Raw genomic sequence first — 70,773 nt, forward strand, 5'->3', positions numbered from 1 at the left:
GCATCAAACAACTCTGGGAAGGCAAGAAGGTATTTTAAATTTTCATATTATTTTTTCTCAGACATGAAACAATTCATTTCTTTCCTCCTTTTGAAGGTAAACTTGCAAACAAAAGAAACTAATGCCGTTACTTTTGTTGATCTTCCATACAGAATCTGCCCAAATTGAGAATTTTGGATCTGAGCCACTCCAAAAATCTAATAAAGATGCCAAATTTTGCAGAGTTCCCGAATCTTGAGCGGCTAAATCTGAAAGGATGTATTAAACTTGTGCAGTTGGATCCATCTATTGGGCTTCTAATAAAGCTTGTTTCCTTGAATTTAAAAGATTGCCAAAATCTTGTAAGTCTACCAAGCAACATAACTGGTCTCAGCTCTCTTAAAGATTTAAATATGTCTGGATGTTATGGGTGTTTTAAAGAGTTTAACAAAACATGGCATTTGAATATATGTGAAAGTGCATCACATTCCCAATCAATGTCCTCCATCTACAAATGGGCCACAAAGCCTTACCATTCCTTGTTACCAACTCCCATGACAAAAACAGTAATGTTTCCTTCCTTCCTTAGCTTATATTGTTTGCTTGAAGTTGATATTAGCTATTGTGATTTAAGCCAACTCCCTAAGGCTATTGGATGTTTACGCTGGTTAGAAATGTTAAATCTTCGGGGGAACAATTTTGTGACACTGCCTAGCCTTAGAGAGCTTTCCAAACTTGTATGTTTGAACTTGGAATCTTGCAAGCGGTTAGAATCTTTGCCTGAGCTTCCTTTCCCTACTTCTATCAAGCAGGATCTTCGTAAGAGCAAATATCGTGCGAGAACAGGATTGTTCATTTTCAACTGTCCTAAAATAAGTGATAAGGAACGATGCAGTAGACTGACATTTTCATGGATGACACAATTCATTCAAGTGAACAAAGAATACCCTGCCTTCTTCTACATTGGTATTGTCATTCCAGGAAGTAACATACCAAGTTGGGTTAGCAATCAGAGCATTGGTAATTCAATACCTGTATCTCCCGTTATGCAGGACAACTGCAATAATATCGTTGGCATTTTATGCTGTGTAGTATTTTCTTTAGCACCTCATTATCCAACAATGACAAGTAGTTCTCAATGGAGACCTCTTATAGTACTGTGTGCACCACTAAGCCACGATGTATGGCTTCCGGTAATTGTCGATGGAGATCTTATTACTGTCAAATCAAATCACATCTGGCTAGTCTATATACCTAGGGAGTGTTCTTATGATGTTCCATTACTGTATAATCTTTTCCAAGTTCTAACTATTAGCAATGAAGGCGTAGATGTGGAGGTGAAGAAATGCGGGTATCGTTGGGTATATGAACAGGATCTACAAGAGTTCAACTTAACAACGATGCATCCCGGAAATATGTTAGCTCTGAAACGCAAGTTTTTGGCAATTGAAGATGAGGCACAACCACAACTACACTCATTCAGATGATAGAATAAATCCAAGTTTTTTTGAAATTGAAGGTGAGACATTTTACCTAATTATTTTGTTATTTACAAATAAAAAACAATTGTTATTTACGAGAGAGTTTACAACATGATTCGTTATAGAAATATAATTTTAATTCTATATTCGAAGTCCTTCATTTGAAGGATAATTTAATCTTGATAAAAAAACGTAAATATCTACCGTCGACTTTAACATGGTTTAATAACATATCCCAACAACATTTTTGAACATCTTCTAAAAATCAAATATTTTAATGATTGTGAATGAAAAAAATGAGGTGTCATTTTAATATTCCAGTAATGTAAGTCTCCGAAGTTAGGAAAAAAGATTTCTGACAAATCTGAACAAAATTTGAGGACAAGTTATTTTGATGCATGAAGATTCACTAGAAGTGGAGTTTGATTAAGAACAACAAGTATCCCTCCTGCCAAATTTGATTAAGAATTTGATCTAGAAGTGAAACAGTGAAATTGGCAAATTGCAAATGGAATTTCTATTCTAGTCCTTAAGAAATAAAGGATGCGCTAGCTACTGAGATAGGGCAAAGTTATTAACATACTAAGGCTGTTATTCCTTACGTATTTTATTAACTACTGAGATATGAACGGAGACCTGTAATACGGTCAGGTTTTTTAGAGCCACAGTGCTGCTAACAGCAATTCTGTTGTAATTCCAGTAACTCTCTTTAGATATCTTATTACGATCAAATCAAATCACTCGTGGCTAATCTATTTTGATCGGGAATATTTTATCAGTTTTCTGAGCTCTAAAGATAATACACTATGGGAACTTGATCATATCAAAAGAGAAGCTTCCGCTATGAATGGCCAAGGCTTGCTTCTGGAGGTAAAGAATTGTGGTTATCGTTGGGTATTTAAACAGGATCAACATCCATTTGGCTCACATAACAATGACCAGTTGCAGAAAGAGGAATGTCATAAGCTCAGACCTATAACTCTTTCGGTGATTGAAGACGAGGCACAACTATAATGACTTGATTTTGATCTCAGTTATCATCTGCTCAAGGGTTAGCAAGTGGCATTGCTTTTTTTCTTCCAATTTTGAATGTAATGTTTACCAAATGATGGTACAGTTTCTTGTATATTTTGTAAATGATACAATTTAGATGGCCTATGATCATTGTAGTTCCCTATATAAAAAAGTTATATTTATCCATCTCTTCCATTTTTGAACCAAAAACTCTTAGCCAAGCTTACATATTTGAATGTTGGAACAATGCCATGAAAGCTGAATTAGAAGCTCTTCATAACACTAACATCTGACCCATTTAAGATTTACTTCTTGGCCAGAAATTTTTAGGATGTGAATAATGCTTGTTTGCATGGAGAGCCTCAAGATGAGGTCTACATGTTCCTACTCAGTTTGTTTCTCGCCCAGGCAAGTTCACTATCAAGCTACATTTCGCATTCTTCAGTACCTCAAAAATTCTCAAGGTAAATGTTTGTTTTATACTTCCAAGTCTGACATTAAACTTGCTGGTTTTGCAGATTCAAATTGGGCAACTTCCCCTCCACTCGCTGATTAGTCAGATTAGTTTCTGGATTGTTTGATCAAAGAAGCAATCCGTGGTCTCTCGCTCCAGCCCTAAAACTTAATATCACATCTTGGCCAGGTTGACTTGTGACTTCCGATGGCCGCATTTCTTATTTGAAGAACTGCATGTCTATTTCTCTCAATGAGTTGTAGTTTATTATGATAACAAATCAGCTATCCACATGGATCACAATAACCCAAATATTTCATTAAAGGAACGAAAACATCGAGATTGATTGCCATGTCATAGAAGAGAAGATTCAAAATTGCGTCGTTCATATGCTTCTGATTGCTTTTTCAGCTCAAATTACCGGCATTCTCGCACCCCCTCTTCCATTGCTTTTGTTCTCTTTCCTTTTTTCCAAGCCTTTTCTATGTGATCTCCATTGTCCAGCTTGAGGGGAGTATTAGGATTAGAATTGACTTGTTAGTTTGTTTGTTTGTCATCTATTTTCTGTTTTAACTGTTTCAATTTCAGCTGTTTTTCCCTTCACTTCCAATGATATTTAAATCATTGTATCATCCTATGTAGTTTCATTTCATTAATACAATTCAATATGATAGAAACACATAGTTTAATTAGCAGAGTCTGTTTAGGCTAGTCCAACTAGAATTGAAATGCATGAAGGTGATCAAGGTCCTTCGTAGTTTCAGAAATACAATTCAATATGATTGAAAAACATAGTATAATATGCAATTGATTTGGTTGTTTAACTGTGGAGGACAAAATATATCACCATTTGACAACTTCTATGACAATTGTTTAAGTTGTTAACGTACTTCAAATAGGTGGTTACTAACATTCATTAGATGGTCACTGAATATATCGAGTGCCGATACTCATTAACCATCACTTTAACTTTATTAATCATGGATTTAGATGTGATGAACCACGATTTTCAGGAATTGAACACTTGAAAATTATGGTTAGTTAAAGAGTTTGACACTTAATATATATTTACGAATTTGAACTGTGTTAACCACTTGACAAATGATTGCAAAAGTTGTCAAAATTTGGTCGACCAAAAACCATTTTTCGAATCAAAATTAGTGCAACAAAAAAACAATTTGTCAACAAAAAACTCTTGTTGTCTGTCTTACAAGTCTTTTTCTGCTCCTATATCTGATGTGTGCCTGTTATGACTTTTGGTTGGAAAAATATATAGAAAAACAACAACTTGTTTTTTTCTAAAACTTAAATATGAGATGTTGTGAAAAACGATACCAATAACAAAGTATAATAGGGAATTAGGGAACAGAAGAAGAACACAAGAATTGGTTATAACTGCTATTCTTTTACTTTCTCTTCAAACAAGATTACAAGTTTACAAGAATAACAAATAACCTCTCTCACCCTAAATTAGGATTTGCAGCTTAGCAATGATGAGTGACTAGTATGCTATTTATAATAAAACCTAACATACTAACTAATGGGCTTTTTCAGCAAGGCCCATTACACAAGCCAACTTAATAAACAAGCTAACTTAACAAATTAGGGTTTAAACACTAAAACCTAATTTAACATGCTAACAACCCTAGCATCTTCGACATCTGCATGCTAGACCCATCTTCGACTACAACATGCACACTTCGACACCAGCATGTGAACAATCCTTCGACTTCATGCTTAACTCTGTCGAACCAAGAAGCTACCCTTCGACAATACTAGAGTTCGATCCAATATCTCACAAATCTCCACCTTGGACCTAACTCTACAACGTCAAGGAACATACTAGCTTTCTTCATGCAGCTTTATCAACTGCATACAGTGGAAAAACTTGCAACTCGGCAATGTCTTGGTGATCATATCAGCAGCATTGTCTTCAGTCGAAACCTTCAGCACTTGGACTTCCCCACGCTCGATTACTCCTCTGACGAAATGCAGCCTCACATCAATGTGCTTAGTTCGCTCATGATAGGCTGAATTCTTTGACAGGTGTATTGCACTTTGACTATCACATTTAACAGTAATACCTCGACCTTGAAGTTTCAGCTCCTTCGCAAAACCTTCAAGCCACAATGCTTCTTTCACAGCTTCAGTGAGAGCAATATATTCTGCTTCAGTGGTTGATAGGGCAACAACCTTCTGAAGAGTTGCTTTCCAACTAATTGTTGTGCCAAACATAGTGAAAACATATCCAGAAATAGACTTTCTAGAATCCATACAACCTGCATAATCAGAGTCGACATATCCTTCTATTGCTGCTTTACTATCTTCACCCAAGACTCCACCATAAATTAAGACTCTGTTTAGAGATCCATTTATGTACCTTAAAATCCACTTCAATGCTTGCCAGTGAGCCTTTCTAGGATTCGCCATGTACCTGCTTACAAGACTTACTGCGTATGCTATGTCGGGTCTAGTACAGACCATAGCATACATCAAAGAACCAACTATATTAGCATATGGGATGCTATTCATATAGGCTCTTTCGACATCAGTACTGGGACACTGATCAATACTCAGCTTGAATTGAGGGTTTGTTGGAGTCACAACTGGCTTCGAATTCGACATACCAAACTTTTCAAGAATCTTCCGTAGATATGCCTCTTGAGATATGCATAACTTCGACTTCTTTCTATCCCTTCGAATGTCAATTCCAAGAATCCTGGAAGCAGCTCCCAGATCCTTCATATCGAACTCCTTATTGAGTTCAGCCATCACCATCATCACATCTTCGACACTGTTGCTTGCTATGAGAATATCATCCACATAAAGCAACAAAATAACAAATGAATTACCAGGTCGAAATCTGAAGTAAACGCAGTGGTCGAACTGACTTCTAATGAAACTTATGCGTGCCATGAACTTGTCGGATCTCCTATTCCACTGTCGAGGAGATTGTTTCAGCCCATACAAAGATCTCTTTAACTTGCACACATAATCTTCCTTCCCCTTTTCGACATACCCTTCAGGTTGCCTCATCAGGATCGTTTCATCTAAATCACCATACAAGAACGCAGTCTTCACATCCATCTGTTCCAGTTCAAGGTCGAACTGTGCCACCATGGCAAGCAACATTCGAATGGACCTATGCTTCACAACAGGAGAAAACACATCATTGAAGTCGACACCTTCTTTCTGAGTGAAACCCCTTGCAACTAACCTTGCCTTGTATCTTTTCGACGTCACTCTTTCAATTCCTTCCTTAACTTTGAAAATCCATTTACAGCTGACTAACCTTGCCCCAGCAGGTTTCTTGATCAGTTCCCAAGTATGATTATCATGAAGAGATTTCATCTCATCATCCATGGCCTTCAGCCATTCAGTCTTATTTTGACTCCTCATAACTTACTTATAGTCTCTAGGTTCTTCGTCTAGAACCTCACTTGCAGAGATTAAGGCATAAGCTATAAGATCTGCATATCCAAGTCTCTGAGGTGGCTTGATGACTCTTCTCGACCTATCTCTCGATAATAGGTAGTCATCGTCAGTTTCCTCAACTTCAGCATCTTCTGCTTCTTCTTCGATTTCATCTGGGATATGCAATTCAGCATCAACATGCTCCACCTCAACAGGAATCTCTACCTGTTCCAGCTCTTCGTCAGATGTTTCTGTACTTCGACCAACATCATCAGTTTTCTTAAAAGCCATTTCAGCTTCATTGAAAACTACATCTCGACTGGTGATACACCTCCTGTGACCTGGCTCTAGGCACCATAGCCTATAAGCTTTGACTCCTTCAGGGTATCCCATGAACATGCATTTCAGAGCTCTAGGTTCGACCTTGTCTTGCCTAATGTGAGCATAGGCTACGCAGCCAAATACTCTCAGTTTGTCGAGATCTGGTGGATGTCCCGACCAAACTTCTTCAGGTGTCTTCATATCTAACGCTGTCGAAGGACATCTGTTTATCAGATATGTTGTTGTCGAAACAGCCTCAGCCCAGAACACCTTCTTTAACCCCGCACTAGTCAACATGCATCTGACTCTCTCCAAAATAGTTCGATTAAATCTTTCAGCCAAACCATTTTGCTGTGGAGTACCTGCAGTAGTTTTGTGCCTTGCAATACCAAAGGCAGCACAAAAACTGTCGAATGCCTCATTGCAAAATTCAAGGCCATTATCGGTTCTCAACCTCTTGACCTTCCTGCCAGTCTGATTTTCAACCAGAGTCTTCCAACTTTTGAAATTCTCAAAAGTTTCATCCTTAGTCTTCTGGATGAATACCCATAATTTTCTGGAATAATCATCTACTATGGATAGAAAATACCTTGCTCCTGAATGTGATGCACACCTTGCAGGCCCCCAAAGATCAGCATGGATGTAATCAAGGGATCCATGTGTTCTTTGTTTGCCTTTGTTGAACTTCACTCTGCAAGATTTTCCAAGTACACAGGGTTCACAAAACTTCAGCTTTTCGACTTTGTCTCCACCAAGCAGATTTTGTTTCCCTAATTCGACCAGACCCCTTTCACTGACATGGCCCAATCTCATGTGCCAGATTTCTGTCTTCGACAAAGGTTTCGTGGATACAACATTTGTCGCACCACTTACAACTTCAGCCTCAAGGGTATACAAGCCTTGTTTCTTCACGCCTCTCAAGACTTCCTTCGACCCCTTCATGACTCTTAGGATACTTTTCTCTCCTTGGAAAACATATCTTTTCTTGTCGAATTCACCAAGAGAAAGCAGATTTCTCTTCAAATCAGGAACATACCTGACTTCAGTCAACAACCTTATTGACTCATCATGGAGCTTGAATCTCACAGATCCAACACCTGCAATCTTGCAAGCCTTGTGGTTTCCCAGCAATACTGATCCACCATCTTGATCACATAATTCCTCAAACAAGTCTTTGTTTGGAGTCATATGCCAAGTGCAACCTGAATCTATAATCCACTCTCTTCTCGAGTCACTGCTTGAAACCACAAGAACATCAGATGATTCGAAATCATCTTGAACAATGGCTGCATTGCCATTATCCTTACCTCCATGATCTTTCAGGCGTTCAGGGCACACCTTTCTTGTGTGACCCTCCTTCTTACAATGATAGCATCGAATGCCAGATGTTTAGCCATTGTAAGACTTCAACTGGCTTTTGCCCTTCTTGTCGAACTTACCATTCTTTCGCAAGAATTTTCCTTTAACGGCCAAACCTTCACAACAGTCGAAGGTTTATGCTCCTTTCGTTCGTTCAAGTCCTTAGAGTACAAGGCTGATTGAACTTCTTCAAACGTCAGGGACTCCCTTCCATACAAGAGAGTTTCTTTGAAGTGAGCATGTGATCGAGGCAAAGAACACAATAGTAACAGCGCTTGATCTTCATCATCGATCTTCACATCAATATTTTCAAGATCAAGAATCAGCTTGTTGAACATATCCAACTGCTCAGCCAACACTTTGTCTTCAATCATCTTGAATGAATACAAAGCTTGCTTCAGGTAGAGTCGATTTACCAGCGATTTGGTCATATACAAAATTTCAAGTTTCACCCATAACCCTGATGCCGTCGTCTCCTTTGATACCTGCCGGAGAACCTTATCACCAAGGCTCAACAAAATTGCGCTGTGTGGTTTCTCGATCATATTCGTCTTCTCCGCTGCCGTCAATTCTGCATTCATGGCTGCCTCTCCCTTCAACGCTTCCAAACAACCCTGCTGAACCAGTAGGGCTTTCATCTTCAAGCGCCACAGACCGAAATCATTCACTCCGGTGAACTTTTCCATCTCATACTTTGTTGAAGGCATCTTCTCCACGCTCACCGCACCAATTTGTTGTGAAAAACGATACCAATAACAAAGTATAATAGGGAATTAGGGAACAGAAGAAGAACACAAGAATTGGTTATAACTGCTATTCTTTTACTTTCTCTTCAAACAAGATTACAAGTTTACAAGAATAACAAATAACCTCTCTCACCCTAAATTAGGATTTGCAGCTTAGCAATGATGAGAGACTAGTATGCTATTTATAATAAAACCTAACATACTAACTAATGGGCTTTTTCAGCAAGGCCCATTACACAAGCCAACTTAATAAACAAGCTAACTTAACAAATTAGGGTTTAAACACTAAAACCTAATTTAACATGCTAACAACCCTAGCATCTTCGACATCTGCATGCTAGACCCATCTTCGACTACAACATGCACACTTCGACACCAGCATGTGAACAATCCTTCAACTTCATGCTTAACTCTGTCGAACCAAGAAGCTACCCTTCGACAATACTAGAGTTCGATCCAATATCTCACATGAGATGTTTACAGAAAAATGCAAACGAGTTAAATATTTTAATACTTACACAGACTTGGTAAACAGAAAGTTGTCATGCACAGGTGTTTGATGACGCCATAAAGATTAGAACAAGGAATGAAAATCCAACGTGTATGTGTGAGAAGGTGCTGAGAAAATCAACGTTAAAATATATGCTTGTTTTATACAATGATTATGATTACTATATATATTACAATATATCTTCATCTTCTAAAATATAGCTTATTCAAATGGCTAGCAGTAGCAGCAGCGGCTCCTCTTCTTCAGATCTGATGAGATTGCCAGAGAGGAGGAATTATTATGACGTGTTTGTCAGCTTCCGAGGTGAAGATACTCGCTTCAATTTCACTGATCATCTTTTTACTGCCTTGAAGAAAAAATGCATTAGTGCATTTAGGGATGGAAATGATCTTCAAAAAGGTGAACCCATAGGACCCGAACTCCTTCGTGCAATCAAAGACTCTCGGGTTTTCGTTGTGGTATTCTCAAGGAACTATGCTTATTCGACATGGTGCTTACAGGAATTGGAAATGATATGTGAATGCGCTCAAATGTCTAGAAAATGGGTTCTGCCTGTTTTTTATGATGTTGATCCTGCAGACGTGAGACATCAAAGAGGAATTTATGGTAAGGCCTTTGTCAAACATGAACAAAGATTCCAGCAACAATCTGAGAAGGTGCAAAGATGGAGGAAAGTTGTAACTCATCTTGCCAATTGCTCCGGATGGGATCTACGCCATAAGTAAGTAATCGTACCCTTAAGTCTATCTTTTAGATTTAAATATGTTTTTTCGTTCATCTAAATATACTTTTTGTATTTTTATTCCTTCTTGTTTAGTTTTAATTGTTGAAATATTTCGTTAGGTTGGAATTGATCTATATAATATAATATGTCGAACATTTGATTTTAGTTTCCTTATATGATGATTTGGTGTAACTAGTCAACTTCCTTAAATTTTCAGATCACAATCTGCAGGGATCAGAAAGATTGTTCGAAGGATAAAAAATATATTGCATTGCAGATCTTCAAGTGTTTTAACAGATTTAGTTGGGATGGATTCTCGTATTGAAGAGTTATTTCTACTATTGGACTCACTTGATGAAGTCCGTGCTGTAGGAATTTGTGGGATGGGAGGAATAGGGAAGACAACACTTGCTATGGTTTTAATCGAGAGAATCTCTCATCAATTTGGTGCATTTTGTGATATTATTGATGTAAGAAAAATGTATGGATTACATGGCCCACTTGGTGCACAGAAGCAAATTCAAAATCAAATTCTTGGTGATAAACACCATCAAATGTGCAATCTCTATAATGCAACTAAGTCGATGCGAAGTAAGCTATGTCGTAAAAGGTCCCTTTTGATTCTTGATAATGTTGATCATGTAGAACAACTAGAAAAAATAGTTGTGACTCGTGAACTGCTAGGTGAGGGAAGCAGAATCATTGTCATTTCTAGAGATGAGCATATATTGAAACAGTATAGGATGGATGCAGTTTACCAAGTTCCACTTTTGAATTGGAGTAACTCTCTTCAATTATTGCGTCGAAAAGCTTTCAAATTTGATCGTGTTATTATGAGTAATTATGAAGAGTTGGCGCATAGCATACTACATTATTCCAATGGCCTACCACTAGCAATTGCAACATTAGGCTCATTTTTGTATGGTCGAGATATCTCTGAATGGAGAAGTGCATTGGATAGATTGAGAGAAAGTCCGAACAAAGATGTCATGGATGTGCTGCGATTAAGTTTTGATGGGCTAGAGGAAACAGAAAAAGAAATATTTCTTCATATTGCTTGTTTTTTCAACATGCATACGGAGAAGTATGTTACAAATGTTCTAGATTGTTGTGGATTTGATGCTGATAATGGATTAAGCCTTCTCGTTGATAAATCACTTATAAGCATTCAGGATGAAATGATTGTAATGCATAACCTGTTGGAAGAGCTAGGCAGAAAAATTGCTCAAGAAAATTCAATCAAAGAGCCAAGAAAGTGGAGAAGGTTGTGGTTCGACGAACAACTCGACAAGGTTATGATGGACAATATGGTAAAGTAGTTGTTTGGATATAAAAAATCTTGTTTCCATTTTTTAAAAACTAAATGTATTGAAAGGTATTTAAGTTTTTTTTCCTTCATTTTTTGCTATGCTCTAGGAAAAACATGTTGAAGCCATAGTTTTGGATCATGAATATGATGACTATAGTGAAGAGGATGAAGTGGTAGTCGATAACTTTTCAAATATTAGATTGCTCATCATCAAGTATGTGAAATTATCAGGAAGCCTCAATTATCTTTCTAACGAATTGAGATATATAGAGTGGTGCGAATATCCTTTCATGTATTTGCCATCAAGTTTTCAACCTAATCAACTTGTTGAGTTGATATTGGAGTATAGCAGCATCAAACAACTCTGGGAAGGAAATGTGAATAGGAATTAGTTTAAATGTATTTATTTAGTGTAATTACCGATATAGCCCTGTAACCTTTATATATACGAGAAATAATAATGAGAAAAGTATCAAGCCAATTTTCCTGACATGGTATCAGAAGGGTTCGATCAAACCTGTGAATCTTTTTTGGCTGAACAGCGGCACCCCACTGGGTCGCTCTTGTAATCGTGTTCCTAGTTCGCATTTGTCTCGAAATCGTTTCTTTATCAATCGAAATTTTTTGGTTGCCGTCTCGTGATCTCGTCGTTGATGTTGCGGTGTTTATCGCAATTGATTCTTGATTGTTTGCTTGTGGTTGAATTTGTTTCGGTGATCGTTAATTGTTCGGTGCTCACTAGCAGATTGTGACTTACGATTCTGGTTCGGTATTCTCGGCGAATCAGTTTTTCTACCCTAACCGACTCTGTTTTTGGCATCTTCGGCGACTGTTTCTGTGATTGTTGTTCTCAGTGATTGGTCTGTTCTCAATTTCTCGTAGTTTCTGGTTTCACAAGTTGTTCGTGTTACTGTTTGAAGTTGTTTCATTGTTGGTGTTATTTCACTGTTGGTTCATTCACTGTTGTGGTACTTACGTTAATATTTATTTCATTGTTATTGTTAAATAATAATAATAAATAAATATTTGCTGCACCGTGATTTTTTGCTATTCTTTGAAGTAAAAAGAGTTATCCTAACATGGCTATGGAAAATGAAAAAAAAATTTGTGTCCGTTTTACCGGCAAAAATTATTCTGCATGGGAATTTCAGTTCAAGATGTATGTTAAAGGAAAGAGATTATGGAGTCATCTGGATGATGTTTCTAAGGCACCGACGGAGAAAAGTGCATTAGACGCGTGGGAAACTAAAGATGCTCAAATCATTACTTGGATTCTCAACAATATTGATCCTCATATGATCAATAATTTACGCTCTTTTTCAACTGCTCAAGAAATGTGGAATTATTTGAAACGCATTTACAACCAGGATAATTCGGCAAAACGTTTTCAGTTAGAGTTAGAAATAGCCAACTACAAACAAGGTGATTTGTCTATTCAAGAATACTATTCTGGTTTTTTAAATCTGTGGGCAGAACACTCTGCTATTATACATGCTAATGTTCCTAAGACCGCTCTCGCGATTGTTCAAGAGGTTTACAACACAAGTGGGCGAGATCAATTTCTCATGAAACTTCGTCCAGAATTTGAGGTTGTCAGAGGTGCTTTGCTAAATAGGAGTCCCGTTCCTTCTTTGGATACTTGTGTTGGTGAACTTCTTAGGGAAGAACAACGCCTGCTTACTCAAGGAACTATGTCTCATGATGCTGCTCAAAGTAGAGGAAAAGGTCGTGATATGCGACAAGTCCAATGTTTTTCTTGCAAACAATTTGGACATGTTGCTCGCAGCTGCAGTAAGAAGTTTTGCAACTATTGCAAACAACAGGGTCATATCATCTCTGACTGTCCCACACGTCCTCCCCGACCAGCACAACGTCCAGCCCAGGCATTCCATGCCACTACCAACTCTGCCATTAGTCCTCTCAATACTGGTGCCTCTACTGGTGGTGTTCCACAAACTGAAATGATTCAACAAATGGTACTTTCTGCTCTTTCAGCCTTGGGAATTCAGGGTAAGTCTTCTAATGCTTCTCAATCGTGGTTTCTTGATTCTGGTGCATCCAATCACATGACGGGTTCCTCTGAATACTTGCAAAATTTACATTCCTATGATGGTAATCAGCAAATTCAAATTGCTGATGGTAATAAACTCTCTATCACTGATGTTGGTGACATAAACTCTAACTTTCGTGACGTGCTTGTATCACCTGGACTTGCTTCTAACTTATTGTCGGTTGGTCAATTGGTGGATAACAATTGTAATGTTAATTTTTCTCGTGTTGGTTGTCTTGTGCAGGAGCAGGTGTCGGGGAAGGTGATCGCGAAGGGGCCTAAAGTGGGAAGACTGTTTCCACTTCAGTTTATTTCTAGTCATTTATCTCTTGCTTGTAATAATGTTTTGAATTCTTATGAGGATTGGCATAGAAAATTGGGTCATCCTAACTCTGCTGTTTTATCTCATTTATTTAAAAATGGTTTGTTGGAAATAAAAATGTTGTTTCTAATGCCTCTCTTTCATGTTCTGTTTGCAAATTAGCTAAAAGTAAAACACTTCCTTTTTCGTCTGGTGCTTATCGGGCTTCCTCTTGTTTTGAAATGATTCATAGTGATGTATGGGGTATGTCTCCTGTAGTTTCTCATGCTCACTATAAATATTTTGTCACATTTATTGATGATTATAGTCGTTTTACTTGGATATATTTTCTTCGATCTAAATCTGAAGTGTTTTCTATGTTTAAGAAATTTCTGACATATGTTGAAACTCAATTTCATGAAAGTGTTAAAATTTTTCGCTCTGATTCTGGTGGTGAGTACATGTCTCGTGAGTTTCAAGAATTTCTTCAACAAAAAGGCATTTTGTCTCAACGATCTTGTCCCAATACCCCCCAACAAAATGGGATGGCAGAACGCAAGAATCGTCATTTGCTTGATGTGACACGCACTTTACTTCTTCAAGCTTCTGTACCACCCCGATTTTGGGTGGAGGCTCTTTCCACAGCTGTCTTCTTGATCAATCGTCTTCCTTCTACGGTTATTGATCTCGATTCTCCTTTTTTTCGTCTTTTTAAAATTCAGCCTAATTATAATGATTTACATACTTTTGGATGTGTTTGTTTTGTTCACTTACCTCCATTTGAAAGGCATAAGCTTGGAGCGCAGTCTGTTCAATGTGCGTTTATGGGGTATAGTCACTCTCATAAGGGATTTGTGTGTTATGATGTCACTAACCATCGTTTTCGTATTTCTAGGAATGTGACATTTTTTGATAATCAGTTTATGTTTCCATGTGTTTCTCTTGTCATGAATGATATTGTTACTCTTCCTAAGTTTTCTATTATGCCTCAATCTATAGAACGCTATAAACCAGGTCATGTATATGTCAGAAAACACAAGCAACAGGTTCCCACACCCCTTCCCGACGCTGAACCGCCACCTGATCCTGTAACGGTTGAACCACGACGTTCTGGTCGAATATCTCGAGCACCAGATAGATATTCACCAGACAGGTATGATTCCTCACATACTTCTCTGATTGCCACACTCTCTAGCATATCTATTCCTACTTGTTATTCACAGGCTGTTAAAGATGTACGTTGGGTAAAAGAAATGAATGAGGAACTTCAAGCTCTTCAAGAGAATTTCACATGGGATATTGTCTCTTGTCCTCCTGATGTTGAACCCATTGGCTGCAAATGGGTGTATTCTGTGAAATTGAATTCTGATGGGTCCCTCAACCGTTTCAAGGCTCGCTTGGTTCCCTTAGGAAACAAGCAGGAATATGGAATTGATTATGATGAGACATTTGCACCGGTTGCCAAAATGACATCTGTTCGTACGGTACTCTCTATAGCTGCTTCTAACGGGTGGGCTCTTCATCAATTAGATGTGAAAAATGCTTTTCTTCATGGTGACCTGGCGGAAGATATTTATATGACTCCTCCTCAAGGTTTATTTCCGTCATCTAAGGGTGTGTGCAAGCTTAAACGCTCCTTATACGGTTTGAAACAAGCGCCTAGAGCATGGTATGAAAAATTTCGCTCCACTCTACTTGGGTTTTCCTTTACTCAGAGTCAGTACGATTCTTCTCTATTTATTCATAGAACATCTACCGGAATTGTCCTACTTCTTCTGTATGTTGATGATATGATTATTAGTGGTTCTGATCATACTTCCATTCAAAGTCTTAAACAGCAGTTACAAGCAGCGTTTCATATGAAAGATCTTGGTAATTTGCATTATTTTCTTGGTCTTGAGGTTCATTCTACATCCAAGGGCATATTCCTCCATCAACACAAGTATGCCACAGATTTAATTTCTATGGCTGGTCTGCAATCGGCTAATCCAGTAGATACTCCTCTTGAGGTTAATGTTAAATATCATCGTGATGATGGTGATCTGTTGCATGATCCCTTATTGTATCGTCAACTCGTGGGTGGTCTTAATTACTTGACTATTACTCGCCCTGACATATCATTTGCTGTTCAACAAGTAAGTCAATTCATGCACTCTCCTCGCCACCTTCACTTGGCAGCAGTTCGACGTATAATTCGTTACTTGAAGGGAAGCTCTCATCGTGGTTTATTCTTTCCTACTGGAGTTCCTCCTAAATTGAGTGCTTATAGTGATGCCGATTGGGCAGGGTGCTCTGATACTCGACGATCTGTCACTGGTTGGTGCATGTTTCTTGGCTCTTCATTGATCTCATGGAAAAGTAAGAAACAAGCGAGAGTCTCTAAATCTTCTACTAAATCTGAGTATCGTGCCATGTCTGCTGCTTGTTCTGAAATAATTTGGCTTCGTGGTCGTTTGGCTGAACTTGGATTTCCTCAAATAGAGCCAACTTCACTTTATGCTGACAATACAAGTGCCATCCAAATTGTTGCGAATCCTGTTTTTCATGAACGCACCAAACATATTGAAGTTGATTGTCACTCAATCCGTGACGCTTATGATGACAGAATAATATCACTTCCTCATGTCAGTACTCAGTTGCAGATTGCAGATATTCTTACCAAGGCTGTTCCGCGTCCACGTCATCAGTTTCTTGTTAGCAAATTGATGCTCATTGACCAGCAGCATCAATTTGAGGGCGGATGTGAATAGGAATTAGTTTAAATGTATTTATTTAGTGTAATTACCGATATAGCCATGTAACCTTTATATATACGAGAAATAATAATGAGAAAAGTATCAAGCCAATTTTCCTGACAGGAAAGAAGGTATTTTAAATTCTCGTGCAATTATTTTCTTTTCATAAACATTAACAAGTTTAAAACGATTCATTTCTTTCTCCCTTTTGTTGATCTTTCGCACAGAATCTTCCGAAATTGAGAACTTTGGATCTGAGCCACTCCAAAAATCTAATAAAGATGCCAGACTTTGGAGAGATCCCGAATCTTGAGCGGTTAAATCTGGAAAGATGTATACAACTTGTAGAGTTGGATCCATCTATTGGGCTTCTAAGAAAGATTGTTTCCTTGAATTTAAAAGATTGCAAAAATCTAGTAAACATACCCAACAACATATTTGGTCTCAACTCTCTTAAAGATCTAAATATGTCAGGGTGTTCCAAGTTGTTTAACAATCCAAGGAATTTGAGTAAAAGAGAGAGTGCATCACATTTTCGATCAACGTCCTCCAACTTCAAATGGACCATGATGCCTTACCATTCTTGGCTTCCAACTCCCACAACACACATACATTTGTTGCCTTGCTTGCTTAGCTTATCTAGTTTGCGTGAACTTGATATTAGTTTTTGTGGTCTACGCCAAATCCCAGAAGCAATCAGATGTCTACGCGGGATAGAAAGATTAAATATAGGGGGAAACAATTTTGTGAAACTGCCTTGTCTAAGGGAGCTTTCCAAACTTGTATATTTAAATCTGGAGCATTGCAAGCTGTTGGTGTCTTTACCTCTGCTTCCTTTTCTTACTGCTCTCGAGCACAGTCTTTGTGTAAACAAGTACGGGAAGGCAATAGGATTGCTCATTTTCAACTGTCCTAAATTGAGCAAGACAGATCAATGTAGTAGAAAAGCATTTTCATGGATGACACAAATCATTCAAACTAACAAAGAATATCCTGCCTTCTTTGATATCGGTATCGTTACTCCAGGAAGTGAAATACCGAGTTGGTTCAACAACCAGAGTGCCGGTGATTCAATATCGGTATCTCCTTTAAAGCATGAGAATGACAAGAACATAATTGGCTTTGCATGTTGTGCTGTATTTTCTGCCGCACCTCGTTATCCAACAATGTTAAGAAGTTCTACGCATAGTCCCCATGCCGAGATGACATTGCGGTTTGCTAATGTTCATGGCTATCCGCTGATATACCACAATTTCTGTCTTCCAGTAATCCTCGACCGAGATCTTATTACAGTCAAATCAAATCACATATGGCAGATAATAATCCATTTCCCGCAGGACTGGTCTTATGATATTATGAACGACATTATCCTTGTTCAAGTTGTTAGGGATGAATGTTTAGATGTGGAGGTTACGAATTGTGGGTATCGTTGGATATATAAACAGGATATACAAGAGTTTAACCTAACAATGATGCACCCTGGACATTCCTTCACTCGGAAGCGCAAGTTTTCGTCTGCGCTTGTCTCTCATCCATTTTCAAAACTGTCAAAGTAATTTTCAGTCCAGGTTGTTAGTCGGTAATAGGATAAGAACTAAAGCTAATTCAAAAGTACATTGTTAACTTTAAAGTTTTTTTCTTCATGTATTGGTTGTAATATTCACCAAAGAATGATATACAATTTGTGGTTGTTAGATGTAACAGGAACAGAATAGAAGCAAATAGAAGTTCTGGAAATGACTGTTTATTCCTTGTGAAATGCTGTAAAATAAATAGAGAATGAAAAACGAATGTGCTGTAACAAACTACAGCCCACTTCTAGCTAGAAATAAGGAAACAAACTTGACTAAATCAATTAACAAACTATCCTAAAAACTAGGACTCTTATTTGACTAAATACTTAACATTCCCTCCCTTGAACTAGACTGCATTTGCAGCTAGTTAACATGTGGTAGTTCACACACTCCAAGCCTCCTTCTTAGCTCCTGAAATAGCTCTAATTTGAGCGGTTTAGTGAAAATATCGGCTATTTGTGCCTTGTACCACAGAACTGAAGCTGTACAACTCCATCATTCACTAGCTCTCGTAAGAAATGGTAGCGCACATCAATATGCTTGCTCCTGCCGTGCATCACAGGATTCCTCGCCAACTTAATTGTTGAGCTATTGTCACAAAAGATGACAGTACTCTCGCTGCCCATGTAGCCGATCTTTTTTAACACCCTTTGCATCCATATTGCTTGACAACTACTTCCTGCAGCTGCAATGAATTCAGCTTCGGTTGTGCTTAGTGTTACGATCGGTTGTTTTCGAGAAGACCAAGTCACTGCTGCTCCACTAAGCATAAAAACATAGCCCGAGGTGCTTCTTCTATCTTCTACTGACCCGGCATAATCGCTGTCAGTAAAACCAATCAACTCATGACTTCCTTTCCTTCTGTAAAGAATGCCAAACGTTGCTGTACCTTGCAAGTAACGTAGAATTCTCTTGGCTGCCGAATGATGAAGTTCTGTAGGCCTTGACATATACCTGCTTAATAAGCTTACTGCATACATTATATCCGGTCTCGTAGCGGTCAAGTACATCATGCTCCCAATCAGCTGTTTGAAGAACGAACTATCCATCTCAATACCATTTTCATCTTTGGAGATTTTGAATCCTGGAACCATTGGATTTTCAACGGAATTGCTATGCTCCATTCCAAAACGTCTCAACACTTCCATCACGTACTTCGACTGACTGATGAATATACCACCATCAAACTGAACTACCTCAATACCAAGAAAATACTTCATCTTACCCAAGTCCGTCATATCAAATTCCTTCATCATGGACTCTTTGAATTCAATCATCATATTCTCATCATCTCCGGTATAAATTAAATCATCAACATACAAGCTAATGATTAAATGTTTACCTTGTTAGTTGACTTTCGTAAACAAAGTTTGCTCGCTGTCCTCCTTCCCAAAACCTTCCTTCCGAAAATATGATTCAATCCGGCTGAACCATGCTCGTGGTGCCTGCTTGAGTCCGTACAAAGCTTTGTTGAGCTTATACACCTTATGTTCCTCATTCTTTATTTCATAACCTCTTGGCTGCTCCACGTACACGTTCTCCGTTAACTTCCCGTGAAGGAAAGCTGATTTCACGTCCAGCTGAAACACACACCATCTTCTTTGTGCTGCAAGTGCTAAAATCATTCGAACCGTGTCCATGCGAGCTACGGGAGCATATACTTCTTCATAATCAACTCCATATTCCTGAGCATACCCTTTTGCGACCAAGCGAGCCTTGTGTTTATCCACTTCTCCGAGCTCATTCAATTTTGTTTTGTACACCCATTTGACTCCTATTCTTTTAGCTCCTATAGGCAGCTCAATAAGATCCCACGTTCCATTCTTCTCAATTGATCTCATTTCGGCATCCATGGCTGTTCTCCATTTCTCCTCCTTTACTGCTTCGTCAAATGAAATTGGATCAGAATGAATGGCACTAGCAAACAAGGCTAAGTGAGTTTGTACCTCTTCCCCTTCATCTGAAAGACCCTCACCAGAGACAAAATCACTCAAATATGCTGGTGCTCTTCTAACTCGGGGTGTTATCGGAGGAGTCACTTCATTTTCTTCATTGCCATCACTGGATTCGCCCCTCACCGGAGAAGCTATGTTTTCTTCTTCACTACCATCGTCAGAATCCTCCACCTCTTCACCGTCGCCATCTTCCCATTCCAAATCAAACGTGTTATCTTCTTCAGATTTCTTCTCCCAATTCCACTGCCCATCTTCTTCAAAGACGACATCGCGGCTGATAATAATCCTCTTAGAGGTAGGATCATATAGTCGATATGCCTTTGATTCTGCACTTACACCAAAAAAGACACAACAACGACTCTTATCTTCAAGCTTTGTCTGCCGAGCATCCGGTACGTGAGCATATGCTATACAACCAAAGACTCTGAAGTGCGTAACTGAAGGTATCACCCCACACCAAGCTTCCTCTGGCGTCGTTTCCTTCACCGGTGATGTTGGACATCTATTGAGAACATATAGTGCCCAGTTTACCGCCTCTGCCCAGAATTTTCTTGGAACATTTTTCTCAACCAATAAGCTCCTCACCATATTCATCACGGTTCTATTTTTCCGCTCAGCGACTCCATTCTGCTGCGGTGTATATGCAGCAGTTAATTGCCTCTTGATTCCATTCGTTTTACAATATTCCTTGAACTCATATGATGTGAATTCACCTCCACGATCTGTTCTTAAACATTTAATGGACATGCCCGTTTCTTTTTCAACAAGAGCTTTAAACATCTTAAAGGTAGTGAATGCATCTGACTTACAAGCGAGAAAATACACCCACGCCTTCCTACTGTAGTCATCAATGAAGCAAATGAAATACCTTTTGTTTCCCTCTGAAAACGGAGAAATCGGGCCGCAAATATCAGCATGAACCAGCTCCAATTTTTCCGACGCTCTCCATGTACTTCTCCTTGGGATTACGTCTCGATGTTGTTTCCCTTTCAAGCAACTTGTGCACACAATTTCAGCCTCCGTGAAACTTGGCAAGCCTCTCACCATGCTTTTTTATTGCAAAGTCTTCAACCCTTTGTAGCTGAGATGACCAAATCTTCGGTGCCAGAGGTGAGCCACGTCTTCGGTGTCGTCGGTTGTTGCTTGGAAACACTCTTCTTTGCTTTCACTTTTGATTGATTTAGTGCTCGAAAACAACACAAACATTCGATTTGCTGTCATGTTGGTTTGGAATACCAAACCCTTTGTGCGGTGATAAATCTGACACTCATTTGACTGCATTAGTACAGCAAAACCCCTTTCTTGTAGCTGCCCAACACTGAGAAGATTATTCTTCAAACCGGGAACATAATAGACATCCCGTACAAGGTGGTTTACTCCTTTTATTGTCAATCGAACACTTCCTTTTCCGGAAACGTTCATGCTTGCATAATTCCCCAATCTAACCACCTTGTTGAACCCTTCTTCTAACTCACAAAAAAGTGAAGAATCACCACACATGTGATTGCTGCACCCAGAATCAATATACCACATAACATCTCGATCGTCTCCAAGCGTGTCGACATACGCCATTAGCACCATCTCTTCTGATTCCTCCAAACCAGCATAATTTGCTTGGCACTCGTACTGGAAGTGTCCAAGCTTATGACATTTGTAACACTCAATTGTTTCCTTACTCCTCGGTTGGCTGCCCCTGCCTCTGCCTTGTCCCCGACCTCCTCGAAAAGTAGCTCTTCCTCGCCCTCTTCCACCATAGCTTTCTTCATGAGTTACCTTCAAAGCATGTTCCTCTTCTCCACTTACTTTGAATTTTTGCTCATGAACAAGCAGAGAACTTTGCAAGGCATCCACAGATAGTTCATCTATGTCCTTGGCTTCCTCAATGGAACAAACAATATAGTTCCATTTCTCAGTGAGGGTTCTCAAAATCTTCTCAACGATCTTGACATCATCCACATCTTCTCCATAATTCCTCATGTCGTTTGCAACCGTCATTACTCGACCAAAATAATCAGTGATCGATTCACCTTGCTTCATTGCTAAGACCTCAAAGTCCCGCCGTAGACGATTGAGCTGAGCTCTCTTCACTCGAGCATTGCCTCGACACTTCAACTTCATGGAGTCCCAGAGCTTTTTAGATGTCTCCTTCTGCGTGATCGTCTTCAGAATTGACTTGTCAAGCGGCTGAAACAAGTAATTCTTAGCCTTCAAATCCTTCAGCTTCATCTCCTCCAGGTTCTTTATTTGCTCTGCCGTCATTCCATCTCTACTCTTTGGCTCTGTGTAGCCTGATTCAACAGCAACCCAATACTCCTTGGATCGAAGGAGATTCTCCATGACCATGCTCCAATGATCGTAGTCGCCGTCGAACTTCGGAATGGAGGCTGCTGCAAAATTTGCTTCTGAACCCATCTCTTAGGTCACTGCTCTTGATACCAGAATGTTAGATGTAACAGGAACAGAATAGAAGCAAATAGAAGTTCTGAAAATGACTGTTTATTCCTTGTGAAATGCTGTAAAATAAATAGAGAATGAAAAACGAATGTGCTGTAACAAACTACAGCCCACTTCTAGCTAGAAATAAGGAAACAAACTTGACTAAATCAATTAACAAACTATCCTAAAAACTAGGACTCTTATTTGACTAAATACTTAACAGTGGTCTATTTTGGAGAATGATATACAATTTGTGGTCTATTTTGGAGATGCGGGTGAGTTTTGTGACTAATGTGTACTTTTGCTGTATCCGGCTTCATGTCTTGGCATGCAGTAGTATGGTTGTTATTTTTGTTTTTTTTTTTAATCTCTTTTTGATTATTTTTAATTTTTAATAGAATTGATTTTATCATTTAAAAATAGACAGCAACGCAATTTGCTGTCGGTTTACCTTCTATCTCTGTATAAATTTCATTTATTAATGAAAAAAACTACCGACTAATATAATGGAAAAAAATAAAAATAATCAACGTCAAAATATAGATTTTGAACCGGTATACTAAATTAATAATTTGAGTTCGGTTCAATTCTAAATAAGTTGAATGGTTCAATTCGGTTCGAGTAACATTTTGCTATAGTTCAGTTTTCAGATTAAACTGTAAACTGTACCATGAACAATTCTAAACATGGGTAATTACCCATTGGATGGTCATTAGTGCTCCTGAATGTGAAATTGTCTGTCTCATGGAGAATGGAATCCTCGGGCCTTTCATCTTGAGTCTTGTGAGCGGCGCAAAACAATTTAAATGAGGCAATAATATCAACCTGGAACACCTTGCCGTTTTTTAGAGTTGTTTTTTCAAACTATTGTTAACCACAATCAAATTCCACCACATTTTTAGTTTGTATTCAGCTTTTTTTCAATTTAATTTATTGAAATTTAAACAGTGAAATTTTGAGGAAAAAAAACTATAAAATTTGGAATGATTATAGTATTTCTGTTCTATTCAAAATTTAGGGATGTCAGACATATCCCTGGAGAAATCAGGTAGATTCCTAAGCAAGCCACAGCTCGATTTAACTTAACTTATTAGTTGGTCTAGGGTGACCTCAGTGCCAAGGTGTAGAACTAGAAGAACAAATATGCAAGTGTATTGTTTTGCAATCGTGCAATGCCTGAAAATGCGCATAACCCCGATCATCGTAAGAGATTTCAGCATTCAAAATTGCTTTCTTTCCTCTCATTTCATGGTGCTTAAAGGGTGCAAAATTTCTGTTACACAAAAAATGGGGAGCCTTTATTTCTGCCTAACTTATACAACACTCAACATATAGACTATTTTGCTATATACAAAAAGAATTGTAACCTATATAAATGAAAATACTTAATTCTAATTACAAGAGACGAAGGTCTCAAAGTTGATTCCGTAATTGCGTCAAAAAACCTTGCATCAACTCAATTTTTTCACTAAGTTGCTTAACACCGTCAAGGTGCTGAAGGGAGGACTCAGATGTACCAATATCAGTTATCAAAGCATTAATTTTAGCCTGTGAATCAACAACTGCTTCCTCAAGCAAAGTTATTGTTGGTTCCACAGATTTGTGTGGGCTTTCATTTATTCGGTTTGGTAATGGATAAGGTTCTCCGTTGCTAACACTGCCGTCTATGCTGAGTTTTTCAGGCGACAAAACATTGTCAATGCCTTCGCTGAGTTTTTCAGGCAAGAGAACATTGTCAACACCTTCACTACCTGCAAATTATTGATAACAAATGTTAAAAGAATGATGCCAGACGGAATAGATGAATGCATCGTCCAACCAATCTTTGAAGTGGTGCATTAACGATTTCCTATAACTTTTAACTTCAGCAAAACAAAATAATACATTAATGTCCTTCGGGTTACTATTCTTATGTGCTACCTCACTTTAATGATGTGGATACACTTGGATTTTGAACCTAACTCAATCCTACAAAACTAGTTTCTAAGGTGGTGATTGTCCGGGTTTTATAACATTATTTAGGTTATATGTCTAACCGGTGTGGGACTAGCCAATGAAAAGCATTGCATACATTAAAAACATTACACCATACCTAGATTGCCTAGCTGATCCATTACAGACTGGCCAACAGAACCTTCTAGCTTAAGCAATCGCAAAACTCCAGCTGTTATACGGCCCATGGATTCAATTTCGGATTTGCATAAAAAAGTGAGGCTCTGGAACTCATCCTTGGTTACAACAGCCTCGAACTGCAATGTAAAATCTTTATCATACAGAATCATATCCTATAAAAAGAGACAGTGATCACACACTTTAATTAAGAGATTCCCATTACCGGTTGCTTTATAGAGAACCTCAGGTTTTCCACTTCCCAATAAGCCATTTCATCTTTGACATTATCTTCATGTAATATGAAGCCCATTTCAAGGCCGACTCCCCCATCTGCATCAGTCAGTTTTTTAACTTCATTTGCAGTTAACATGGATGACGGAACATCTTTTTGGGTAGTGGGTTTCAAGAACTGCAGCCCTTGAATTCCAACCTACAATACCAGCCAAGGGTTACAAACAGGACTTGTCTTAACAACTGGAGAGAAGCCGACATAATAAGACACATAATACCAATCAACAAGTCTGAGTTTTAGAATATGGCCCTGTTTGGATAAGCAACATAATCTGCAGCTTATAGCATATGTGTTTATCATATAAGCGCTTACGAATAAGCCATTTCTATTACACAAGCTAAAATAAGTCATTGTTTTCGTATAATTTATAAATTGTTTTCATAAACTATCTTGAAGGACTCGTGGAAATAATTCGAAAACAGCTTATTAACATGTCATAAGTCGTTTTCCTAAATTCTCCCAGAAAGTCTCACAAGTGTTTATGCCAGTAGATAACCTCAAGTAAGTCAATCAAAACATACCCTATATTTAATATTCTATACAGTTACATGCCTTATATATATATATATATATATATATATATATATATATATATATATATATATATATATATATATATATATATATATATATATATATATATATATATATATATATATATATATATATATATATATATATATATATATATATTCATAGGAATGATAATGGTACCATGAAGAATATCATTCCTCGGTAAATTCAAAAAATTGTTTTATTAATGCTCAATATTTCACATACTTTTTTCAATTTAAATGGTGCGAGGAAGATGCACAAAGGGAGGTTATGTTCATAATATGACTTCCATTCCCATGCCATGGGTGAGATGATAGACACTCCTTCTTATGGAAATAAAAACTGTAAAACATGGAATGTCATCTCCAGGGAATTAAAAATACTAGAGACAAAACAATCGGAATGCTATATCCCAAGTTAACATCCCCGGGATAACTTGCTATACCTTGAAATAAATACACAGCAAGAATCACTCAGATAACCTATTTATCTCTAGTGGACAGCGTGAATGGAATACATCTTTAAAAATATGTGTTGGTTTTTACAATGAGTTATTTATGTTTCAACATATCAGTTGTTCCGAGTCAATCAAATGAAAATTATGTAGCACATCCAATGATCCATAGTAGACGATCCAATCATTTACTATTCCATTTTGGTTTGATACATTTTCCCAGCATTTGAATGATAAAGGTCATAGGTTGGAGTTCGAAAATTAGATTGCCAGGTCTCCCGACATGCAATAGACCACCCATACCATGAATGACGGAATGCAAATTTCACTGGGACATACTAACAAACTAATGTACTGCCAAAATAGTTTTAAAAAACTTTGATATGGTGTTTCTCATTTCCTACTATCCTCCTAAATATTACTCATTAAAGCAGCAAGAAACTCCTTAATTATCAAGAGTAACATATGCACACAAACTGAATTAAATCTTGAAGAAAGAAGTATCTGTTTACCGTAACCAATTCTATAGGATATTGAATTCTATGTGAATGCGGCTTGCCGCCTGAAACCTTTTTTGGGCTACTTCTAGCATTTACTAGTAAACTGTGGAAGGTTGTGTGCCAACACTTTTGTTCTCTTCCTACGTCTCCTTGGCTGGAGAACCACCATCTTTCAGCCAGATCTTGTGCACCTTCAAGAGCAAACAACCAGTCCCTCAACTCTATAGTTATTGCCACATCATCTGGCTTCTTTAAGGGTGGAAAACTAGTTTCTATCCCTTCTATCATACTTTCTGGAGTAAAACATGGTCAGGAAGAAATTAGACTTATACAACAAATAAGACACGAGAAAACGAACATTGTTAAAAGATTTATATATTAAGCAAATACACCGGCTTTCAGTAAATGAGGTTGTCTCATACCATTTTCTGAGTTATCAATAATTAGAGGTGCTGTTTTAAAAAGTTTTGCCAATGGTCCTTTTCGTAAGTTTTCCAACCCTTTAGAAAGACCCTTCCCTGGACCACCATCAGGCCCAAGTATTCCAGACCGATGCAGGAGGGCTTCGGCATAGTTCATTCCCCCGCCAAGACGAACACCAGATATAGAAGCGGAGACATTCAAAATATTGGACTCATTTTCTACTTCACAAAATGGTATGACTTGATTCATACTTAAGTTCAGAAACGGGACTGAGTGAGCATTTACATTCAATAGATGATTACTGTTATCCACCCAGAAAACAGCTCTCAGTTGAGGGTATCCAACACCATTCACTGAAGAAACATTTTCCCCAGAACTAAACGCTGAGCCATTTTCACATGCCAAATACTCCTCAGAATCAACACAATCGATCTCAACACTCTCCCAATGTAAAGTGGATGAAACAACAATAGCACCACCGAGGGTTCTATGAGTGGCACTAATGAACAGATCAGCTCCAATAAACTGTACTAGAGCCATTCCCTCAACATTAACAGACGAAGATTCAAGAAATCGAAGTTGGAGGTTTTTTAAGGCTAAACTTACTGCAGCGTCACTAGGAACTTTGTCCATCAGCTTTCCACCAGAAGACTTATCCCTAACATCATTCATTTGTTGCCTTTCCCAAGATGTCGCTACTTTTTCACTAACTTTCTCAAAATAATCATAGAGATCAAGGACAAAAAATAATTGTTCAATGGAAGTGTTGGATACATACTGTTCACAGGAAACCCCGACCCTCACAATACCGGCAGGAGGAGGAACCTTTAACAATGGGCTGCCATCAGCAGTTGCCATAGCTACTTCAATGCCAGCATCTTTCAGATCAACACATCTCCAAAATCCAGCAGTCCATCCAAGAGAATTCTGATGCCCAAGTGTGCCAGTATTTGTTTCCAAAGATAAAGTAAGGTGGGACGCTCTGGCAGCCCACTTCTTCTGGCTAGCATCAATTGGTTGATCTTCCCAGAGACAGAAGCAAGCAGGATCCTCCTCCAGGTTCAGTGTTCTTAGTTTCATTAAGGGTGAATCTAAAACGAAAAGGTTTTCAATATGTAGCCTTGCTCCAACAAATAAGAATTTATCTGTATCATCTGTATTGCTTACACAAAAATCTAATTGGGCTTTATCCAAAGGAACTGTAGTATCCAATCCCTTGAGAGTGAAAATAAAAGAATTCACAGAGGAATCTGGTAAAATGTCACCACGATTGACAACAATTCCATCAGCTAAGAAGGATGATATCCTCAAGCAGGATTCTTCGTGGAGGTGGACCTAGAAAATAAAAAAATGTCATCCAATAACATAACTGGCAAAAGAGTTCGAATAGGCAGGTGTTTTACTGAAATAAATTGCACGTAGCCATATACCATAAGAGGCTGACAATCAATAACTGTTTGAGAAGCAAGGGATGGTGGAAGTGGAGAAGGCTTGATCTGAAGAGTGTGAATGCATATTAGAGGAGTTCCCACAATCAATTGCCACTGCTGTTCTCCGAGAGGATATATTGGAGGGCAAAAGCTTCTAGCTACCAAAAGAAAGGATTGGAAAAAGTTAATTAAATATGTTCTTCTCAAGAAAATGTGCAAATAACTTATAGTCTAATTTTTAATCCAATGTATGTAAAACATTTACACTACCATGCAATTCTTTTAATGATGTTTCCACATCATTAAAAGAATTTGACATCTTAGATAACAACTGATAGCTATTAATCAGATCTAAACAATATGAAGTTATCACTTATGACATGCGAGTGACCGATAGTACAAGAGTTAACTTATCAATGGACCAAAATTAAATGCATACCAAACTCGGGCACTTGGAAAGCATCTTCTGTGACAGATTGCATCGATGGTTGCACTAATGTGCATGGAGGGCATGAAAAGGTATCCCTGTATTTCAAGAAGAACATACTACAAATTAGTTATATTATAACAATTAATACAGTAAACTAGAAAAATGACTGCATTCATATAACTATCAAGAACAACAAAAATAATCAAGTAGGGCATATTGCTCCTCCACACAAATACTAGAGACTTCCTATTCATTTTTCCCTTTCCAAGCATATTTAGTTGCACCAGAGACTACCCAGGAAAAAAGTAGAGGCTGATATATAGGTAACCAACCACCCACCTATTGCTCAAACTTTCTTAATAGTTGACTCCCCAGCTTACTAAGTCAAATGAGCACAGATATACAGTCTGATAGACACGCACACCGATAGAAACTCAAAAAAATATAGAAAGTGGTAATTGATTGAATAAAGTAATTGAATGTGAAAGATTACAATAGAACCAGAGTCACAGACTCCTACCAGAGAATATGTTCTCCTTAATCTAATTACCAAATACATGTTTCCTCTCTCCCACTAGTCATGCTTACTTATAGTCATTCTAACTAAACCACATAATAACCCACGTTCTGTAACCACCTACCCCCACTTCTCTAAGGATCCACATCCTGGAACTACTTACCTCCACTTCTTCTCTTCTTAGAATATACCTTCCAAATAATGGGCCTTGGTGGAACCACCCCAATATCAATATTGGGCTCAACATTAATAGACTTAGGGGTTCTATCACTGCCTCCTCCTTCACTAACAGCCTTGTCCTCAAGGCTGACTTGCGGAAATTGACTCTTCAACAATTCCTCATCTTCCCATGTTGTGTCATCTTCAGCCCTACCTTTCCATTTAACCAGCTATTGTTTTGTCACCTGATCCCCCACCACGATTTCTCTAGATGCTAGCAGTTGCTCAGGGCATTCAAACTCTTCTGGTTCAACCTCCATCCCTTCAGGCAGCTTCGGTTCAGCAGTGTAGTTCCCAATGGCCTTCTTTAATTGGGATATATGAAAAACCGGGTGAACTCGTGCATCATCTGGCAGTTTTAGCTTGTAAGAGACAGCTCCAATCCTTTCTACCACAGGGAATGGTCCAAAAAATCTAGGGGCCAGCTTCTGATTTATCCTCCTCGCCACTGTTTGTTGCCGATGTGGTCTCAACTTGAGAAAGACCCACTCTCCTACCTTCAAGGATATATCTTTTCTTTTCTTGTTTGCATACTTTTTCATTTCCTCCTGTGCTCTAATAAGATGATGTTTCAGCTGCCTCAATGCCTCATCCCTATCCACTAATTCTTCAGATACTGCTGCCACTTTAGTTCTCCTTGTGTGTATCTCACCATCAGAGGTGGCTTCCTTCCATAGACTGTTTCAAAGGGCATCGTCCCCGTTGACACATGAAATGTTGAGTTATACCACAGTTCTGCCCAAGGTACCCACTGAACCCAAGTCTTGGGCTGTTCCGATGCAAAACATCTTAAGTATGCTTCTAAACAACGGTTAACTACCTCTGTTTGTCCATCCGTCTCGGGATGATAGGATGAACTCATCTTCAAAACTGTACCCTGCAAACGGAACAATTCTCTCCAGAACAAGCTGATGAATAATGGGTCTCTATCACTTACGATGAATTGAGGAATTCCATGTAAAAGCACAATTTCCTTGGCAAACACTTCCGCTATTTTTCTGGCTGTATATGGGTGTTTAAGGGGAATAAAATGGCTGTATTTGGACAATCTATCCACCACAACGAACACTGCTTCATATCCCTTAGATTTTGGCAACCCGGTGATAAAATCTAAAGATATGTCCTCCCATACTCGTGAAGGAATGGGCAGCGGCTGAAGAAGCCCAGCTGGTGAAGCGGCTGAATATTTCTGGCGTTGGCAAACATCACAGCTCTTGACAAATTCCTGCACAGATTTTTTCATTCCTATCCAATGCAGGTTTCCTGCTACTCTCCTATATGTTCTGAGGAATCCAGAGTGACCTCCTTCTGGTGTCGAATGAAACTCCTCCAATAATGTGGGAATGCAAGTGGATTTAGAGGATAACACCAGACGATTTTTGTAGAGTAAGACACCATCTTTCAAACTGAACCGTGAATTAGAATCTGCGTTATTTTGCAAATCAACAATAATTTGTTGTAAACACGGATCTAATTGAACTTCTTGTTGTATCTGCTGTTCCTGCAACCACACCGGAGAGGAAACAATATTTCTTAAGTCACACCCTTCATTACGCCGTGATAACGCGTCTGCTGCCTTGTTCTCTGGACCAGGTTTATACACCACTTCAAAGTGGTATCCCAACAATTTAGCAAGCCAGTTCTGTTGGTCAGCAGTGGTAATTCTTTGCTGCAGTAAATGTTTCAAGCTCTTTTGATCGGAATACACCACGAATTTCCTCCCCAATAAGTAAGGCCGCCAATGTTGCATGGCCAACACCAAAGCCATCAACTCTTTCTCATATGCCGACTTGCTCAAATTAGCTTTTGATAAGGCTTTACTAAAGTAAGCTATCGGTTTCTTTCTCTGCATCAAAACAGCCCCTACGCCTTTCCCGGATGCGTCACACTCAATTTCAAAAGGTTGAGAAAAATTTGGAAGAATCAATACCGGGGCTTGAGTCATGATCTTCTTTAATTCTTCAAAGGCTTTCAATGCTTCAGGTCCCCACAGAAAACCATCTTTTTTAGTTAATTCAGTTAAAGGTTTAGCAATCTTACCATACCCTTTAACGAATTTTCTATAGTAACTTGTTAGGCCTAAAAATCCTCTCACTCCCTTGACATTATGAGGAATAGGCCATTCCACCACACTTTTAATTTTTTCAGGGTCTACTTCCACTCCTTTTTCAGAAATTAAGTGTCCTAAATATTCCACTTTCCTACCACCAAAATTACACTTTTTTTTATTAACAACAAACCCATGTTTATGTAACACCTCTAGCACCAGGGTAAGATGTCCAACATGTTCTGCCCAGTATTTACTATAAACCAATATGTCGTCAAAAAAAACTAACACAAACTTTCGGAGGTAGGTCTTGAATACCTGATTCATGGTGGATTGGAAGGTTGCTGGAGCGTTTGTCAATCCGAAGGGCATTACGAAAAATTCGTAATGTCCCTCATGAGTGCGGAATGCCGTTTTGTGCACATCTTCCTCCTTAACCCTTATTTGGTGATATCCAGACTTTAAATCCAATTTGGTGAAGTAAGCTGCCCCATGTAGTTCATCCAACAGCTCCTCCACCACAGGAATTGGATATTTATCTGGTACGGTGACTTTGTTTAACTCCCTATAATCGACGCACATCCTCCACGAACCATCTTTCTTTTTCACCAATATTACCGGACTTGAAAATGCACTGGAACTGTTTCTAATGATACCTTGATCAAGCATGCTATGCACTTGTTTCTCAATTTCCTCTTTGTGGTGGTAGGGGTAACGATAGGGTCTCACACTTATTGGCCCTGAAAACTGCTCCAACACAATTGAGTGTTCAATTTCCCTCTTAGGAGGAAGACCTTCTAATTCTTTAAATACTCCTGGATATTCTCCCATTACCCTACGCATTTCCTCTTGCTGAACTTCATTCAATGTTGGCATCGTCATCTCTTCGTATCTCGAATCTTCTCCTAACAGATTGTGTAGTGATTCTGTCTGAGATTGAGACTTCTTTCTACCTTGTTCCAGCCCCTGCCCCTGTAGTTCTACAATCCTTCCTTGCCAATTGAAGCTCAGTGTCATATTTTCCCAGTCAAGTGTTATCTTCCCAAATCTCCTTAACCAATTTACTCCAAGGATCATATCTAAGTTTCCCAACTCTAGAACATGTGCATCTACTTGAGTTGAAAATCCCCCTACCTGCACTTCCACTCTTTCGCATTTTCCCAACGTGAAGACCTGGTTTCCATCCCCTAATCGAACTCCCATAATACGTTTTTGTTGCACATTCAGTCCCAGTAGCAACCTTAGGAGATACGAAGTTGTGGCTAGCTCCCGTATCAACCAAGATTAATATCGGAACTCCATTCAAATTCCCCAGCAATTTCAAGGTCGAGGGTCTCACTTTGTACGGTCGAGAGGTGTCGGTCAGTCCGAATAAACCCAATGAGTTGCATTCTATCTCTTCTTCAATCTCTTCGTCCTTAAAATCTCCATCGCTATTACTTCTCCATCTTCGTTCACAGCTTCATCGTCACCGAGTATCACCATCCTCAGTTGCTTCTCGGTGCACTGATGTAAAGGGTGGAAGCGTTCACCACAACGAAAACATAAAACCTTTGCCTTGCGATCCATCAATTCGGAGTAAGGAAGGTGTTTGATTCCGCGATTACGTGATCGTTCGTCGCCGTTATTCACCATATTCGAATTTTGACTGCTAGAATTGGATGATCCCCTTCTGAAATTACTCGTTCCAGATGGGTTAGATGCGTTAAACCCAACCCGGTTCGAATTCACAGATGGATTTGAAACAGACCCATGACTCAGTTTAGTATTTGGGCCTGTGTTCCAGTCTTTACCTCCCTTCCAGGAGTTTGAGCCTGAACGGTACCTGGGCTCTCTTAGCAGCAATGAGCCTCTCAACTCTGTCTCCACATCCCTAGCCAACCTCATCGCCTGTACTCTGTCACGTGGACCAAAAGTTCGAACCCTCAAGCGTAATTCTGGCCGGAGTCCTCCAATGAAATATCCAAGATATTGATCTTCAGGTAATCTCCCAACTTGCGATGACACATTCAAAATCTGTAATATACTCTTCCACATTTCCCTTTTGTCTAAGATCTTTCAATTCTTCGAAGGGATTATCACACTGTCGCCCTCCATACCTTTCAATCAAAGCCTGTTTCAGTTTCAGCCATGTCAATTCGTCCTCCGTCTCCCTCAAGAGATTAAACCAATGGATTGTCGCACCTTCCATACTCAATTTGGCTAACCTCACCTTCACCTCCTCAGATGTATTTTGAACTTCAAAATATGTCTCGGCTCGTGTGATCCACCCCACCGGATCTTCACCGTCAAACGATGGTAGTTCCACTTTCTTCACAGCCATCCGATACTCCGACACCGTTTCCTCCACAGCAGATGGTGACGGTGTTTTTTCAGGCTCACGTCGAATCTTCACGAATTCTTCCACCAAGGTGAGACGAAAATCAGCAAGCGTTTGGCGGAACGTTTCCTCCAATGTCGACACTCTCGCGTCAAACGCTTCTTCCATTGACGCAACTCGATCCTCCAATTCATCCACTCTCTCAGACATTTTTGGTGGCATTAGTCACAATTCACTGGCTCCTCTCGATGAATCCGGTAGGTCGGACCAATGATAGAAACTCAGAAAAAAATATAGAAAGTGGTAATTGATTGAATAAAGTAATTGAATGTGAAAGATTACAATAGAACCAGAGTCACAGACTCCTACCAGAGAATATGTTCTCCTTAATCTAATTACCAAATACACGTTTCCTCTCTCCCACTAGTCATGCTTACTTATAGTCATTCTAACTAAACCACATAATAACCCACGTTCTGTAACCACCTACCCCCACTTCTCTAAGGATCCACATCCTGGAACTGCTTACCCCACTTCTTCTCTTTCTTCTAGAATATACCTTCCAAATAATGGGCCTTGGTGGAACCACCCCAATATCAATATTGGGCTCAACATTAATAGACTTAGGGGTTCTATCACACACCAGCACCCATAAACACGTGCACTAACAAATCTCTTCATCCTTCCAATAGTAATAATCTAGGCATGGCACAAAGACACAAACCTCAAAAATAGTCCTGCAATTGTAATCCTGGTCAAGTTACTGTCATTATCTCCTTCAGAAAGACTGGCCTGCAAGGATAATATATCAAATAGTCACTCTCCTCTGCTGGAAGCCTGATAGCATGGCATGGCAAAGGGATTACAAACATATGAACTTGACATTGAAGAGATAGCAAAAAGGTGTATCTTTACCAACGGTGTAATGTATTTGGAATGAGTAAATGCACAACACAACCCTATAGCATAAATAATCATAGGATATAAGCCGTAGAAGGAGCTTTTTCATAGATATTTAGCTGATAAGTGCGGAATTGAACTTGTACCAAATTGATAGATATGAAACTAGCTGCTATTAAAGCCAGGCCCAAAAAGCCTTTTTATGTTTATTTTAACAGACCATAACACTCTTTAGGAAGGGATAACGTATATAGAATAAAAACGGAAAAATACCCTTTTTGATCCCATAAGTTTACCTCAAGATTCATTTTGGTCCCTTAACTTAAAAAATGTTCATATTGGTCCCTTAACTCTTCAAAATGTTTCATTTTAGTCCTTTTTGTCTAATTAGCGGCGGAAAAACTCAGAAATCGGTCGATAAATTCGTCGCTAATTAGACTAAAATGACTACAATGAAACGTTTTGAAGAGTTAAAGGACCAATATGAACATTTTTTAAGTTAAGGGACCAAAAGGAACTTTGAGGTAAGCTTACGAGACCAAAAAGGGTATTTGGCCAATAAAAACTAATGAAAAGAGAGAAAGAGGGCCTCTAAAAGGATCCATACACATTAGAGCTTTAGAGGTAGGGAAGGTTATGTGATTTCTCTCAGTTTTCTGTTTCAAGGTTGGAGCCATACAAATTTTCCTTATCTAGGATCATTGTTCTTATTGCTTTTATAACTTCAGTAGTAAGACAATCGACTTTTGTTAGATAGAAATTGTGTCCTATGACAATTTCACATAGACAGCATACATGTACTGTGTACAACTTTACTGCTTGTTTCCTCTTATTTCTAGATCATTCATTTCAATGGTACTATGCCTAATAAGTGCTTTTATATTTTAAACACATACCATATCAACCTAATCTCAAATTATTCAGAACCTCCTTGCTCTCTTTCGTCCTTTCCTATCTAAAACCTAGAATTTCAACAAGGAGACATCCGAAAAAAGAAAATGAGTGCATGGAGGAAGAAAATAAGAGATAATATTATCGAGGAAAATTACCCGAGAAAAAAAGAGGGACTGCATTAATAGCTCAAGCTGGAACCCTGCCAGATGATGCCAATAATTGTAAGATCATTTTGCATAGTACATGTACACATGAGACTATTATTCATAAGCTATTTGGGGATAAATTAGCAATGTCAGACTTTATAGGTCTTAATAAATTAGGAAGTTAAAATTCTAGAATTAATGTAAAGATTAGTCAAATCCTCAATCATGGTTTTACCGGTCCCTTTTCCTGCGTTATTTATTTCTTAGGATTATGATTCCTCTAATCGAGTCATTTGCCTCCCTATGTTTCGTCTATTTGAGTTGTACTACTCAACCGTAATCCTGGGAAACGTCCTTTCAATATGGTCTATATCAAATGCATTTAGAGCAATATCCATTGTCTAGTGAAGAAGACCATCGGAGACGATTTCAAAACGCTTGATTTTGCATTTTCCCTTCATGGTTAGCATATTCACACTACTTTTGATGATTTCAAACTACTCAAAGACCGTCGAGGCATTATTTTAAAATATTTTTAAGTAATACTCTTTAATCATTTCATGTTCAACTTTGTGTTTATTACAATTTTTAGATATTTTATATACGTTATGTTATGGATATTTGATCTATAAATTATAGTTTAATTTGGTGGCCACCCCAAACTTTATATTCTGACTCCACCAATGGTTAAAACGCCCCAACAAAATGGCATTGCTGAGAGAGAAAATGAACATTTGTTAGACCAAACACGTACTGCGATATTTCAAAATAAAGTTCTCATGAAATATTGAGGTGAGGCAGTTTTAACTGCATCATATCTCATAAATTGTTTGCCTTCTACTGCCCTTGCCTCCAAAACTCCTATAGAAGTCTTATTATAGTTCTATTCTAATGTGTCCACCTCTAGTAACCTCACTCCTAGAATATTTGGGTGTACATCATTTGTCCATATTCATAGTGATGGTAGGGGAAAACTTATCCTAGAGTCTTAAAGTGTGTCTTGATAGGATATTCTTCCATCCAAAATAGTTATAAATGTTATCATCTACCATCTCATAAATTCTTTGTTTCTAGAGATGTCATTTTCCATGAACAAGAAAGTTATTTCGTTGAATCTCATCTTTGGGGCGAGAACGTAAATAAGGAAGATGAGTCTCTCCTAATCCAGAGCTTCTCTCGAACCAGAAGTTGAAATTGAAACTAGTAGTGACAATGTTGGAAGTTCTGAAAAAGATGAAAATGGTGAAACTGATGTAAGATATGGGAAGAATTTAGTATATACAAGAAAGATCATTCCTAAATCTACTCATATCCAAGAGTGTGATCCGTGATCCGACATTACATGAGGTAAATTCCGTTAGCCCTTCAAACTCTAATGATTCAATTTCTGAATTTTCTCATGAAGAGGATCCAAAATCCAACTCAACTCCACCACCACTACCATCACACTATAAAGATTTAAATCTTCCAATTTCCCTTAGAAAAGATACCAGAATTGTACCAAAAAGTCACTTTACGCTTTATTCAACTACCTAAGTTTTGAACATGTTTCACCTACCCATAGAGCCTTCCTCACAAATGTGAAAACACTATAACAATACCTGCTTCTCTATCTGAGACACTGTCTGACATGAAAAAGAAACAAGCCATAGATTTAGAAATGGAGTCACTTGATAAGAACAATACTTGGGAATTGGTTTCTCTATCAAATGGAAAGAAACCTGTAGGATGCAAATGGGTATACACTGTTAAATACAAGGCACATGGGTCTATTGAGAAGTACAAGTCAAGATTGGTAGCCATAGGGTTCACTCAAACCTATGGAATAGATTATTCAGAGACATTTGCAAAAATGAATACTGTCAGGGTGATATTATCTCTGGCAGCTAACTACAATTGAAAATTTAATCAATTTGATGTGAAAAATGCATTCTTTCATGGTGAACTTAAAGAAAAAATCTACATGGATTTACCTCCTGGGTTCTGTGAACATACTGCCACCAACACTGAGTACAAGTTAAGAAAATTTTTATATGGGTTAAAGCAATCGCCACGAACATGGTTTGGAAGATTCACTAAAGCTATGGTAGGTTTGGGCTTCAAACAAAGTTAAGAAGATCGTATCCTATTTATCAAACATTCTGAAACAAGGGGAGTAACTTTGCTCTTGGTGTACGCGAATGATATTATAGTCACAAGTAATGATAATGATGAGGAAGGACAACAATTGTTGAGCATACACTTAGCCAAAGAATTTGAGCTTAAGACCTTGGGAAAATTGAAATACTTTCTGAGAATTGAAGTTGCCCACTCTAAAAAAGAAATTTTCATATCTCAACAAAAATATATTACTGATCTTTTGCAAGAGACTGGCAAGAAAACATGCAAGCCTGCAAATACACCAGTTGATCCAAGTGTAAAGTAGGGAAGTGTAGAAGAAGATATTGCGGTTTATAAGGAAATGTATCAGAGATCAACTACAAGTTATTATAATTTCTCAGGTGAAAATCTTGTGAAATCTTGTGACTTGGAAGAGTAAAAAACAATGTGTAGTATTAAGATCTAGTGCTGAAGCAGAGTTCACGGCAATGGCACAATGGATACGTGAATTGCTATGGCTGAAATTGATTTTAGAAGACTTGAGAATAAAGTGTGATGAAACAATGAGACTTTATTGTGATAATAAGTCTGCTATTAGCATAGCCCATAATCCAGTACAACATGATAGAATCAAACATATTAAAGTTGCCAGACATTTCATCAATGAAAAATTAGATAGTGGTCTCTTTCGCACTCCATATGTGTCCTCCCAAAGCTACCTTACAACAATAACTTTAACAAATTTCTAAATTGGGAATGATAGATATACATTCACCAGCTTGAAGGAGTGTGTTATAAATAGTAATTTATTATTTTTATTTTAGTATTATTTATTATTGTTATTTTAGTATATTATTTATTATTGTTATTTTAGTATTATTAATAATTCTTGTTTGGGCATTTAGTAAGGTATATTAGGTCAGAATACTCTATTTAAACTAGAGATTAGTGTTTGTCTATTTATTATCATCAATAATATTCATATTCAAACATGTTCAACCGTGGTAATACTAATATCTTCACAAATTCAATTAGTCTGAATTTAAAAAATCTTTCCTATGGATATATACTTTCGGATTTATTCCAAAAGTATAGTTCTAAACTATTTTTTTTTTGCAAAATAAGGATGGCTCACTTGCAAAATGTTGTTGTGTGGTGCGTCCGGAAGTGTATTTCCGAATTTTAGGAGCATTATTGGTTTTTCACCAGGATGCGTGAACACCACTAAGGGTGCGAGAAGTAATGCCCAAATGTTATGCAATGACATATATAACAAATTTTAAAATTTAGAAGAGTTGAAAAATACATAATTTCTCAGTAGTGAAATTATATTCCTTTGTGAAATTGCAAATTTATTTCCAAACACGCCACTAATTGTTTTATATGTCGGCAGCTTCACAAGAATCTGTTTTCTACCTTCTGCAGCAAGCTTCAACTTTTTAATGCATGCATCCATCCCATTTGTCACCTCAAAACTTCATGCATTAGAGGGGTTGGCGTCGAAGAGTTATGACATAGGAAATGAGTGTAAGCATTTGTTTTCTACCTCAAAGCACAAACATTTCTCAACCCCGGTCTTTCTACATTTCTTTTATAATACACAGCTGAGTCTTTGCATGATCGTACAAAACATGTTGAGATGGACAAACATTTTATCAAGGAGAAGTTTGAAAGAGTGAGCTCCATTCCATTTGTTCCAACCATCAAACAAATTGCGGATGTGCCAACCAAGGCCTTATGTTTGAACACCATGTTACCAAGCTGGGCATGCTAAATATAACTGCACCAACTTCATGAGGAGTGTGGATAAATTAGGAATGTTTGAATTTATGGATTTAATTAAATTAGGGAGTTAAAATCCTAGAAGTAGTGTAAGAATTAGTCAAACCCTTAATCATGGGGTTTATCTTCCATTTTCCCTTCCTTCTTTATTTATTAGGATTCTGATCCTTTACTTGAGAGATATGTCTCCCTCTGTTTCTTGTTCTATTTAAGTTGTACTACTCAGAGCAAAGAAGAAAAATATAAATAAATAAAGTTGTAATGAATATAGCAATCAATAAAGCAAATATTTCCACAATATTAAATATAATTAAAGGATACTTATATCAATTAAGAATAATGATATACCAGAATCTTTAATGCGGAGAAATATATGATCCACAACGATTGACACACTTGAACGCCCAGCAGCTTCAGTAGATTGCTTTCATGATTAATTAAAAAACAAAAAAGACTCAGAATGATATAATAGTATTATAGTTTTAACCTTAACAAACTAGTGATGAATGATAAGCTCAAAGGAGGAAGAGGCAATACGAAACCTGCTGGGCCTTGAAATCTACATTTCCCCTGTTTAGACAAACATATATTCCTGTCATAAAGCGGAGGAGAGCACGTAGCCCTGTTCATATATGTTGCATCAACCTCTGATTACATCTGTGTCTTATCTATCAATTAAATATGGATACTAGAAGCCTGAGAAGTCCCTTTTACATACCTGGTTCACTTAACGCAGGGCAAACGACTTCTGTGACATGCAACTGAACCTCGAGCCCAAGTGGACTGTTCAATTCAGTTCTCTGAACGGTGATCTGATCAATATAAAGATGAAGTCATGTTTCATGAGTCATGATATTGTACAACAAGTTGAAGGAAATGAATTCATTACGAATGCTTCTCCTGATATTCCTTCTATAAAACGCTCGCCTCCAAAGAATACTCTCTTTGCACCATCATCATCTCTTAGGTTTGAACCTACTTGAGAACTGCCTAAAGTAGCATCCGTGAACATGTCAGGATGAGGCAAAAGATCAATAGATAATGACTCCCATTCCAATTTCTGGAGAAAAAATTTAAATTATTTTGGGCTAATACAAATATAAGCAACATAGAAATGCTCAATTTTTAAAAAAATATAACAGGAAGGAATACATTATGATGAAAGGAGAAACATAATATAGAAAAGGCATATATGAAGATGAACAAATCAACACAATGCACGTTGTATATAGTATACAAACAAGAAAATAAAATGAAAGGCGGTATAGTACTTTGAAGACATAAATATACTTCTTATTAGATGAGAAATCCCGGGCCTCCTTAAGATTTACAACCTGAAAAAAAAAATGGCGAGGAAAATAGACTTTATACTCCAGAAATATCAAAAACTATATCATAAAAATACTCAACACAATTACCTGCCAGCTTTCATTTGTGGTACACAGCAAAAGGTTGTGTATGGTTATAGACGCCATGGGTGGTGCCCTACAATTAGAGACAAGGAACAAGGATATTTACAAATAGATTTCAGGGAAAACTTATGACACGGTTTGAGTCAAACACACAAGTATAATTCACCACATTTATGCTAAAAGTTATCCCATACAACCACCAACTGTTTCTCAAATGCTTAAAAAATACAAGTTTATACACCCCGCATCAACTCCAACAAAGAGTGAGATACTAATATTGTAATTTAAATTTTAAATTCCCTGAGATCCAAATCCATCACACTTGAAAATGATTGTGGTGCATGAATAAACTGAGACAGCAAAACCAGACCACTATTAAGACGAATTTACCATGTTGCTGCCCCTTTGTTACAAGCACTTCCATGAGTTTCAAGTAACAGATTAACTGTACGAATCTGTATTGTCATTCCATCTGCAATCTGAAGGTTGCCCAGTCAGTCAAAATGAATGATATTAAAACTAAACTTATGTATTGATGGAAAATGAGTAGTATTTGGACAAAATTACAAATCCTTATTCTAATCATCCCTGGAATTGTTCGATATGGAAAATGATTGGTATACGAAAGGAACTACTAATTTTTATCCTATTCTTCTCTAAAGTTTTTCCATAAATTATAAAGATTGCTTTGGTCATATCTCTAGTCAGTTTGGATCCCAACATACCTCCTCAAGCCAAAAACTAGACATCTAGAGCTTGAATAAATGGCATGTGGCCCAATAACAACACTCCCTCGAGCCTAGGATTATAACTGAGGAATGTGGACAAATACAAACATGGAATTGGAACTCTAGCATTAACAAAGCCAGGTGGCCTAATAACGGATATAGAATAGGCTCTTATACTATCTTAGAATTTAGGCTAGGTCTAATGCTACCACAAAATCAAGCTCCAGAGGTGATGCTTGCTCAAGAATTATAAGGATTGTTTTGATTGTATCTCTAGACCTAGGAGATGTCAGATCTCGTCAATCTCCGCCTACATCTTTATTTTCATGTTACTCAAAATAACAGGAAACAACTTTAACAGATGGAAAAGAGGAGGGGAATGACCAAGTCCCATGACAGCATGAAGCTAATAACTAAGTTCCCACCTCAACAAAATGTATAATAAGGAGTTTTTGTTTTTCATTACCTATTTTCATTTGTTAAATTTTACTACAACCATCATATGGTCAGCACAATATGAAAATCACTTACTAATACATATCAATTTGGGCTTACAAATGATAGTCAAACAACCTTATCAGCGAAACCATACCCGCTACCCTTGGCAGAGGCTGCAGAAGGCGTGGAACTGCATACAACAGTGAAAAAACAAGAATGATGAAACTTTAATAGTTAGTATCAAAAGCATCCCTCTACAATGAATCTCTCACATACAATAATCAGCAAGAGAGTAATTTCACGACCTGGTTGGAGTCTCGGATGGTTTAAAATCAGAATTCTCTTTGAAAACCAAATCGAGCCTATCAATTTGCACAATGACTGGCTCTATCTGTACATTGCTCACGGACGGTATCTAGAAGGTCAAAGTGAACTCAATCAATCAAAAACCATAAAATCTCCATTAAAAAAATAAAAGTAAAAGACCTAACAAGAAAATATAACAATACTTTCTAAGAATTCGTGAAAAATGAACCAAATAGTGGAAGCAACGAATTGACAAACCGTGATCTCCAACTTTCCAACTTTGGCTGTAGCTACATTGAGTGCCGGCGGCAATCCAACGCTGGAATGCAATGCATCACCGTTTATATCTGTATGCAAATTTCAAATGATGAAAACCAACCAATCATCGTAATCATTAACATTAATTTTAAAATTGGAAGAAGAAAATGACCTAAATTAGATAGTTGAACGGTGTGACCCTGCAACTTGAACTGGTCTCTGGTGAACGATTTGAGCCAGTATTTGAGAGTATACTCCAGAGCTCTTGCTAGGATTGATTCCATATCTCAGTTTCGTTTGGATAGAACGAAGAGATTCGAAAACCGTGTCTCCGACTAGCAACAGAACCGTCGACGATCATATATATCGGATCACGCTGTGTGATCAAAGTATCAAAATGAAGGCGCTGATTAATCGGGTTCGGGTCGGAGTATTTGGATCGGTGAGAGCATTTGAGTTTTTCGTGATGGAAATGAGAATCGGGAAACTGAGGGATGACGGGTGGTGTGGTTTTTGCGGCAAAATCACGTGCCGGGAGAGCGTGTGGAGGCGGGAAGCGACACGTGCGGCGCGTGTTTGAGACAGTTAGTTATAGCGGGAGAAAAGAAGGAGCTAACTAGAACCAGAACATATATGTAGTATATACACACCCATGTTTTGGGAGATTAGTAAGAGTTGATGATATTAATTTATTTATTTTTACAAATATAAGATTAATTTTAATCTACTCACCTTTTAAAAAAAATTAGTAACTTAGATTTTGGAGATGTTTTAAGTGGAATTATGAATTTGAACTATGACTAATTTGGAAGGGTCATTGATACAAATATGTCTACTATAGTTTTCTTAACGTAAAATGTATGTCTCACAATTTGTTTGATGGCCCATTTGACTCGGATTGTCCAAGTTAGATGAAGGTTATATGCTTCTTCGCTTGCTTGAAATATTGGTAAGAAATTTCTACTAATTCGTCCTTAAGTATGGAAAACTCTCATCCAAATTCTTCTGAGAACAATAGGCTTCCTCGAGGGATTACTTCAAGCTTTTTCCTGAAGCGGCGAGAGATTAAGCCTTTAACGCCACTGTTGTGAGTTTGACCTTCAAGTTCTCCTTCTCTTTGAGCAGGATCCTCACAATACCTTGCATGTGGGCAAGATTTCCCGTAGCGATAGAAAGTTGGAATTTCAACTCACCAATGGCATGCGCATGTTTCTCGCATTAGATTTGCTCCACTAGTATGCCACTTAGCAAGTGATTCTCCACCAAGTTAGACAGCTTATGCTTATGGAGTGTCATATTATCGATGGCCTTGTAGTTGTAAGGAAAGTCCTAAAAAAAGGAAGGCGAACTCCAATGAATTTGATAGCATCAAACGGTAGATTAGTCCACATCGAGAATTGAGGAAAAGAGTCATTCCTTGCTGGAGAATAGTGCTCGCCTGCCCTACCCTCTTCATGTATTACTATTATATCATCCTTTGAAGCATGAGAAGAGTTCCCACATTATTTCTAGACTTTAGGGGCGAGTCCCATAAAGGAAGTCGCCTTCAACATATTTCTCTTGCTCTCTTTCGTCATAAGGTTGCCTAGACGACTCTTAGGCTATGTTTGGATATCACGAAATGAACGGAGCGGAATAGAGCGGAGCGAAATGGGATAGAACGGAATGGAACGGAGATACCATTCCATTGTTTGGAAATTTTAGGACGGAATAAGGCAAATAGTTCATTCCGTCCAAATCCGAGGGGAAGGAATATGGTGGTAAGTGATGGAATGGAATCCATACCACTCCTTTCTGCTCCGCACCATCCGTTTTTAAATTATCCAAACAATGAAATATCATTTTATTTCATTCTATTCCCTCCGCTTCATCTGATTCCATCAACCCAAACAAAGCCTTAGGGTTTTTTGTCACTTGGCGTTCAATCTTTTTCTTCGCTAGGCACTCTTTTCTTTAAGTTAGAGTTAGAGGGATTAAAGACATTTTTTTTCAAAAGTATATAAATAAAACATAAGTAATGTGACGATTAAATAATCCTAAAATAAAAGGTCACTGTAATCTTAAACTTACTCAAATATTTGTCCATCTCGCTATCCTTTCCCTTATCTAATATGATTATGGTAGGAGAGCTCATGACCTTGAATTTTTTTAAATATTGAACACCCTTTCTCTCAACAGGAGTGACGTTGTCAAAGTTAAAGTTAGTGATTGTCATTAGATTCTCTATCCAAGAGTCGGTCTTCGACTCTTTAAAATTTCTCTTTTTATATAATGATTTTCACATAATAATCTGACGTAGTTGGATGTACATGTGCTCTGACACCAACGAGCTGCTTTAACGAAGGATATATATATATATATATATATATATATATATATATATATATATATATATATATATATATATATATATATATATATATATATTTGTTTTTAGGCTTAAATAGTGTTTTCGTCCCTGTAAGTTAGCGTGTTTTTGATTTTAGTCCCTATATCTTTTTTTTTCGTTCCAAGTCCCCATATGTTCTATTCGCTTTGGCGTTAGTCCCTGCTGTTAGTGAGACGTTAAAAAAAAGCTTATGTGGCAGGCGTTGGTGACTTGGCATACTCCTTAAACATTAAAATATGGTATTTAGGAAACACACGTGGATATTAGTTTTATGCAAATGAAAAGTCATAAATCTCTTTTGGTATTTAGTCCCTATCAATTAGGGTTTAGACATACTTAGAAGCTGCTCAAAGAAAACTCAGTGAGCGTGGGAAGAGATGATGTACAGAGCACTTCTTTGAGGCATTTCTCCATTGAAGACTTGACAATCTTGTTTGAGCGACCTCGATTTCATCTTCCAGGTATGAATTTTACAGTGAATATTCATTATGGGGGTAAGTTCTGTAGGGATGGGGCGGTATACTACTTAGGTGGGGATAAAGTGTTAGTAGATATTGACCCTGATAGATGGAGCTTCTTTGAAGCAACTGGTATTGTGAAAGATCTTTGCAATCTCGAGTCAAATGAGTATTGGTTATGGTGGTATAACATTATATCGTGTAAGCATTCTAGGGTGGTCAGTGATGTTGATGCTACTGAGGTCTATGAGGTTGTTGTTCAAACTAGTTGTAGTATGGATTTATATGTTGAGCACAAGGTGGGTGATAATGTGAATGATAATGTTAATGCTGAAACTGATAATGTGGATGACAATGTGGATGAGATTGAAGTTGAAAAAGGTTAGAGCTGAAGCTGATAATGTGGATGACAATGTGGATGAGATTGAAGTTGATAATGTTAGAGCTGAAGCTGATATTGTGGATGATAATGTGGATGAGATTGAAGTTGATAATGATAATGCTGAAGATGATATTGTGGATGATATTGTGGAGGATAATGGTGATGATAGTGAATATGATGAAGATAGTGAGGATAGTGATTATAAGCCTATTTCATTTGAGGACAGTGAGGATGAAAGGGCCCTTGGCATGGATGATGGATTTGAGGTTGTAGATAAACCAACTAAAAGGGTCAAGAAGGTAGCTAGGAAACATAGGAATACTCCTTCAAAGATTAGAGGCAGCAAAGTAGGTTCATCTAGTGGAATTAGTATTGGTAATGAAGGACTTGAGACCAATTATGTGAGTGATGATCTTGGGAGCAGTGACCCTGATGCATCAGACCAAGAGAAAGGACCTAAATATCCTAGGTTTAGGATGGAGGAGCTAGACAAAGACTACAAGTTTAAAGTTGGTTTGGAGTTTGTATCTCTGCATGAATTTAAGGAGGCTATAGTGCAATGGTCAGTATTAAATGGAAGAGAGATAAAGTTTGTAAAAAACGACAAGGTTAGAGTTAGAGTGGTGTGCAAGTGCAAAAAGCTTAAGGGAGAAGGAAGCAGTGCAGCACAACCATTGGAATTGTAGACTTGTTTAGGACTTGTTGATGTGAACAAATATGTACTATGACTTGTTTAAGACTTGTTGTTTCTTATTTTGAATTATGGCCTAAGCCTTGGAGATTTAACAGTTATGTTTTGGACACAACCATGTAATATTGCTAAAGCCTATAGCTTTATGACACAATGCTTTATGCTCAATTGAAGTATGTTTTGGATACTGATGCTTTATACATAATGCTTTATACATTATCAAGTCTGTTTTACAATTGTTTTGGATTCAATGCTTTATGCATAATTGAAGTATGTTTTGGATAGCTATTACAATTGTTTTAGCTTTGATGAACATTATCAAGTTTGGTTTATGTATAATTCAATACAGGGTGACAAATATAATATGATACATATGATACCCAAATTCAAAACAGATTTTTCATTCATCATATGGTACAGGGACCATTTCCAAAATACATATTTGTTACAGGGACTGAACTAAAAAACAATAAACAAAAGCAAATAACTGGGTTCAACACCATTTGTTCCAAGCTACGAAGAACCCCCATGATCCAACCAGTAACAACTTCAACAGAGTCACCTTCCTCTTCTCCTTCTCCAACTTAATCTTCATCTTTGCCTTTTTGCCAATCTCAATGTCAGTAACAATGGACCCTAAATCCTTCAACATTTCAGAGCAGTTGCACACACATGCACTTCTACCGTCGTTAATTAGATTTCGTTCAAGCTCATCATCCCAAAGGAATAACTTGCAACCAGAAATTAACCCTGCATTTTGACACTTCCAAAACCTCCTTTTAGGGTTATCAATGGAGTTTGACATAAACATTTTCATGCTTCTATTGCAACCACAAACCGGTGCTTCAACATGGTGGGAGTTAGCAGACGAATTGGAAGCCATCGCAGAAAGGAAGAGGTGCAGCGAAGAAGATGAAGGATTTTGGAGAGAAAGTCTTTGAAGGAGAAGAAAAATGAATCCTATTTTTTTCCATTTGGTCCCTCTTTAATATATTGAAAACAGAAGTTGTCCACATGTGTAATGAAAAAAAATATAAAATGGTCCAACGTTAGCCATGTCAGCAACGTTTGCCACCTCATCCTTTTTTTTAACGTTCCATCCACATGAGGGACTGAAGCCAAAGCGAATAGAACATATGGGGACTTGGAACGAAAAAAAAAAGATATAGGGACTAAAATCAAAAACACGCTAACTTACAGGGACGAAATCATTATTTAAGCCTTGTTTTTATTATAGAATATGTGTTTGTTGTTAACATACTAAAAATATCTTTCTATGACAAAGGTTTTACGACTATTCAAAAATTCTATAAAATTGAATCGAACCTGAATCATTGTCCAATTAAAAAAAAAATTTAGTCGATAATAATTTGATTCAAAACATAAAATTAATTTTAATTTTTTATAATAATTATCTTAAATAAGATATATTTTATTATTCTAGAAAACTTGTTCCGCGCGCGACACACTCCAATAAAAAAAAAAATTAGTCAATAAAACTTTATTATAAAACGCTCTTAATAATGGAAGGAATAACGTATGGAACTATTTGAGAATCAACCAAATATGGAAGGGAGTAATGGTAATGCCAAGCAGCTTAATTGTTGATTAAAAAAAAATAATTCTTTCTTTTTGTCCATATCCACGGTACATAATGAACACTCTCTCTATATATATCCTACGTTACCTCAGACGATTTAGGAAGAGAATTAATTTCAGTGAAAAGTATATCTAGAAGTTAAAATATTGAGAAAAAAGAAAAAGAGCAGTGGAACTTGAAAGAAGGAGAACAGAGAGATTACCTTTAGAGCTCCATTTTGTTACACTGCACAGAGGTAAGGCTAAGGCTCTACAAACTTCATCATGTATTGTGCTTTTATTCATTCTGTGCTGTTCTTTTTTTCTTCTATCCTTACAAATGTTTATCATACTTGTCTCTTCTCTTTGGATTGGTTCATCTATATGAGTTTAGAAGAATATATCATGATCATCTGTCTTTTTAGGGTGTGTTTATGCGGGTAGATAAAATGGAGGGGAGAAAATATTTCTAATTAAATATATTTGATTCAAATTTTATGAGGAGAGTGGAGGAAAGACGAGGGGAGCAAAACATCCCAAAAACATATTTTTTTTTGCGTTCTTTCAAATAGAGGGAATTTGAAGAGAAGGAATCTGAACTATAATATCTAAAAATTATTATAATAACTATTATAGTATTTTAATAAATAATTAATGTGTTAAATGAGATGGAATCATGTGATTGGTTGTGGTACACTACCCAACTTTTTGTGATGGGTAGAGAAGTTGTCCCCTTTATTTTAATATTTCAAAATTATTTATTTTCCTTTATATTAATGCTGTGATTTTTTTTTATTGTTTCTAACAATTTATTATAATTATTCTCCACCTTCAAATTATTTTAAATTTATTGTTCTTAATATGAATCATAATCATTTCATTTTATTTATTTTTATAACTCTTTTATGTTTATTTATATTTATTTTTTAATTTTGTATGTATTCTATCCTATTTTCTTTTATATCAAATTTTAAATCTTTTATTTATTTTATTAAAAGATTTAAACTATTTATATTTAATAATAAAGTATTTTATGTATTTGATGTGTTAAATAATTCATTACAATTGTAAAGTTGTTATCAACCTATAATTTAATTTGTTATTGAACATTTTATTTGAATTAAGTGAACTCAATTTTTGAATGTTATGCAGTAAATTGTAACTTTTTAGTCACTCAATATTAGAAAATTTACTAACAAAAAAATATGTATAAATTTTTCACATTTGAATATCATATTGTATCACTTATATAAGACAATAAAGATAAAAATGTAAATTATTAATAAAACTGTTCTCCTCCCTCGCGAACCAAACATAGTTTTAATTAAAATTCCTCTCTTCCTCTTCGCTCGTTTGAACCAAACGCCCATCTGATTAAAAAAAATCTCTCACCTCCTTTCCTCTATTAAAATTCCTCTCCCTCCTTTAAAGCAAACAGACCCTTAAATCTTAAATAATACTTTGAAAGGAAAAAAAATTAACAATAAAAATGTGATAGATGTGAATTGTTGATGATTATAGTTTTTGAGTTATGTGAAATTATCAAAATAATTTATAATTTATGTAAAAAAAATTATAATTAGTGACTGAATCAATTCACTTTTGATTTGGATTGGTCAATGTATATACAGCTATTTGTAAACATTAAATTCTTATACATTTATATTTAATATTCTTTTTTAATAAATATTAAATACATTTTTTATTTGGTCAATAAGCAACTATTTATAAAGTTTAAAATTTTATTTTTGTATATCAAAAATATATTTTGAATATTGTCACTAAACCCAAAGATATCAATCTAAAAAGTTTTAATTTAAATATAATAATATAAATAAAAAATTATTAATATTAATTACATCAAATTTACTTTTAAATTTAATTAAATCTAGATGACTACAAAATTTTCCTTTATAGCAAATTTCTAAAATAAATATTTTAGAAATTAACTATAAGTAATATTTTTTAATATAAAATTATCGGAAAGTGCTAATAAAATTTCTAAACATAATCGATTCTAAAATTTTAAATTTGATTTAAATTTTTTTTATTTTTGCAATTGAGGGCTTTTTAATTTAATTAAAAAATATAGCGTAATTTAATATTTTTCAAATAACCCACAAAAAGTAAACCAAAAATGATGATATAAATAAATTTTAAAAGAGAAATAGAATAGAAAAATGACAGCATAACTAAACAAAATTATGATTCTCTAAATAATATCAGTTTCCTTCCATAGAAAAAAAGAAAAAAAGGTTTCATAAAATTTCACTCCAAAATCCACATCTTAGACCCTACATTTGAGAGAGAAAGAGAGACAGTCGTTTTCCATCTAGTACTAGAAGCCTTGTTTTTTCTCAGTCAAAACTCCAAACTCTATTTTCTAAGAGAAAGGACTATGTGGAGGCAAGTTCAAGCATACTCCAAACAAACCACAACAGCTTCATTCTTAGTTCCATGTCTCTTTCTCTTTAACAACCCTTTTCTCAATAGTTTTGCACAACATGATATTCATGTTCCAAATGTTAAGCAAGGTTAGGTGAAACATAGCAACCTTAAGTTAAGTACCAATAAAACTATCTTTTTACCACAAAACCTTACGTTAATTCTTGAAGTTCTTTGTTCTTGTTGATCAGGTGGTGACTTGCTAATCAAGAAAACTAGTAGTAAATATAGAAGAGGAAGAACTCAGTGCAGCTGCTTTTTTGTTGGTGTTGCACATAACTGTCGTGTTTGGACAAAATGCTGCTGCATATATCATCAAATTTGGGACACATCACTGTACTTCCAAGAAAAGGGTTGAGAGAAAATTTCAAAGCGAGGATTGCATCGAGTAGATTTTCTTATCGGGCGCTCTTCTATTCACTATTGTTCTTCACCTTTCTTCTCCGATTTGTGTTTGTTTTGAAAGCAGTTGATAGCATAGACGGTGAAAACAAATGCTCTAACATAGGTACGTTATATTTTCTCTCCCTCTCTTACACACAGATACGCACGCACATGCACAAAATTAGAACATACAACGCAGAAAAGATTCACTACAGGGTGGATAAGGCTTCAATTTTCAATATACTAAAGCATATATGTATTGTATAAAGTTTTGATTTCTTCATGATTTTGGAAATAGCTATTTGGCTGCATTATCGCTGAGAAAAGTATGGTTATTGACCTTTGATTCAAATGTTCTGTGATTATTGTCTAATGGCGATTCTATAAAGAAAATTGAAACTATTGGAAACGAGGCATTAATATCGGTTAATTCAAATATATGTATTTTTTGGTATTTGTAGGTTGTCTCGGAAGAAAACTGAGGCCAAAGATATTAGAAAGAAATAATTCATCAACTGTAATCTCCTTAAAGCTTATAACTAAATTAATATATTCATGATTCCGCATAGTAGTTAAATCAACTGACCTGGATTTTCTTAATGGCGGCTGAAAATGACACCGGTTTCTTTAGGTACCAGAGGAGATATATGCAACGTTAGATCAACCCCTTGACAAATATGGAATCGAGGGAAAATCGGATATTCCTCAGACTTTAGAAGAGTTCATGACTGAAATGAACAAAGGTGGATATGATGCCAAGACATTTGCGATTAAACTAAGAGAAATGGTAGCACTCTCCCACTCTTTTGAATAAGAGAAGATTAGAAGATAAATGCAATGCAAAAATAAAAGTTTTCCAAGTTCAAGTCTCATCGCTTAATGTTGATCATTTTCTTAGGTAAGATTTATGCAACAAAGGACTAGGACCTCCAAAATCCAAGAACATTTATATCATCAAGTAGTATCGAACAGCATACCGAAACAGCTTCACTGTCTTGAATTGAGGCTGGCGAATGAGCACACGAACAATGCAGCTGCGCGCCTTCGGCTACCATCTTCAGAACTTTTTCCTGCTCTGGTTGACAATTCTTACTTTCACTTTGTTCTTGCCTCTGACAATGTGATTGCTGCCTCTGTGGTTGCAAAATCACTTGTTCGCAACAGTTTGCACCCTTGGAAAGTTGTTCTACACATAATTACAGATAGGAAGACTTATCATTCCATGCATGCTTGGTTTTCACTGCACTCTTTATCACCTGCTGTAATTGAGGTCAAGGCATTGCACCATTTTGATTGGTTTACAAAGAGGAAAGTGTCCGCGATAGAGGCAAAGGAAAAAGATCAAATTAAGCGGTCGCAGTTTAGAAGAGGATCATCAGTTATAGTTGCAAATATGAATGATAAGCCCAATACTGTTATTACAGCACAACTGCGAACACGTGGTCCCAAGTATAGTTCAGTGATGAACCACATTCGGATACATCTTCCAGAGGTAAATGTGATATATAGAAGTAGGAAGTAAAATCATATTTGAATAAACAACGGATAGCACATGGTTACGAGCATGTATTAAATATACTTTTGATAGCTTATGAGTTATGATCAATTAATCATTTTCCTTACTGTGATTATACATTTTTGGTAACAGCTGTTCCCTAGTCTTGACAAGATTGTCTTCCTGGACGACGACATTGTGGTACAAACTGATCTTTCGCCTCTATGGGACATTGACATGAATGGAAAAGTCAATGGAGCAGTAGAAACATGTAAAGGGGGCGATAAATTTGCAATGTCAAAGAGGCTAAAAAGCTATTTGAACTTCTCCAACCCTCTAATATCCAAATATTTTGATCCAAATGAATGTCATTGGGCTTATGGCATGAACATTTTTGACTTGAAAGCTTGGAGGAAGACCAATATAAGTCATACATACCACTATTGGGTTGAGCAGGTACATTGATTTTCTATCCTACTATTATATTATACTCTACTCAATGTGAATCGAACACAATACCTAGGGTTTACCACACTCACACTGCGCACCAACCACTTGCGCTAATTTCTATGATGAACTTTGTAGCACTGACACTTCTGAAAAAAAGTGTCTGTCTCAGAGTCAGTGTCTGAAACTGACACTAATTCGTGGTTACGTTTAATTTATTTATTTTTTTTATGCAGAATATAGAAGCAAACATGAGTTTGTGGCAGTTAGGAACATTACCTCCTGGATTAATAGCATTCCATGGTAATGTGCATAAAATTGACCCTTTCTGGCACATGCTGGGATTGGGATATCAGAAAAATACAAGAGTTGATGATGCTAAGAATGCCGGGGTTGTTCATTTCAATGGAAGGGCAAAACCATGGCTAGATATAGGTTTTCCACAACTAAGGCCATTGTGGAGTAAGTATGTTGATTTTTCAGATAAATTCATCAAAAGCTGTCACATTAGGGCATCATAACTTGGATGTTGAGAGAATATGACCTTTTTGATGAGTTGAAGACAAGGTGCTTGTATAAATGAGAGGTTTTTCAATGTGCATGTTTGTCTAAGGAAAAGATGACACAAAAATGACATGGCTTGTTTAAATTTTGATTTCAAAGTATTCATTTAAAAGATTTCAAATTCTTTTTCCTCTATTCACTTTGTACTGTAAAACTAAAATTTCTAGATCATATACAAATATCTAAAGAAAATGCAGTTGTAGTCATGATATTAAACTTGAAATCCTTAAACAACTAAGTAACACACACTCAATTGAGCCTCGGTATACATCCAAATCCATGTATTTTATTCAGTAGCTCACAACCTCACAATAGTTCATACACAAGCACCATCATATCTGAATTTGATTCTTTTACTTACAAAGGCAAATATAACTGCACCTAGTTTAAACAAAAGCACTGTTCCTCTTATTCAATTGTTTAAACATTTGTACTGTTAAGAACAAGTTTTTCCCCGTTTTGGCAAAGCCTAAAAATTATAACTATATCATCTGCCTCACTGGAATATCTCAAAACACGGTAACAACCATTGAAACTGATACAAAGCTTATTAAAATTTACACGAAAATACCAGCATTAATTCATAATATTATCCATATGCAAAATACAGAGGGAAGCCACTGGGTCCAGTTAGAATACATGGAAAACTAACAAAGCCAAAAAGGTATTGGGATTGGATACAATCTTGAGCCAAAATGGAAGCCCAAAGAATTGCACAGTGCCAGGTTAGGCAACTGGAGGACGAAGTACATGATCCTGGGAGGTATCCACTGCAGCAGGTGGCATAAATTGCCACATTGCAACTCCTGGATAACTAATAAAAGGTACCAACTTGTTGCCATGGGCTTGGCTTTGTGCAGCAAATGCAGCAGGCATTGCAGCAGGAAGGGCAGTGGGGGGAGGCAAGAAGCTGGGTTGTGTATTCATAGATTTCAGCTGCTGCTCCAACTTCTCTTTCTCTGCTTTGAGCCTCTGTTTCTCGTCACGGAGTTCATTCTTCTCAACCTAGTTTTTTTTAATACAGTTTACGTTGTGAGTTTTTTATTCACCAATAGGAAAAGGTAGTAGTTTTAAGGCATAAAACTCAAGGGATCTAGAATATATATCTCCCTTGCAAGTCATTCCATGTGAAAATATACTGCTAAAAAACAAATATAAATTAAGTCTCTACCTTCAATTCTTTAATCTTTTCTTGAAGACCCGAATTAGCATCTTTCAACTTTTCGGCTTCACCCTTCAACTGTGTCACCATTCGGACAGCATCAATCAGGATAGCAGCCTTGTCTGTTTTGGCAGGCCTTCCAGGCTCCAAAATGGAGCCCAATTCAACAAACCTAACCATGTCCATTATTTTAGGTACATGCCACATCTAAATATTTACACAAAATCCACAAGGAAAATAGAAAAACAGAGGAATGTAGTTGTGCGTAAAATGTTTACTTGTCATTAAGCCTATCTCTACGCAACTTCTCCCGACATGCCTTGGAGCTAGTGGCAGCACATGACTCAGATCTGCCCCTGCAACAAGAAATGAACAAGAGAATGAGGATGTCTTCCCCCATGATAAAATTTATACATCGAATCCAGTCATTTAGTTTAAATATATGACAGGGAAATATAATGCTGGGAAGTAGACCTAAAAAATTAATGGTATACTGGAGCATGATAACATATGCAATGCCATAAGACTTGAGATTTTGATTCTTTTATCACATATAATCACACCAGTAAGCCTCACCATTGAAATTAAGTTGCATTGCAATTTGATGCAACTACGGGACTAACATTTGTTAGTTAGTTGAAGTGCTCTTATTCGTATTGCTAGGAAGTCCACTTAAATTACTCAAATGCCACAAATCATTGAGAAATAAAGTAAGTTAAAAGCTTCAGTTACAGAATAATATTTCTAAGAGCCTATGCACGTTGAATCATTTTTCTTTTGCACATTGATTCTTTGTTCTTTCTTTTTAGGTTTTGATAGAGCAAAATCCAAAATTCAAATCAATATGAAATTGTTTAGTTCAACGAAAGTTAAATGGGAACAGAAAATTGTGTACCTCTTCTTTGAACCAGACTCTTTGAGACTGTCAGAATCCCCTAATGAGACATCAATTTCAGCACTGGCAGCATAATATTGCAAAAAAAAGAAAAGTGAGACATTTATGGTGTTTCATCATTGGAAGAGGGAGGGGAGCCAGATAGATTTATGGAAGATATAAAACATGCAAATTGTTTTTTCTTTTTATTTCTTGATATAAAAACATGGTGCAAAGAGTACCAACCACAGATGTACCCATTTTATAAGGAATGGGCCCCAACTGACTAGCGTGTTTTTTCTTTTACTATATTCCTAATCGAGTCATTTTCTTTTAAAGTTATCTATACTTTACCGCCACTCATAATGCAGAATACTAAAAAACTCTAGAGACCGTTGTTGTGACCCGCAGTTCATTCTCTATTCAATCGTACAAACAAAACGTACAAGGCCTCATCATAAATATACGTGTTTCGGAAAGGCAATAGTAATTGTCTAACATTGAAAAGGAATTGAAATATATGCTTCACAAAGATAAATAATTGAAATGGTAACAAAAGTAGCAATCCCTATTGCATATAAGTATCTAAAGGAAAACCATTCCTGAGTATATATTATTCCTCAAATTCCCCGAATCCCACATAAAAAAATAGTCAAGGAACTTCAATATGTTAGAATATGGTATAGTTTTCCCCCATTCTCATATCAAATCCTTAAGTCCATGCTTCCGTGGAAATATACATGGTTGGGAATTGGAACAACCTACCCCCTGTCTCACTAGGTGGATGTAGCTACATAGATCCACTGATCCAAGGGGCCCTAACAGAAACCAACTTTTAGGTAAAACCGTTTAGAAAATATTCTTCTTAATGTTTTCTTTTTCCTAAAGATCGCATAGGTCTTCCTATACCCTCATGAGAACAAATTACATTACGAGTGAGTTTTTCCATCTTCTCCTCAATAGGTGCTGCTCTTACAGACGAACTTCCTCTCAAAAAACATTCATTAAAATATTGCATTTGTCTACCCATCCACCTCAACATTCACAAATCTTGAACATTCCTTTCATCTTCTTCTTGGCACTTGCTCTACCCCCAACATGCAATTCCACAGAGCATTAACAGACTAATAAGTTAAAACAACAGAAGCCAACAAGAGTTTTCTCAATCATTGCTACACACACACTCCATACTTACAAACAATACATAAAACAATTCTCTATTCCATCTATCTAGCTTGACTCCATACGACAAATCGTAACTTCGTAAACAACCAAATCATGTAACTTTCAGTACCAAACATCCCTTAATATGCAGAACAACAACAGACACTGAAATTGTGTAGGGTTTTCCAACTACCTTTGACCATAGCAGTTCAAAAAATTAATCTTTACGAACTAAAAAACGAAACCCAAAATCCCAAAAGTAAAAACGAACAAAAACAAAAGCAATCAAATAGATAGAAAGACGAGAAGACGATCTGTGAGTACCCGACATTGGAAGAAAGATTGAAGGGCGGTTGGGTGGGCCAGGCGAAACCGGGGGAAGGAGTGGCCATGAAGGTGGAAATGGGAGGGGAAATATCATCGATTAAGCCGTAATCGAAGAGCCAATTGTTGTTTTCCCGGGAAACCATTTTTGTGCCCTAGGTTCCCAGAGTGAGTCGCTTTGATGTTGAAGGAAACGAATGAGGAGTGGGGGTTTGGATAAATTGAACGAATGAGAATTGGGAAGGGAAAAAAGAGGGGTTTTTTTCCCCTTTATTTATTTTATTTTATTTTATAATAATAATTTATTAATGTTAATTTGGTTTCTGGGAAAAGGAGGGGAATCTGTGTGGGAGAGATGAGAATAGTAGGGAAGAGAAGAGGGGAATGGGATTGGGTGGTGGTGATGAATGATGATGATTCAATTCGTCGTCAACTTCAAAGACAAAATGGTTCTGGGCTTGGGCTTAGTATATACACCCCTTTATGCTCACCAACCCCAACTTGTAGTGCCTTTGCTTTTTACACTTTTTATTTTGTGAAGACTCGTTCTATTTTTAGTTGAGATGGAAACAAATTAGTGGAGTTACGTTTTGCAAACTTTATGTTTCATTGGGAGAAAAATAATCAACGTTTATATTTCACATCTAGCATATTGGAGTGAGATAACTTTATTGGACTTATAGAGAAATAGAGAAATAGTCTATGGCAAAAGCAAGTCAAAGGAGTCGTTGGAGTATCGCCATGGGAGCAATTGGTCACTTGATTAAAGTCTGATTACTTGGTTAGAATTTATGTTTGTTTGGATTGTAATTCTTTGTGTCGAAGTAGGTTGCTCGATTGAAGGAGGATTTCGACTAAGGCTTAATTTTATAGTGTTAGTATGTATTTTGGGCTTTTATGTTTTGGGTTTTGTCTGAAAGGTAATATTGGTTTGTTAAAATAAAACCCTCGATGAAGAACATGGTGAAATTTACCATTGACAATACTCTAGCAGCTTAAGGTATTAGAGACGTTCTGATTATGAGAAAAGATGGCAAGATATCAATCATTTCCAATGTGTTGTACATACCAGGCATGAAGATCAATTTGGTCAAAGACAAGATGATGAGAGATTTATTGTAATATTTATCACCACAATAATGAGAAGTTGTCTTAGATTAAGCGTTCCTTCTATCTTTTCTAGTGAATTTGGGGGAGGGTTCTTAAAATTGTTTTCCTTCTCTCTCTCACTCTCTCTCTCTCTCTCTCCTCTAAAATTTTGAAATCATTTTTCTTTGCAATAACATTTTCTTAAATACGCCTAAAGCATTAGCATGTATTTCTCACTCTCTCTCTCTCTCTCCTCTAAAATTTTGAAATCATTTTTCTTTGCAAAAACATTTTCTTAAATACGCCTAAAGCATTAGCATGTATTTTTTTATTATAAGATGATGTAAAATTATATACCTCTAAGCCTTATTTTTTAGGTTAAATGTGTTTTTTGTCTCTACAAATTATCAAATTTTACTTTAGGTCTCTATAAAAAAATGGCATGTTTTTGTCCCTACAAAATTATTATGCACGTATTTTTAGTCCTTGTTGTTAAAGCAATATGTATTTTTGAATGATTATTTTGTAGATATGTTAAGAACATTGTAAAAAATTCCTAAAAAAAGAAACTCAAAATTTAATTTCTAAGTCAAGATTTTCACTAATTTTATCATTTCTTTTAAATTTTAAAAAATTTATATTTAATTCTTCTAATTTTAAAAAATTCTAAAATTTGGTAAAGAAATTTTTTATAGTATTCAAAACATGTATGAAAATAAATTTTTAAAAATTTAAAATTTTAATGATAATTAAATAATTTTAAAGAATAGTAGGGACTAAAACTGCATGCATAAAATTTATGTAGGGACTAAAATATCACATTTTGTTTTAGGGACTAAAAATAAAATTTGAGATACTTATAGGGACCAAAAAAATATATTTAACCCTTATTTCTTTTGTGCGCCATTCAACTCATGTTTTCAAATTCATCCTTATATGAACTTGAACTAAAAAAAAAGAATAAGTTTCATCTTCGTCTTCCCAAGCGATATAAGCTCTACGACCTTTGGTATGTTTATCCTTTGTTTTCACTGCTACGAAAATGGGCTTTTACCTCAGTTGTAATAAGGCTTTTAACTTAGTTTAAAAAGTAATGTAATGTAGGGTGTCATAGAAAGTTCGATACTTTTCCCTCAGGTCTCTGCCAACTGAAGTGAAAAGTGACTTTGATCATGGATTCGATTCCCAGAAATAGCATTTTCAAAATGGCGCATTAAACTTTTCCCCTCGGTTGGAAGTTCCAACCGAGGTGAAATGTATCATACCCTTTTACTCTAGATTGAGACTTTTACCCAAGAGGATAGGTGTTAGGGGATAACATTTCCCCTTAGCTGAGACTTTTAACCGAGAGATTAGTATCTTTTGTCACTTTTACTATAATCTTTACATGTTGGCCTAAACTAAATTTATTTTAAAGGACATATATTTTTTTTAACTAATATAGGTATTTTATAAAAACATAACCATTTGTTCAACAAATAAAAAATTGCATCATCTAGAGAAGAATTATAACCCAAAAAGAAAATGGTGAATGATAAAATATTAAAAAAGAAGTAACACAATGTGTTATTTCCTTTTAAATTTCTTATCATTCACAATTTTTTTTGTTGACATTTTTTTACTCGATGATGCGATTTCTTCTTTGTTAACCAAATGGTTTTTATGAAATAGATAAATTAATAAAAAAGAAATGTGTATGAGCCTTTGCCGACCCAGAACTGTCTCCATTCTAGAATTATTAATCTTAATTTTTCATTTCTTTTGTATTTTTAAAAGTTAACCTAATTATTGTGATGTATACATAATATTAGATGTGCGTGTTTTTTTTTAACAATCTTAATTTGAAAGAAATGATCTTAAAGAATACTCTCTTTAATGTGCATTTATGTTGCATAACCATTATAATAAGGTTTTGTGTGATATGATGTCTCTAACTACCGACTTCTACATTTTTTCAAAATGTGTTTGCTTTTCATTATTAATTTACGTTTCATTGTATTTCTCCCACAATAGATTATATTTAGGTTCTTCCTAATTTATCTATTATGGATCGAACTCTAGTATGGTCGAAGGATAGTTTCTTGGTTCGACAAGATTAAGCATGAAGTCGAAGGTTGTTCACATGATTGTGTCGAAGATGCTAGGGTTGTTAGCATGTTAAATTATGTTTAGTGTTTAAACCCTAATTTGTTAAGTTAGCTTGTTTATTAAGTTGGCTTGTGTAATGGGCCTTGTGGAAAAAGCCCATTAGTTAATATGTTAGGTTTTATTATAAATAACATACTAGTCTCTCATCATTGCTAAGCTACAAATCCTAATTTGGGGTGAGAGAGGTTATTTGTTATTCTTGTAAACTTGTAATCTTGTTTTAAGAGAAAGTAAAAGAATAGCAGTTATAACCAATTCTTGTGTTCTTCTTATCTTTCCTAATTGCCTATTATATTTTGTTCTTGACATCGTTTTTCACAACAAATTGGTGTCGTGAGCGTGGAGAAGATGCCTTCAACAAAGTATGAGATTGAAAAGTTCACTGGAGTGAATGATTTCGATCTGTGGCGCTTGAAGATGAAAGCCCTACTGGTTCAGCAGGGTTGCTTAGAAGCGTTGAAGGGAGAGACAGCCATGAATGCAGAATTGATGGTAGCGCAGAAGATGAATATGATCGATAAATCACACAACGCAATTTTGTTGAGCCTTGGTGATAAGGTTTTCCGGCAGGTATCAAAGGAGACGACGACATCAGGGTTATGGGCGAAACTTGAAAGTTTGTATATAATCAAATCGTTGGTAATTCGACTCTACCTAAAGCACGCTTTGTATTCATTCAAGATGGTTGAAGATAAAGTGTTGGCTGAGCAGTTGGATATGTTCAACAAGCTGATTCTTGATCTTGAAAATATTGATGTAAAGATCGATGATAAAGATCAAGCATTGTTACTATTGTGCGCTTTGCCTTTATCACATGCTCACTTCAAAGAAACTCTCCTGTATGGAAGGGAGTCCCTGACCTTTGAAGAAGTTCAATCAGCGCTATATTCAAAGGACCTGAACGAACGAAAGGAGCATAAACCTTCTACTTTTGGCGAAGATTTAGCCGTTAAAGGAAAACTCTTATGAAAGGATGGTAAGTTTGACAAGAAGAAAAGCAAAAGCCTGTCGAAGTCTTACAGTGGCGAAGCATCTGGTATTCGATGTTATCATTGTAAGAAGCAGGGTCACACAAGAAAGGTGTGCCCTGAACGCTTGAAAGATCATAGAGGTAAGGATAATGGCAAAGCAGCCATTATTCTAGATGATTTCGAATCATTTGATGTTCTTGTGGTTTCAAGCAGTGACTCGAGAAGAGAGTGGATTTTGGATTCAGGTTGCACTTGGCACATGACTCCAAACAAAGACTTGTTCGAGGAATTATGTGATTAAGATGGTGGATCAGTATTGCTGGGAAACAACAAGGCTTGCAAAATTGCAAGTGTTGGATCTGTGAGATTCAAGCTCCATGATGAGTCAATAAGGTTGTTGACTGAAATCAGGTATGTTCCTGAATTGAAGAGAAATCTGCTTTCTCTTGGTGAATTCGACAAGAAAGGATATGTTTTCCAAGGAGAGAAAAGTATCCTAAGAGTCATGAAGGAGTCGAAGGAAGTCTTGAGAGGCGTGAAGAAACAAGGCTTGTATACCCTTTGAGGCTGAAGTTGTAAGTGGTTCGACAAATGTTGTATCCACGAAACCTTTGTCGAAGACAGAAATCTGGCACATGAGATTGGGCCATGTCAGTGAAAGGGGTCTGGTCTAATTAGGGAAACAAAATCTGCTTGGTGGAGACAAAGTCGAAAAGCTGAAGTTTTGTGAACCCCGTGTACTTGGAAAATCTTGTAGGGTGAAGTTCAATAAAGGCAAACAAAGAACACATGGATCCCTTGATTACATCTATGTTGATCTTTGGGGGCCTGTAAGGTGTCCATCACATTCAGGGGCAAGGTATTTTCTATCCATAGTTGATGATTATTCCAAGACGTTATGGATATTCATCCAGAAAACTAAAGATGAAACTTTTGAGAATTTCAAAAGTTGGAAGACTCTGGTAGAAAATCAGACTGGCAGGAAGGTCAAGAGGTTGAGAACCGACAATGACCTTGAATTTTGCAATGAGACATTCGATAGTTTTTGTGCGGCCTCTGGTATTACAAGACATAGAACTATTGCAGGTACTCCACAACAAAATAGTTTGGCTAAAAGGTTTAATTGAACTATATTAGAGAGAGTTAGATGCATGTTTACTAGTGCAGAGTTAAAGAAGGTGTTATGGGCTGAGGCTGTTTTGACAGCAACATATCTGATAAACAGATGTCCTTCGACAACGTTAGATATGAAGACACCTGAAGAAGTTTGGTTGGGACATCCACCAGATCTCGACAAACAGAGAGTATTTGGCTGCGTAACCTATGCTTACATTAGGCAAGACAAGGTCGAACCTAGAGCTGTGAAATGCATGTTCATGGGATACTCTGAAGGAGTCAAAGCTTATAGGCTATGGTGCCTAGAGCCAGGTCACAAGAGGTGTATCACCAGTCGAGATATAGTTTTTAATGAAGCTGAGATGTCTTTCAAGAAAAATGATGATGATGATTGTCGAAGTGCAGAAGAGCTGGAACAGGTAGAGATTCTTGTTGAGGTGGAGCAAGTTGATGCTGAATTGCATATTCCAGATGAAGTCGAAGAAGAAGCAGAAGATGCTGAGGAGGTTGAGGAAATTGACGATGACTACCTAATGTCGAGAGATAGGTCGAGAAGAGTCAACAAGCCATCTTAGAGACTTCGGTATGCAGATCTTATATCTTATTCCTTAATCTCTGCAAGTGAGGTTCTAGACGATGAACCTAGAGATTATAAGGAAGTTATGAGGAGTCGAAATAAGACTGAATGGCTGAAGGCCATGGATGATGAGATGAAATCTCTTTATGACAATCACACTTGGGAACTGATCAAGAAACTTGATGGGGCAAGGTTAGTCAGCTCTAAATGGATTTTCAAAGTTAAGGAAGGAATTGAAGGAGTGACGTCGAAAAGATACAAGGCAAGGTTAGTTGCAAGGGGTTTCACTCAGAAAGAAGGAGTCGACTTCAATGATGTGTTTTCTCCTGTTGTGAAGCATAAATCCATTAGAATGTGGCTTGCCATGGTGGCACAGTTCGACCTTGAACTGTAACAGATGGATGTGAAAACTGCGTTCTTGTATGGTGATTTAGATGAAACAATCCTGATGAGGCAACCTGAAGGGTATGTCTAAAAGGGAAGGGAAGATTATGTGTGCAAGCTAAAGAGATCTTTCTATGGGCTGAAACAATCTCCTCGACAGTGGAATAGGAGATTCGACAAGTTCATGGCACACATAAGTTTCATTAGAATTCAGTTCGACCACTGTGTTTACTTTAGATTTCGACGTGGTAATTCATTTGTTATTTTGTTGCTTTATGTGGATGATATTCTCATAGCAAGCAACAGTGTCGAAGATGTGATGAGAGTGAAGGTTGAACTCAATAAGAAGTTCGATATGAAGGATCTGGGAGCTGCTTCTAGGATTCTTGGAATTGACATTCGATGAGATAGAAAGAAGTCGAAGTTATGCTTATCTCAAGAGGCATATCTACGAAAGATTCTCGAAAAGTTTGGTATGACAAATTCAAAGCCAGTTGTGACTCCAACAAATCCTCAATTCAAGTTGAGTATTGATCAGTGTCCCAATACTGTTGTTGAAAGAGCCTATATGAATAGAATCCCATATGCTAATATAGTTGGTTCTTTGATGTATGCTATGGTATGTACTAGACCCGAGATAACATATGCAGTAAGTCTTGTAAGCAGGTACATGGCGAATCCTGAAAAGGCTCACTGGCAAACATCGAAGTGGATTTTAAGGTACATAAATGGGCCTCTGAACAGGGTCCTAATTTATGGTGGAGCCTTTGGTGAAGATAGTAAAGCAACAATCGAAGTATATGTCAACTCTGATTATGCAGGTTGTATGGATTCTAGAAAATCTATTTCTGGATATGTTTTCACTATGTTTGGCACTGCAGTTAGTTGGAAAGCAACACTTCAGAAGGTTGTTTCTCTATCAACCACTGAAGCAGAGTATATTTCCCTAATTGAAGTTGTGAAAGAAGCATTGTGGCTTGAAGGTTTTGCAAAGGAGCTGAAACTTCAAGGTCGAGGTATCACTGTTAAATGTGATAGTCAAAGTGCAATACACATGTTGAAGATTTCAGCCAATCATAAGCGAACTAAGCACATTGATGTGAGGCTGCATTTCGTCAGAGGAGTATTCGAGCGTGAAAAAGTCCAAGTGCGAAAAGTTTCGACTGAGGATAATGCTGCTGATATGATCACCAAGACATTGTCGAGTTGCAAGTTTTTCCACTGTATGCAGTTGATAAAGCTGCATGAAGAAAGCTAATTTGTTCCCTTGACGTTGTAGAGTTAGGTCCAAGGTGGATATTTGTGAGATATTGGATCGAACTATAGTATGGTCGAAGGATAGTTTCTTGGTTCGACAGGATTAAGCATGAAGTCGAAGGTTGTTCACATGCTTGTGTCGAAGATGCTAGGGTTGTTAGCATGTTAAATTAGGTTTTAGTGTTTAAACCCTAATTTGTTAAGTTAGCTTGTTTATTAAGTTGACTTGTGTAATGAGCATTGTGGAAAAAGCCCATTAAATAGTATGTTATGTTTTATTATAAATAGCATACTAGTCTCTCATCATTGGTAAGCTGCAAATCCTAATTTAGGGTGAAAGAGGTTATTTGTTATTCTTGTAAACTTGTAATCTTGTTTTAAGAGAAAGTAAAAGAATAACAGTTATAACCAATTCTTGTGTTCTTCTTATCTTTCCTAATTGCCTATTATATTTTGTTCTTGACATCGTTTTTCACAACACTTTTGTATTTTTAAAACTTAATCTAATTATTGTGATGTACATAATATTAGATGTGCGTGTTTTTTTTTACCAAACTGTGACTACTACCGACTTCTACATTTTTCAAAATGTGTTTGTTTTTCATTATTAATTTACGTTTCATTGTATTTCTCCCACAATTAATTATATTTAGGTTCTTCCCAATTTATCTATTATGCATCAATCTATAGAACATGAAAAACCAAAAAAATGTATATGTCAATCAACACAAATAATAGGTTCTAACTCTCTTTCTGATGTTGACTAGCCACTTGAACATGTACTGGTCAAACATTTCACTAAGAGCCTTACTCTCTAGTATATATATTTCGACTTGTTACTCACGATCTGTTAAAGATATGTACAATATAAAAACAATAAATGAGGAGCTTCAGAATCTTTAAGAGAATTTCACATAAGATATTACTCCCATCCTTTTTGATGTCAAACATAGACTACAAATAAGTGTATTCTATAAAATTAAATTCGAATGGATGCCTCAACCGTTACAAAGCTATATTAGTTACCTTAAAAAACAAGTAGGAATATATATTGATTTTGATGAGATACATGTGTCAGTTGTCAAAATGACAATTGATCTCGTTATAAAATTTATATTTAGTTTAAAAATATTTATATGAACCCTCTTCAAGATTTGTTTTCTTTATTTATTGGTGTGTGCAAGCTCAAACGCTCATTATACAGTTTGAAACATCTGCCCAAAACATGATATGAAGAATTGCATTCATTCTATTTGGATTATCCTTTACTCGCATTCATAATAATTCCTTTTTATTTAGTCACAAAAACATATTACTAGTTCTAATTATGTTTTTATTTAGATATCTAAATAGTGTAACATGTCTCATTTTATATGAAATATTTTAATAATCTGTAGTGTGCGTGTGTGTTGTCTAGCGGTGAAACGCTTGGGTCTTGAGAGTGTGCTCCTTTCAAGCTCTCAGGTTCGAATCTTGCTGGGTACAAATTGCTTATTAAAAAAGATACATTTACTGTTGTTTTGATGTTATTGTTGTTGTTGATTAGTTGTCCTATTTAGCAAAGTTTTGAAAGCTATATCTTTTTTTTAGTTATTAAGTTTGAGATTATGTTTTTGTGATTCTTTGTACAACTTTTCTCTTGTTCCCCGAACATATTAAGAAGACATTATAGTGACATAAAATATAATTTAATTTATTATATCTAATGTCAATGATTTGTTTCACTAACCCCTCTTTGAACATATAACCTATTAAATTGATTTTGAAAATAATAATATGAAAAATTATCTGTATTTGAAAAATATCTTACACTCTTTCAATATTTTTCAAACATTCTGTAATTCATTCATCCCCTTTTTTCGTATGATTAAAATCTCTTTAATGCCTTATAATTTTTATTCAACTTTCTTTCATACTCCCTCCTGTTTTAAATATAAGTAAATTTGCAAAAAAAAAAAAACTCATCATTTAAGGATGATGTCTCAATGTATTTAATTTTTACATTCTTTCTAATTTTACCCCTATTTTTTGCTTTGGAAATTGTTGCAAACATTTATAATATAAAAAAATTGTAGGGGTATATTTGAAATAGTGACATTGAATGTAATAAATATAGATTTGTTTTTGCTTATATTTAAGACCATAAAATTATTTTTGTTGCTTATATTTGAGACCAGAGAGAGTACTTATTTATTTTGTAAAGTATTTAAATGAAGAACTTTAAACATTAAATGAGATTCTAACCATTAAAGAGCAGAAGATGAATGATGAGTTACACAATGTTTAAAAATTATTGATTAGTGTAAGTTGTTTTTCAAATATAAAATAATTATTCATAAAATTATTTTGTAAATTAATTTAAAGAGTTATATGTTCAATTTGGATTTGGTGAATTAGCAATTCACATTAGATATAATAAATTCAATTTTATTTTATCTGTTGGTTGAATGACAAAACCGACGAGAAAGATGTTTTCACTATTTAAAAATTCAAAAAGATGTCAATAGTGATCGAACCTTTGATCATTACACCTTTTCTGCCGGTGAATTTCTATTCGAGAGATAATATAATATGCTTTTTATGATATTGTTCGTTACTTTCCATGTAAAATTGAGGTAACGCCTCATATCTCATCGGATTTAATTATTATTTTCTATAATAGTGCATTTTTTTAGTCTTGAGGTAATTCTAGATCCTAAGGGAATCTCCATTCATCATCAAAATTCAAAAGTATGTCACATATTTGACTTCTATGATCGGTCTCTAATAGGCTAGTAAAATTAGGAATTAACTTCCACTGATCCACTCATTAATTGTGATGATTAGCTGTAACCTCTATATATGAAAAGGCATCAAGCCATGCAATCAGAACAAGACATCAAAAGAAAGCTATTGAAAAACCTGTCTTGCTCTAAGTACAAGGCAAGTTATATGTTGACACGACATCAAAGAATATTTATATATTCAAATAGCAACTTCACATACACTCCACACATAATTTACAAATAATAAAAAAATCAACACTACTACTCTTGGAATATACATTATTTTACACATGAAATAAATCATATTTACATCTCTGGTAAACTTTATTTGTTCAATGTGGTCATCATACAACAGAAGGATTTTGAGGAATGAGTTGATCCATCCTTTTCCTCAATTCATCAGGATTTGCACCAACAATTTTATCCACAGGAGTTTCTCCATTCATCAACAAAAAAGTAGGCATGGCATTGATTTCCATCTTGGTGGCTACTTCCTAGATAGAGTTAGAGTCACACAAAGCATACAACAGTCCAAATTAACAAAAGTTTGTTAAGAGAATTATGAATGCAAGTGATAAACAGCATTAAGAGGATTGCATAAGATATTAATATTGGTCACATATTAATGTCACTGGAATATATTTATGATCAATAATGCTATTATTATAAGGGTGGAATATTGGCTTTGAATTCCAACTTGGAGGCAATTGAACCAGAAATTCACATATTATTGAAACAAAAGGTGGTTACTAACTTAGCACTTATTCATGGAATTTGTCCCTTGAAACAATCCAAAAAAGATAATGAAAGATATTATTATTATTATTATTATTATAGGCCACATAGTGATATCATCTATAAAGTTAATAATGCCATTATTATAAGTTAAAGGCACAAAACCAGTAATACTGACACAGGTTCATGTGACCTCAAAGTGAGGTTTGAAATCAGAAAATAAACAATTTGAAAATATTGAATAACATTGCATGTGCTGCAAATTAGAGGCTCCAACATAGGAATAGATTAATTGAAAATTTCCAAGATATTGTGATTTATAAAGCACTCGCAAATAGACATTGACATGATACTAACCCTGATACTGATACGTCAATATTAATAATAATTTAAGAAAATGGAAGTGTTTGAATTTAATTACCAGAACTATTTTAAGTTTTTAGAGACTCTGTATATATTAGTCACTGTTCAACTATGAAAAAACTGTTATAGATCCTATTTAACCATGTTTTATCAGTGGTAGAGATTTTATGGGGCTCTATTTAGGTACGGTTTAACAGAGACAAATTTTAGGCCCTATGCGGTAGCCCTCCTTGTACACCCTCAAAAACGGACGCGGCAAATACAATTTATTCCAAGTGAGGTGTCATTATAGTTTAGGTGGTGGAATACATATGGATTAAATAACTTTGTTCCAAACACAAATCAAAAGGAAAGACTCTATAGGCTCTACACATAAATTACCTTAACCTCATCTACATCCACCTTGAGAAAGATTACATCTTGATAGGTGGAAGCCAATTCTTCAAAGAAAGGGTCCATAGCAATAGAAGGCATGCACCAATAAGCAGAGAAATGAACCATAACCTGCAAATATTTTATGACTAAAATAAAAAAAAAGCTATTCATCCTTAATGCTATCTGAAGCTGAAACCATAACCAACTAACCAACCAATTGCTATAATTTTACATGCAACATGATTTATAATAAAATGAATCACCATAGAGTTTATGAGACTTACAAAGTAGCCTTTATTTGTAGCTTCTGTGATGTACTGTTCCCATGATTTCAATGAGTCTATTTTCACAACCTTGGACTTTTTATGCTGTTGTTGACCACCCATTTTTTTCTACTTCTTCAAAAGAGTGTTCCCAGTTCTCTCTCTATATATATACACTTTAGAAGGAAATAGAAGATTTGTCATGTAAGCGATCTTATCTAGCTGGGGCCATTATGTTGGCCAATTTTTCAGCTTTGCTCATGTGGTTCATGCAAATTACAGTTAGACAAAAGCTTTTATCATCTATTCATAATAATTAAAAAATAAAGAGTGTAGTCAAATTAAACAAAATATCTTACTAGTTGACATATCATGCTACTTGTAAGGTTTGTTTAGTAGGGAAAATTTTGTTGGGTTGGGGTAAGATCTGCGATTTTGTACGAGATAGAATATTGGACAGTTAAGAATCAACACGAGAATAAAGTAACTAGTTTTCTTTATTCATTTTTTTATATGATAGGAACTAAATCAGTAACAAGCAAGGAATCTATTCTAGTATTACACTTTTGTAGGCTAAAAACTGGCCACAAAATCTTGAATATTAAGGTTTCTTATTCCCATGAGAAACTAACAATTTTAGATAAAGATCATGTCATCGTGTCATTTTCACGGCCAAAATCGCTTGATTTCTTATAATATCATCATGATATTGACTGTCAAGTAGGCCATTTTGAATTGTGTAGTAGGCCATCCTTGTCTTGAATTTTGGGTCTGCATATCATATCATTATAACATAAATCAACCTTATCCCTACCCTTTGACATGCTTTGAAAGCTTTGTGTTACATACTAATACTGTTGCTATTTCTGGCTCTAGGGATATTTCTTTCGCATTCTAAGCTTAAGTCCTTTTCACCGTGATTTTAAGAAGCTGGTATGTGTAGTTTCTGTCTCACGGTGATTTTCAAGTTTTCTAAACACACCCTGTCAAAGTTTTGAATTGCTTACTACCGGGATGTGATTGCAAAGATAGCAAAACAATTTAAGTTACAAACTCAATCGTGGCTATGTAGTAGTAGGTCGAAGAAACGACACTTTGAAATCAATGTGAATTCAAATCTAAAATCTCTAGATAAGATGAAAGAGACCTGAATCATCTCATTCAAACACTCTTGAATTTAGATAACTACAGAGTTGTATTATTACTAATAAAACAAAAAAGATAACTATGGAGCTGGTATTCTATAATGGTCATTGGTGTATATTTATGATGACATTTAGATTAATATTAAATTAATATCTGATGCATATTATTTTAATACAATTTGAGTTGTTTTAAATATCATCTTAACTGTGATCTTATCCTATTTTGTCAAAAAATCTGCAACCTTATCCAACCTATCATTGGCATTGACATTCTAAAATCTTTCTAGGATTAATCTTTCATTTTCCAATTTATATAAGAGAAATGTTGTAAAAGTAAAATAAATACATTACATTAAGCAGAAAACAAATTGAACTATTACAGTGTGGTTTCGACTAAATCCAAGCTCAATAACTTCACTATACAAGCTACATGCCGTTGTTAGAATCGATCAAACTCGTTTTCATTCTTATTGCGATACTCCTCCAGAACTTGATTTCCACAGTTGGTTAGAAAAAATATACATCTTTGTTATTTAAGATTAGAAATAGCTCAAACGAGAGTCTGTCGCACGGCCATTGGTCTGACGACGAGGTGTTCCAAT

At 36.3% G+C, this 70,773-nt stretch overlaps 7 protein-coding genes across 12 annotated transcripts in view; 3 read left to right on the forward strand and 4 right to left on the reverse strand.

Annotated features, from left to right (window-relative positions):
* The window catches only part of LOC131602418 (disease resistance protein RUN1-like), a 6,347-nt gene extending 2,257 nt beyond the window's left edge, over positions 1-4,090 (forward strand). The window contains exons 3-5 of the mRNA XM_058874524.1: positions 1-29; positions 153-1,498; positions 2,240-4,090. The exon at positions 1-29 is cut by the window's left edge and continues 253 nt beyond it. Coding sequence (XP_058730507.1) covers positions 1-29; positions 153-1,466 — 1,343 coding nt within the window. The 3' untranslated portion in view covers positions 1,467-1,498; positions 2,240-4,090. The remainder of the gene's footprint in view (positions 30-152; positions 1,499-2,239) is intronic.
* Positions 4,091-9,420: 5,330 nt separating this feature from the next.
* On the forward strand, positions 9,421-18,081 carry LOC131602426 (disease resistance protein RUN1-like). The gene is made up of 4 exons (XM_058874532.1): positions 9,421-10,000; positions 10,221-11,313; positions 11,420-11,689; positions 16,626-18,081. Exons 1-4 carry the CDS (start codon positions 9,489-9,491, stop codon positions 17,952-17,954), a joined length of 3,204 nt encoding a protein of 1,067 aa, XP_058730515.1. The 5' UTR covers positions 9,421-9,488; the 3' UTR covers positions 17,955-18,081.
* Positions 18,082-23,582: 5,501 nt separating this feature from the next.
* Positions 23,583-43,268, reverse strand: LOC131602429 (uncharacterized). Of its 5 annotated transcripts, none has more exons than XM_058874535.1 (20): positions 42,799-43,268; positions 42,627-42,715; positions 42,368-42,477; positions 42,198-42,252; positions 41,287-41,375; positions 40,903-40,969; positions 40,756-40,818; positions 40,374-40,544; positions 40,203-40,296; positions 40,027-40,076; positions 39,833-39,908; positions 35,612-35,655; positions 34,387-34,454; positions 28,569-28,654; positions 28,130-28,287; positions 26,699-28,034; positions 26,289-26,569; positions 24,699-24,905; positions 24,456-24,612; positions 23,583-24,114 (listed from the first exon to the last, which is right to left on the reverse strand). In XM_058874535.1, exons 1-20 carry the CDS (start codon positions 42,908-42,910, stop codon positions 23,777-23,779), a joined length of 3,651 nt encoding a protein of 1,216 aa, XP_058730518.1. In that variant the 5' UTR covers positions 42,911-43,268; the 3' UTR covers positions 23,583-23,776. The 5 variants fall into 5 exon arrangements, with proteins under 5 accessions (XP_058730518.1, XP_058730517.1, XP_058730519.1 ...); XM_058874534.1 differs by having other exon boundaries at positions 40,027-40,106; XM_058874536.1 differs by lacking the exons at positions 42,627-42,715; positions 42,799-43,268 and having other exon boundaries at positions 40,027-40,106; positions 42,217-42,252; positions 42,368-42,467.
* Positions 43,269-48,258: 4,990 nt separating this feature from the next.
* Positions 48,259-53,658, forward strand: LOC131602431 (probable galacturonosyltransferase 12). Of its 2 annotated transcripts, XM_058874540.1 has the most exons (7): positions 48,259-48,381; positions 50,761-51,077; positions 51,415-51,470; positions 51,585-51,740; positions 51,852-52,445; positions 52,602-52,904; positions 53,132-53,658. In XM_058874540.1, the coding sequence occupies exons 2-7, from the start codon at positions 50,867-50,869 to the stop codon at positions 53,414-53,416; spliced, it is 1,605 nt and encodes a 534-aa protein (XP_058730523.1). In that variant the 5' UTR covers positions 48,259-48,381; positions 50,761-50,866; the 3' UTR covers positions 53,417-53,658. The 2 variants fall into 2 exon arrangements, with proteins under 2 accessions (XP_058730523.1, XP_058730524.1); XM_058874541.1 differs by lacking the exon at positions 48,259-48,381 and having other exon boundaries at positions 50,732-51,077.
* A 337-nt stretch (positions 53,659-53,995) lies between these two features.
* On the reverse strand, positions 53,996-57,414 carry LOC131602432 (transcription factor ILR3-like). The gene is made up of 5 exons (XM_058874542.1): positions 56,984-57,414; positions 55,517-55,579; positions 54,900-54,977; positions 54,631-54,793; positions 53,996-54,464 (listed from the first exon to the last, which is right to left on the reverse strand). Exons 1-5 carry the CDS (start codon positions 57,127-57,129, stop codon positions 54,186-54,188), a joined length of 729 nt encoding a protein of 242 aa, XP_058730525.1. The 5' UTR covers positions 57,130-57,414; the 3' UTR covers positions 53,996-54,185.
* Positions 57,415-67,470: 10,056 nt separating this feature from the next.
* On the reverse strand, positions 67,471-69,538 carry LOC131602434 (thioredoxin-like protein CXXS1). Its single transcript, XM_058874544.1, has 3 exons — positions 69,048-69,538; positions 68,770-68,892; positions 67,471-67,784 (listed from the first exon to the last, which is right to left on the reverse strand). Exons 1-3 carry the CDS (start codon positions 69,147-69,149, stop codon positions 67,635-67,637), a joined length of 375 nt encoding a protein of 124 aa, XP_058730527.1. The 5' UTR covers positions 69,150-69,538; the 3' UTR covers positions 67,471-67,634.
* A 958-nt stretch (positions 69,539-70,496) lies between these two features.
* LOC131602433 (kinesin-like protein KIN-14N) overlaps positions 70,497-70,773 on the reverse strand; it is a 4,769-nt gene continuing 4,492 nt past the window's right edge. Inside the window, exon 17 of the mRNA XM_058874543.1 lies at positions 70,497-70,773. This exon is cut by the window's right edge and continues 117 nt beyond it. Within this exon, the coding sequence (XP_058730526.1) occupies positions 70,711-70,773 (63 nt within the window). The 3' untranslated portion in view covers positions 70,497-70,710.

Source organism: Vicia villosa, linkage group LG5, assembly GCF_029867415.1.
Source record: "Vicia villosa cultivar HV-30 ecotype Madison, WI linkage group LG5, Vvil1.0, whole genome shotgun sequence".
In the NCBI taxonomy this organism is placed as follows: domain Eukaryota; kingdom Viridiplantae; phylum Streptophyta; class Magnoliopsida; order Fabales; family Fabaceae; genus Vicia; species Vicia villosa.

Bases quoted from the DNA above. Each gene is read 5' to 3' on its own strand.
- LOC131602426 (XM_058874532.1), top strand. From the start codon at position 9,489: ATGGCTAGCAGTAGCAGCAGCGGCTCCTCTTCTTCAGATCTGATGAGA. The intron at 10,001-10,220 runs GTAAGTAATCGT...TTAAATTTTCAG, and splicing joins GGATGGGATCTACGCCATAA to ATCACAATCTGCAGGGATCA. The intron at 11,314-11,419 runs GTAAAGTAGTTG...GCTATGCTCTAG, and splicing joins AGGTTATGATGGACAATATG to GAAAAACATGTTGAAGCCAT.
- LOC131602431 (XM_058874540.1), top strand. From the start codon at position 50,867: ATGCTGCTGCATATATCATCAAATTTGGGACACATCACTGTACTTCCA. The intron at 51,471-51,584 runs GTAATCTCCTTA...CGGTTTCTTTAG, and splicing joins AAAGAAATAATTCATCAACT to GTACCAGAGGAGATATATGC. The intron at 52,446-52,601 runs GTAAATGTGATA...TTTTGGTAACAG, and splicing joins TTCGGATACATCTTCCAGAG to CTGTTCCCTAGTCTTGACAA.
- LOC131602432 (XM_058874542.1), bottom strand. From the start codon at position 57,129: ATGGTTTCCCGGGAAAACAACAATTGGCTCTTCGATTACGGCTTAATC. The intron at 54,794-54,899 runs GTAAACATTTTA...GGACATGGTTAG, and splicing joins AGAGATAGGCTTAATGACAA to GTTTGTTGAATTGGGCTCCA. The intron at 54,465-54,630 runs GTAGAGACTTAA...AAAAAAAACTAG, and splicing joins AAAAGATTAAAGAATTGAAG to GTTGAGAAGAATGAACTCCG.
- LOC131602434 (XM_058874544.1), bottom strand. From the start codon at position 69,149: ATGGGTGGTCAACAACAGCATAAAAAGTCCAAGGTTGTGAAAATAGAC. The intron at 68,893-69,047 runs GTAAGTCTCATA...AAATATTTGCAG, and splicing joins CTACAAATAAAGGCTACTTT to GTTATGGTTCATTTCTCTGC. The intron at 67,785-68,769 runs GTAATTTATGTG...AACTCTATCTAG, and splicing joins TGGATGTAGATGAGGTTAAG to GAAGTAGCCACCAAGATGGA.
- LOC131602429 (XM_058874534.1), bottom strand. From the start codon at position 42,910: ATGGAATCAATCCTAGCAAGAGCTCTGGAGTATACTCTCAAATACTGG. The intron at 40,297-40,373 runs GTAATGAATTCA...TATATTGATCAG, and splicing joins GAATATCAGGAGAAGCATTC to ATCACCGTTCAGAGAACTGA. The intron at 40,107-40,202 runs GTATGTAAAAGG...ATATATGAACAG, and splicing joins CCCTGCGTTAAGTGAACCAG to GGCTACGTGCTCTCCTCCGC.